General features: G+C 34.9%; 8 protein-coding genes across 14 annotated transcripts in view; 4 read left to right on the top strand and 4 right to left on the bottom strand.

Moving 5' to 3' along the window:
* Positions 1–7,398, top strand: part of LOC129880293 (uncharacterized) — a 10,610-nt gene extending 3,212 nt beyond the window's left edge. For 4 of the 5 annotated variants that reach the window (XM_055954266.1, XM_055954263.1, XM_055954265.1 and 1 more), the window contains 7 exons: positions 1,099–1,179; positions 4,408–4,506; positions 4,738–4,833; positions 4,911–5,054; positions 6,467–6,574; positions 6,764–6,815; positions 6,897–7,398. In XM_055954266.1, coding sequence (XP_055810241.1) covers positions 1,099–1,179; positions 4,408–4,506; positions 4,738–4,833; positions 4,911–5,054; positions 6,467–6,574; positions 6,764–6,815; positions 6,897–6,928 — 612 coding nt within the window. In that variant the 3' untranslated portion in view covers positions 6,929–7,398. The remainder of the gene's footprint in view (positions 1–1,098; positions 1,180–4,407; positions 4,507–4,737; positions 4,834–4,910; positions 5,055–6,466; positions 6,575–6,763; positions 6,816–6,896) is intronic. The other variant, XM_055954267.1, reaches the window with a different exon arrangement.
* Positions 7,399–10,652: 3,254 nt separating this feature from the next.
* Positions 10,653–14,310, top strand: LOC129880295 (uncharacterized). Its single transcript, XM_055954268.1, has 3 exons — positions 10,653–11,018; positions 12,380–12,547; positions 13,756–14,310. Exons 1-3 carry the CDS (start codon positions 10,757–10,759, stop codon positions 13,977–13,979), a joined length of 654 nt encoding a protein of 217 aa, XP_055810243.1. The 5' UTR covers positions 10,653–10,756; the 3' UTR covers positions 13,980–14,310.
* A 425-nt stretch (positions 14,311–14,735) lies between these two features.
* LOC129880292 (protein PLASTID REDOX INSENSITIVE 2, chloroplastic) lies at positions 14,736–17,361 on the bottom strand. The gene is made up of 3 exons (XM_055954262.1): positions 17,100–17,361; positions 16,886–16,984; positions 14,736–15,244 (listed from the first exon to the last, which is right to left on the bottom strand). The coding sequence occupies exons 1-3, from the start codon at positions 17,331–17,333 to the stop codon at positions 15,050–15,052; spliced, it is 528 nt and encodes a 175-aa protein (XP_055810237.1). The 5' UTR covers positions 17,334–17,361; the 3' UTR covers positions 14,736–15,049.
* Positions 17,362–28,411: 11,050 nt separating this feature from the next.
* On the bottom strand, positions 28,412–39,384 carry LOC129880291 (DNA polymerase lambda). 3 transcript variants are annotated; one of them, XM_055954259.1, is made up of 14 exons: positions 39,153–39,384; positions 38,928–39,065; positions 33,934–34,251; positions 33,721–33,814; positions 33,479–33,609; positions 33,154–33,216; positions 32,209–32,388; positions 32,077–32,130; positions 31,048–31,136; positions 30,235–30,325; positions 29,631–29,711; positions 29,090–29,157; positions 28,912–28,996; positions 28,412–28,811 (listed from the first exon to the last, which is right to left on the bottom strand). In XM_055954259.1, the coding sequence occupies exons 1-14, from the start codon at positions 39,255–39,257 to the stop codon at positions 28,716–28,718; spliced, it is 1,593 nt and encodes a 530-aa protein (XP_055810234.1). In that variant the 5' UTR covers positions 39,258–39,384; the 3' UTR covers positions 28,412–28,715. The 3 variants fall into 3 exon arrangements, with proteins under 3 accessions (XP_055810234.1, XP_055810235.1, XP_055810236.1); XM_055954260.1 differs by lacking the exon at positions 39,153–39,384 and adding an exon at positions 36,412–36,549 and having other exon boundaries at positions 38,928–39,052; XM_055954261.1 differs by lacking the exons at positions 38,928–39,065; positions 39,153–39,384 and adding an exon at positions 35,131–35,408.
* Positions 39,385–40,712: 1,328 nt separating this feature from the next.
* On the top strand, positions 40,713–46,250 carry LOC129880290 (DEAD-box ATP-dependent RNA helicase 22). Its single transcript, XM_055954257.1, has 7 exons — positions 40,713–41,155; positions 42,602–42,886; positions 43,058–43,180; positions 43,264–43,703; positions 44,708–45,029; positions 45,418–45,570; positions 46,022–46,250. Exons 1-7 carry the CDS (start codon positions 40,883–40,885, stop codon positions 46,097–46,099), a joined length of 1,674 nt encoding a protein of 557 aa, XP_055810232.1. The 5' UTR covers positions 40,713–40,882; the 3' UTR covers positions 46,100–46,250.
* Positions 46,251–46,516: 266 nt separating this feature from the next.
* Positions 46,517–48,884, bottom strand: LOC129880289 (UDP-glycosyltransferase 74B1-like). The gene is made up of 2 exons (XM_055954256.1): positions 48,190–48,884; positions 46,517–47,471 (listed from the first exon to the last, which is right to left on the bottom strand). The coding sequence occupies exons 1-2, from the start codon at positions 48,832–48,834 to the stop codon at positions 46,743–46,745; spliced, it is 1,374 nt and encodes a 457-aa protein (XP_055810231.1). The 5' UTR covers positions 48,835–48,884; the 3' UTR covers positions 46,517–46,742.
* Positions 48,885–55,516: 6,632 nt separating this feature from the next.
* Positions 55,517–57,185, top strand: LOC129875286 (UDP-glycosyltransferase 74B1-like). Its single transcript, XM_055950741.1, has 2 exons — positions 55,517–56,209; positions 56,336–57,185. The coding sequence occupies exons 1-2, from the start codon at positions 55,562–55,564 to the stop codon at positions 57,062–57,064; spliced, it is 1,377 nt and encodes a 458-aa protein (XP_055806716.1). The 5' UTR covers positions 55,517–55,561; the 3' UTR covers positions 57,065–57,185.
* A 4,755-nt stretch (positions 57,186–61,940) lies between these two features.
* Positions 61,941–64,053, bottom strand: LOC129875277 (gibberellin-regulated protein 3-like). Its single transcript, XM_055950732.1, has 4 exons — positions 63,879–64,053; positions 63,726–63,764; positions 62,801–62,840; positions 61,941–62,305 (listed from the first exon to the last, which is right to left on the bottom strand). The coding sequence occupies exons 1-4, from the start codon at positions 63,933–63,935 to the stop codon at positions 62,121–62,123; spliced, it is 321 nt and encodes a 106-aa protein (XP_055806707.1). The 5' UTR covers positions 63,936–64,053; the 3' UTR covers positions 61,941–62,120.
* Positions 64,054–69,853: the final 5,800 nt, after the last annotated feature.

Here is a 69,853-nt window from a genome sequence, read left to right as displayed (position 1 = left end):
TGGATAAAATCTATTTCTTTTTTCAAAGGTGAGTATTTGATGTCAAAACTTGTTGACGATGAGGTTTCATATTCAGATTTCCTGTCTCTGAGAAAGAGGCTTCATCATTAGAATGTATACTTTGCAACTTAATATCACTTTATATTTTATATTACCCTCAAAGGAATCCCATGATACTCTTGAAAACAACGAGCTAAAGAAAAACTGGAATTGTCACATATTCAGTGCAGCTGATCTCCAGAAACAAAACCATGAGGTGCCTGGCTGAATTTATGTCTTCTGCGTAGAAAGTTTGCTGCTTCTTTGGCTACACTTCTTTTGAATCGAGGGTCTATCGGAAACAACCTCTCTACCCCATAAAGGTAGGGGTAAGGTCTGTGTACATCCTACCCTCCCCAGACCCCACTTGTTGGATTACACTGTGTATGTTGTTGCCTAGAGAGGCTACAAACTTTACCTGTTAAATGTAAGAGTTTTCATTAACCAACCACGATGTCTAGATTTGAAGAATTCTTTGCAACTTTTGAAAATACAACCTTGGCAGGAACAGCGTTCTGCGGAAACTTGGCTTGTGCCTTAATGTTATAGCAGAAATGAAAAACTTTCTGCACACCTATTCTTCAAATAAAGAAAAAGTTAAAGATTTTAGTGCAACACCCCTACCATTTCAATAATGGTACAAGGGAAAATTGCGAGAGCTTCTTTGAAATCGTCATGCATGGTATACATTTCTTTCTGTTTCTTCTATGTTGTATATCAAGGATTATCTCTGAATGCTGATACATTATCAGTAGTTTTGTACCTGGCCCATTAATTTTCTACTCCATATTTTCATTTCTACATTATAGTTAACTATAGATCTACCAAAACAATCATTGCCTCTCTGTTCTCTATGTCTCTGATTCTTCTCTGTTTCTCTGAAAGTTCTTTGATTTTGCTCTCTCATGCACTCTTTGCTTTAGATGAAATTGCTGGTCAGTTGTATGCTCTGATAGTTATCATAGAGTTGCAGTGCCCAGAAAATAATACATGTTTCTTCTTCCCTCATTTTCTTTTATAATTGGTCATACAGCTTTATTAGCATTTCGTATTTTGCAGCAACCTTCTTCTTCAAAAAGTGGAACATCTGATCATGTGCCAAAGAAGAGGCCACAAGACGCAATGTGGTCAGAATATGCGGTAAGATGGTTGTGTATCGTTTTGTTGTGTAAAGGTCTACCAGAGTTTGTCTTCTGAAGTTGTTTCCACTTTACTCTATAATCCAAGTTTAATTACTTTTCTCAATCATTTTTCAAACATTGTTTGGTTCCTAAGGAAGTCAATGTACATAATTTTATGCTTGCATGCACTTCAAGTTTATAGATTCCTTTCTAGAATATTCCTTGAGATGCCATAACTAATGGTTTCACAGCTTACAGGAGAACAATGTCACTTAAGAGGGTGTTTGGATTGGCTTATACTTTACCATGTTTGTGCATTGACACTGCATAATGGTTGATGTCTGTTTCTCTTTCCTTATTTCTTTTTAACTGGAACTTTCCCATTGATGAAAATTTTCATTTAATGATTTTCAAGGTTATTTTAGGAAGAAATTAAGAGTAATTATCCCTTGAATTTTTGGGATGCAGCGTAGCTGTATGACTAGATGGGAGATCTCTTTACTTTTTTCTTTATTGGAGCTGAGGTCATCGAAATTGGCTTATTATTGTTGTGTGCTTGCTTAGAGCCTTGGTAGGGGGTTTGAAAATGTTTGGTGAAGTTGAAAAAAAGAGTATTTTGCAGTTAACATTGAAAAAGAGTATTTGGAAGTTGTCAGTAATTTTATTTGTCAGCAAAAAGGGAAGACTTTGAAGGATTCTCAAGCTAGTTTAGGAGAAACTGTTTTGTGTGTATTGATTGATAATAATCTCGATTACAATGGCTCCTTTATATAGGAGAATATTACAGCAGACTTCACCTAACACAAGAGTTCTATTCTAGCTAAACACAAGAGTTCTATTCTAGCTAGTACAATGCTTTGGCATATACTCATATTAGGACTCTTAAGACTTATACACAGACTCGTACAAGGATTACAATTCAACTAAGTGACTGCACTAATCCCGGTCGGTTAGGTGTCTTGATCATCTTCCTTATCTTTATCTTCAACACTTCACCTCAAGCTAGTGAGTAGTGGAACACTCACTCCTAGCTTGCTTCTAAAATCAGCAAAAGCCTGCTTTGTCAAGGTGTGTATATCAGCCAGTTGGTCCTTGGACCTTACTTTGTGAGTAACTGCCCTCTGGCTACTTTTTCTCGAACAAAATGGTAATCCATTTCCACATGTTTGGTCCTGGCATGCATGACTGGATTCACTGTCAGATACAAGGCGCTCAGATTGTCACAAAATAATTTAGGAATTGTCTTTAGATACACACCAATGTCATGTAGAACATAGATAATCCAGGTCATTTCAGCTGCAGTAGATGCCAAAGCTCTATATTCAGCCTCAGCACTTGATCTCGCCACTTTAGTTTGTTTCTTGGATGCCTAGGAGATGCAGTTTGCACCAAGATAAATGGTGTATCCAGTAGTTGACCTCCTAGTAAGGGAACAACCTCCCTAGTCAGCATCTGAGTAATCATATAACCTGCAAGGTGAGTGTGAAATGATTCTAAGACCATGCTGGAGAGTCCCTTTAATATACCTGAGGATCCTTTTTACACCTTGAAGATGTTCACTAGTTGGTCATTGCATAAACTGACTGGCTAGGTTGACTGCATGAGTGATATCAGGTCTAGTGAGTGTCAAGTATTGGAGACTTCCCACTATGCTCCTGTACATAGAGGCATCAACTAGAATTCCAGTAGCTTCCTGTAAGCCATGTTTTTGTGCTAGAGGTGTGTGCATTGCCTTTGTCATTATGTCTGTCCTGCTAAGAAGCTCAGCAGCATACTTAACCTGACTCAAGTGGATTCCTCCTGGGAAATATTTGACCTCAATTCCTAGAAAGACGTGAAGAAGTCCAAGATCTTTCATGGCAAACTCCTTTCCAAGCTTTGTAACAATCTCTGAGACAAGCTTAGGATTACTTCCTGTGACAACTATATCATCCACATATAACAGAAGGACAGTGCCTCTCACACAATGAAGAGTAAATAAAGAGGGATCTGCTTTACTACACAGGAAGCCAAGATGAAGTAAATGAAGACTGAACCTATCAAACCAGGCCCTGAGTGCCTGTTTAAGGCCATATAGTGCCTTTTTTAACAAACACACATGATTTGGATACCTGAAATCAGTGAAGCCTGGAGGTTGACTTATGTACACTTCTTCCTGCAAGTAACCATGTAAGAAAGCATTTTTAACATCTAACTGTCTGATCTCTCATCTTGAGCCGACTGCGACTGAGAGTACTATCCTTATAGTTGTGGCTTTAACCACAGGACTGATTGTCTCCTCAAAGTCAACTCCTTCAAGTTGAGAGAAACCTCTAGCAACAAGCCTTGCTTTGTATCTGTCTATGGTGCCATTTGCCTTAAGTTTAGTTTTAAACACCCACTTAGAACCAACTATATTTAAACCTGCAGTTTTGGGAACCAATACCCAAGTCTGATTGTGGTGGAGCGCATCAATTTCTTCTTGCATTGCTGCGAGCCAACGGGGAGATTGCAAAGCTTCCTTTATGGTTGTTGGTTCCTTATGTATCTCTTCTCTACTTGCAACAAGAAACAAGTGTGCTAGAGGTGTGTGCATTGCCTTGTGCCTTGTCATCATATGGTGTCCTGATACCTTAGGAGCTGGTGGATCTTCAGTATATACACATTGACTCCTACAAGGATTACAATTCGACTAAGTACTGCACTAATCCTGGTCGGTTAGGTGTCTTGATCATCATCCTTATCTTTATCTTCGACAGACTTAATATTTTTGAGAAGTCAGCATTAAGTATTTTAATAGAAAATGCTGCTGCCTATTGGAAATAGAACATCTTAGTGGTGTTTATTTTACAATTGGATGAATTGCAGCATCTTACTATACAAGGAGCACATAAAGTTGCAAACAGTGGATTGTATTCTTTGCATTATTTTGTTTTACTTCCTGCCTTTTGCACAGATGGTTATGTATATTGTCTTAAAATAGTTGTAACACTGATCAGTGGATTGTATTCTTTGCAGTATTTTGTTCTACTTCCTGCCTTTTGCACAGATGGTTATGTATATTGTCTTAAAATAGTTGTAACACTGATCAGTGGATTGTATTCTTTGCAGTATTTTGTTCTACTTCCTGCCTTTTGCACAGATGGTTATGTATATTGTCTTAAAATAGTTTTAACACTGATCAGTTACATTTTTTTGCATGGATAAAATGTGTTTGGCTTAACACTGTAATGGAAATTATTTTGTTTATTGGCACCTCCCTTTGCAGGATGCGGTTGGATCAGCAGTTATTTCAAATGATTCTGTAAGAAAGCATGTCAAGTTAGAACATCAAAAGGGTGACCAAGTTCTAGCTCTACCATCTGGTGTGAGTGGCTGTTAAGATGATGGCTAATCTTTAAGCATAAATAATGTCTATACATGTAGTTTACAAAGCAAATGAATTTATACTTAATGGTAGGTAGGCAGGAGCAAATCCTATTTTTTACAGATTAATGGTGAAAACCGAACTCTCTGTGGCAAACTATCAGGCTAGGATCTTATTATTTTTCTTGATGGTTTATGTTCTGGTATAAAGAATCTGAGTTGTTATCCTTAGCAGCGGTCATGTACTCTTGAATTCGATGGTGCTTCAAAGGGAAATCCTGGACAAGCTGGTGCAGGAGCTGTTATACGGGCAGATGATGGAAGCATGGTAATGATCACTAACTTTGGAATTGTACTTTTGCTTTTGGTTCTTCCTACTTGTACTTACAACCTTCCTTCTAATAGACCCTCAGGCTGCGCGAAGGTTTAGGAGTGGCAACAAGCAATCATGCTGAATACAGGGCCTTTATTTTGGGTTTGAAACATGCACTTAGAGAAGGGTTCACAAGTATTCGTGTTCAGGGTGACTCCAAGCTTGTTTGTATGCAGGTTTGTTTTCTATATCATGAACTCAGTTGTGTATTTCTCCTCTCTCTTGAGTGAGATTGTTCCTTTATGATACACTGCAGTATCAGAACTTGCCACATTCTGTTGTAAGTGTGGTCTAGTGGTCAATGAAGTTGGTTGAGAACCATGAGGTCCGGTGTTCAATTCCCCACGGCGACAAAAACACTAACACTAGGTGATTTCTTCCCATCTATCCAAGCCTTGGTGGATAGAGTTACCTGGTACCTGTGCTGGTGGGAGGTAGCAGGTGCCCTGTCCGTTTTTGATAGCCCAGACACCACAGTTATTTAAAAAAACTCAACTGCATTCTTTAATCTTTTAGCTGGATTGGTGGAGTATTTTGCTTACCATGAAGTTCCAGGAATTTGGTACTGAGCAATCTAACAAATTTGTGACTGTTCATTAATTTTCTAGAGAATGACTGTTTGTTCAATACTTCTTGAAGTGATTGATTTCATTCCATAGTGCCATTTCCTCAAGTCTCTTCTGCGTTGTACCTTTCGTCTGTGTGCGATAAGGTTCTTCTGACCTCTCTGGCATGTTTTCCTTGTGAACTAAGAGCCTGTTTGGATTGGCTTAAAAGTTGGTCAAACCAGCTTTTAAGTTATTGTTAACTTTTGTAAGTGTTTGGCAAATCAAAAACTGTTTAAAATAAGTTAAAATTTACAAAAAAAAGTCAAAGTTAAAAGCCCCCCCCCCCCCACCCCACCCCCCACCCCCACTTTTTTCTTTTTGACTTAAAAGTCATTTTTAAGCCAATCCAAATGCTCTAAGTGAACCACTTGGTTAGAGAAGAAATAAGAAATGTTTGTGAATTTTGATTATGGTTAAATCAGTAGTTATCACCCCAAAAAAGGTGGTCATGGGTAGGTCAGTTACCACTGTCAATTTAACTTCAGTTTAAGTGCAGGACAACATATGATTTGAAGAAATGGGGAATTTTAACAAATATTTGAGATTAGTAATGATTTTATGCTTTAGCGATGACACTAATGGAGGATGGGCTGAAATAAGTTGGCAAAATAGGAAAAATCCAGAAGAGGTAGATTGCTGATACTGTGAAAAGGTCAAGAGAGTAGAGAAAAGGTCGAACCTAGAAAAAGTCTCGTTATATCTCAGTGCAAAAAATTGTCAAGCTGTTAGGATCTGACGAGCGGTTCTTTTTCTCTACATTGCTCAAATTCTCCAAAAAATTTGCTGCCTCCGTGTCGGATCCTCCAAAATAACATTTGGAGGATCCGGCACGCACCCTTCAGAATTTTTGAAGAGTCAGAGCAACATGGCTTTTGCTTATTAGCTGTCCTGTGTTCTTAGTTTATTTTACGGTTTCTTGTTTTCTTCACTTTCAATCCCTTTGATGTTTTACTTTAATCAGAGTGTAATTTTCCAAACAGATCCAAGGTCTGTGGAAGGTTAAAAATCAAAACATTGCCACGGTGTTTGAGCAGGCAAAACAATTGAAGGAAAGGTTCCTTTCTTTCCGCATCATTCATGTCCTTCGGGTAATTCGATAACATCCTTTCTCTTCTTTCATTCACACAGCATAACTCATCAAGACGTGGTCCTGTCACAAGCCTGTTCAATAATAGCATAAAAAACTACATATATTCCTCAACTCTGGAATTATTATCTGTGTCTTCTCCTTGATGGTTTTACTGAAATTTGGCATCTCTTTCTCTTTTGTTTAATAGGAATCAAACTCTGATGCAGATCAGCAAGCAAATTTGGCTGTTGAACTTCCTGGTAAGAGTTACTTTCTTGCACACTCGGAATTGGTCATTTTTAGGGGTTGTCGATGTTATCTAACTACATTTGTTAATGCAGAGGGTCAAATTCAGGAGGAGGTAGAGAAATGACAAACCACACAAATGGTTTTCGCGTACATGGCAGAAATGTAGTTATGTTACAGACAAGGATTTCTACACGCACTAACCACTAGGTCCAGTGCTTGGCAGAATCTTGATTCTTTGACCTAAAAAGGTTTGTGCTATGAAGCCAGTGGATCATCTGCTGATTTAATGTCAGTTTGGATTAATCTTATTGCAATTAGGAATTATGTAAATGTTATTGGAACAAATGTTACTATTGTTTGGCTTTGAATTCTCAACAATGGATTGCGCGCTCTATGTTCCCCAGATACTGAAGAAAGATCATGGAATTATTGATTCAAATCATGTCTGTGTCATGTGTAATATTATATGTATGTATTTAACAATGCCCCATCAAATAAGTGGAAGACTCATTGAACTGTGAAACATCTTCTTGTCAAAGATGAGTTCCACTAGTAAGATATAGTATATAATAAAATTGTTGTTAGTTCTTGCAATTTGTATTGTTCTTTTTGTCAAAGACAAAGATTTCATCAGCAAAAAGGGAAGGAGACAATCATCGGAAGCAAGAAGATTTCTTGAACATGCCGAATGAGTCGGAAGAAATAATGCATGTATTAACATTGTGTATTAGTAGTACGTATATTTTTTTAGTCTATGTATTAGTTATATATTTTATTGTGTATTGAATAGTGAGTGTATTACTAATACATGGAAATTCATGGTATTAGTAATGTAAAGGGATTTATGTATGCATTAGCATGATTAAAGACCATATTGCCCTTCAAAACTTTTTTTTTACATTTTCCCACCATATTTGTGGAGGGTCTTTTTGTAAATAAATACTTTTAAAAATAAATTATGCAATGCATTTATTTTTAATACGCCAAATCAAACTATGCATAAAAAATAATAACATAATTAATGCAAGCATAACTAATTCAAGCATTATTAATACGCTCTATTTTTAACATTATTCTTATATACCTTACCAAAAACCCCTAATGAGTTTAAAGATGATGATCATATAATTAACAACGTATTGTGGTATTGTTACCTTCTCAATATCTTTCTATTTGAATAATTTTTATTATTGTTATCACTGTAAAATGGTTCATACTTCATATTGCAACTTCACTAACAATATACTTTTATTAATCACTTTGATTTCACTAACCTTATCTGACCTCTTTTTATGTTCTTTTGAGCCGAGGGTCTCTCAAAAACAGTCGTCCTACCTTGGTAGGAGTAAGGTCTGCGTACACTTTACCCTCCCCAGACCCCGCGTTGTGGGATTTCACTGGATTGTTGTTGTTGTTGTTTGAATTAAACTTCAAAAAGTACAAGAGCTGGAATGTCAAATGAAACAAATACAAAAACCTCCTAAGCCATTTTGAATTTTCTTTAAAAAGGGAAACAACTTTAAAATGTCCTTGAACTATGTGAAACAAATAAAAATGACCTTAGTTGATAGTTTGATCTAAAAATATTCTTACTTTCAATACTTTGGTCCAAAAATGCTCTTATTATTACTTAAATGGGTCAAAAATATATTTTTCCAAATAAATATATTTTTTTCTTTTAAACATATTCTTTTACTAATGATGATTTTTTTCATTAAAAAGTATTTATCCTACTTCAATTCGTAAAAAATATTTTCTATTTTATAAAAAACATTATCGCTAACTAAATGAAAATTAAAGACGGTGTTATTATGAGGGCATTCCGATAAAAATATTACTTTTAAAGAATCATATTCTTATTTTTTTTCTTTTAAAATCACTTTAACTTATAAATAAGTCAAAAATAATCTTTAGCTTCTTCTTAATCTCATTTTAACAATTAAAATAGAATAAATTCATGTACCTTTTTAATTGATAATATATGTCATATATTTAAGATCATAATAATCTGTCATTAATTTAACGATTAGAAATTTCTAATACGAAAGTATTTTATTTTATAATTTTTTCGAATTGAAGTAGAATAAATAGTTTATAATTGAAAAAAATCATCATTAGAAAAAAATGTTTTAAAAAAGAAATATATATACAACAACAACAACCCAGTGAAATCCCATAATGTGGGTCTGGGGAGGGTAAAGTGTACGCAGACCTGACTACTACCATGGTAGGACGGCTGCTTTCGAAAGAAACTCGGCTCAATAAAAAGCATAGAAAGAGGTTAGATAAGGCTAGAAAGTTCAAAGCGATACGAGAAAGCAAATAACGAAAGTGACACAGATAAAATAGAGTAATCGAAGTACAAAAAGTAATAGATGATAACAAAAATTAGAGCACAAGAAATTATAGTGTGCTAATGCGCCTACTAATAAGGAAGAATAATGAGATTATGTACTAGCCTTCTATCCTAATGTGGGTCCTCCACACCCTCCTATCTAAGGTCATGTCCTCGTTAAGTTGTAACTGTGCCATGTCCTATCTAATCACCTCTCCCCAATATTTCTTCGGTCTACCCCTACCTCTTCTGAAACCATCCATGGCCAACCTCTCACACCTTCGTACTGGGGCATCTGTGTCTCTCCTCTTCACATGCACAAACCATCTCAGTCGCATTTTCCGCATCTTGTCTTCCACTGAGGTCACTCCTATCTTGTCCCGAATAGCCTCATTTCTAATCCTGTCGCTCCTAGTATGGCCACACATCCATCTCAACATTCTCATCTCGACAACTTTGATCTTTTGAACGTGAGAGACCTTAACTGACCAACACTCCACCCCATATACAAAAAGAAATATATATCTACATGAAAAAAAATATTTTTGACTCATTAAGTAACAATGAGCATATTTGTGGATCAAACTATTGAAGACAAATATGTTTCTAAACAAAACTATCAACCGAAAGCATTTTATTCATTTCACATAATTTAAGTATATTTTTGACCTTTCTGTTTTAAAAAAAAATACAATTAAGGCTGTTCACGGATCAGTTTGGGTCGGTTATTAGTCAAAATCAAAACCAAAATAATTTAATCGGTTTTAAAATTATTAAAACCAAACCAATCCATTTAAAATATATATCCATCGGTATGGTTTTTATCAATTTCGATTTGATTTGGTTCGGTTGTTCGGTTATTAACCATACACAAAAATAAAAGAACTTATTCATTCAAAAGAGAAGAAAAGACAATAATCCATTCAAAATAAATAAATTGTCTTCGTGTTATTTTGGATCTTATAATTCTTATATCAGAACTTTAATTATTTTTAACTTCCTGCTTATATTATTAGCTAATCTAATGTACTAAACAACATAAACTTACTGAATAATTCATAAGTTAATGATATGGTTGTACAAATAAAAAGATGTATCATACCTTACTATTTTAAATTAGTGTGCTGTATTTTTTGCATAAAAAAATATTCATAAAAAATAATATATTATATATATATAATTATAAAAAAATATGTATATAATTTATCGGTTCGGTTCGATTATTTCTTCAGTTTTTTTTGAATAAAATCAAAACCAAACCAAATATTATTGATTTTTAAAAATGTAAAATCAAACCAAACCAAACCAAATAAAAAATTTATTTATTTGATCAATTTAATTTAATTTTTTAATTTGAATCGATTTTTACCCGACCCCCAATACAATAATGGCTTCCCACACTCTTGGAAATGATCCTCATATATATAGAAGTTTTTAGAACACTTCATATGATGAATTAAACCTCTGCCGTTGGATAAGTTCTTCATAGAACCCTTGACGCTTGACACGTATGCAAGTACTGCGCCCCACGCTATTCCTTTTCCATTTTTTTTAAAATAGAGAAAGCAGCACCGACTTGGAGCTCAAGAAAACTGAAATTCTTTTGCTTGATCTGCGATGAAGATATTGATGATTAGGAGAGGTTTACGGTTACTGGCCACCGGAAATTTGTACTCCTCGCCGTTGATTTACCGGCGGCATTCTTCTATGTCGACGTCGTCTTTCTCTGCTGCTTCTTCGTTGAATGCTTACTTCGCCGCAGATGATTTTCTGCTCGGCGATCAAATAGCTACTTTGGCTTCGAAATCGGAGACTACTCCGAATCTACTTCAGCCTGGTGTCGTTGTCTATGACGGCGTTTGTCATCTTTGTCACAACGGTATTCTCAACTTCCTAGTGTGTTGTTTATTCTTGTTTTCAGCTGTATATTGCATTTGTGCTTTGCTTATTTGATTGATTTCTTACTACAATTGTGTATCGGAGGCTGTAAATGAGTACATGAGTGCGATTATTGTGCAGTGTTTGTGTTTGTAGTTATATTTGCTATCATCAATTTTGTTTTGAAAGAGAAATTATCAATTTGGTATAAGGATTTATCGAGGTTGGTACAGCCATGCCTATACATGTACATTTAAGTCTCCAGTCATATGTTTCACTTGTGATATTCTTTAGCTTGATGACTTGAAATTCGAATTTGATTCTTGTGTTAACGGAGGGAGACCTGTTTATCTGATGTGAAATGGCTATCATTCAATCATTGAGAGAAAATATCTGAGCTGCACTTTGCAAGCTCAAGTTGTTGTATCTGTATTCTCTGTCCTATTTGTGACACATGTATCCTGTGATAATGTAGGAGTTGTACAGCAGGACCTCTGTTTTGAATAAAATGTAGTACATGGAGTTTGAACTTGGAACCTCAAAGTGAATTTTGACCCCCTCTAAACCATTAAGCTAACCTCTAGTCTTGTGTTCAGGGATTCAAAATCTCTATATGTACGTTAAAAAATAAAAACATTATCTTATATATAGAATGTAATATTTTACCGAGGAGGTTCGTATGAACACCCTGGCACCCCCCTAGATCAGGCACCTGAAGACATGGTTTTAGCATTATGTTAAATGTTACTGTTCATTTTCTGTATGTAGTTGGTGGTCGTCATGATTAGGATGTTGCCAAGTATCTTGTGCTTTTCAGCAGCAGGCATGATTTGAAGATGTTGCCAAGTATCTTGTGCTTTTAAGCAGCAGGCATGATTTGAACTCTGGGAAGTTTGATGTTCCTGAGCTATATTCCGCTGACCAAGGCTCTTCAGTCATTAATGGCTGCTTTATTTCTTTTAAAAAGAAAAATATATAATGACAAAACCACTGTGTTTCAGTGACATATCTAATCAAATTGAATAGGATTTTAAGATTTGTCACTATCTTTTACATAAATTAGTAGGCAGGAAGATGGTAGGAGCTACCATTTTGAGAACACAAGCACAGTAATTTGGGCGAAGCTTACTTGTACAAACAGACAAACAGAAAGCTTGTTTGTAAGAGAAATCTTCATTAATGTCTCATTGCCTCAACTAGCATAGCTATCAAATAGCATAGTTGATTGACTGTCTCATTGGATGATGGGGAAATGTTTATTCTTTAGGTCTAAACTACCGTTGGCATAGACACAGGAGCGGAGGGGTACATGCATAATTGGTCATCTCAGTTTATATGAGTTTCTTGCCATTTTATATGTAGGTGTGAAATGGGTCATTAAAGCTGACAGGGATAAGAAAATCAAGTTCTGCTGCTTGCAGTCAAAGGCTGCTGAACCTTACATGAGTGTTTGTGATCTTGATCGAGATGACGTTCGTCGTCGCTTCTTATTCATTGAAGGCCCAGGTTTATACCATCAAGGCTCCGCTGGTTAGAACCATTACCTTGTATTACAGTATCAACTTGACTCTGTCTTCATTGTGGTTTCACAATTATTGCCATCATACAAAAGAAATCTTATTTGTATGTCCAAGTAGCATCTAACATTTTTCGCGAGAGCCTGACTAACTTGTAAATGCAGGGCATCTGGCTGCTCCTGAGTTGTCCTTTCATGAACTACATAATCATTCTTATTTTGAAGACAAGAAATTGTTTGCAAATATACTATGGCAGATAGCTATGTTAAATTTACTTTATGCAGATTGCTTTACGTAGCCCTCAAAATTCTGGTAGTTGGATATTGATGTGTATTGACTTGAGCTAATTGCTAGTGTAAAGAGATATGTGCTAACTCCTACTGCCAATCCTTTGGACAGCTTTAATCCCATGATTTCAAATACGGTTGCTCTCAATGTGCTTCCGGCTGATATAATTGGAATTGTAATTTATAGATTACAGTTCTACCCATTGTTTCAAGGTGCATATAAACAAATAGATTTAGAGCATTTAGGTTTATTTGAACTGGTATTTTTGGAAATCAGCGTGGTTGTGATTATGGTGAATCTTTTAATTTTTGTCATGAATTTGACAGTGGCATGGAGTTGAAAATCACAGGTTGTTATCCTGTCTGTGCTCCTGCCGCATACATTCTTTTTCTTATTTTGTAGAAGACATAAATCTGTAAGAATTGATAGCTATTTGATTTTTTAAGCAGTATTCAGGAGTCTGAATTGGATGTTTTTTCTTAGGTAAAAACAGTTGAGCAGGGAGTGAGAAAGGTAACAAGGGGATTTTTGCAATAAAAATTGTTCTTCCCTTTGCAACTTATTGTTTTTTTTTAAAGTTTAATTTACCAATCATAAATTGGTGGAAAAAAATATTATTTGAACTTTTTATACTAATCAAATCACGAAGGATTCAACTATTGTTTAGATCACCCCCTTTTATTTTTATGTTTAATTCTTTTTTATGTTCTCCATTGAAAAAGTTATCATGATTCATCGAAAGTGGAATACCAAGTTTCATAGACTGCTTGCTTTCTGTACGTTGAGATCCAGTGTGAGTAGCAGATTTTCTGCTGATCCTTCCTATTCTTGCACAATTAAACAGTAGTTGTTTTTGTTTTTTCCTTACTAGAATTGGACTGGTATGGTTGGCTGTGGAAATCACAAGTCTAATATATCTGACTTTTGCTGCAGCTGCGCTGAGGGTTCTAGCTCACTTGCCATTTCCTTACTCTGCGCTGAGTTACCTCGTGATTGTACCTACTCCTTTAAGGGATGCTGTTTATGATCATGTTGCCAAGAAGAGGTATAAATGGTTTGGGAAGAGTGATGACTGTTTGGTTCTCCGGGAGCAAGACTTACTTGACCGCTTCATTGATAGGGAAGAGTTGCTTGAACGTAGCCGATCTGTTTTGTGAAATGCTGCTTCAATGAGTATGAGAGTGGAGGTCGTTATAATAAGGAAGTACCATTTAATATTCTTTTGGAGTTGTAATTATGTAGTCCATCCATAGTATACTGCTTAATACACACTAGATATAAGCTTATGGAGCAATGAGGGATGCCTTCGTTTTTTGTCACTGACGAAAGTATCAACACGTTCAAGGGGAAGAAACTATCTATCCAGTTACTTCTGCAGGCTTTCTTCGCAGTAGATACTTTGACATGTTGGTTAGCTATATTCAGCATTCAGTTGTACATTTGAACTTTTTGCCTGTTGAGTGCTTAATCAATTCAAATTCGGCTTTTGGTTTCATAATGGTTTTCCGTTACCTTGCATTACCTTGTAATGTCTTCACCTTTCCGTTGCTTTGCTTTGATTTGTTAACTTTATGTTATCTCGCTTACTTTCTACTATCAGCGTCTCATTATTTAACTCTTAAATTCTTTGCACTAGAGATATTTTCCTTTGCTCACCTCTGAAAACCTGTTAAGCCAAATGCAAATTCTAATCGACCCTCAAGATCTTCAAATACAATGGTTTGGTTGGGTGAAGTAATGACATGCTGGTGGAGGATATTTCTTCCATCTATTGATGAAGTTGGATATTACTGGTGCACCATTTTAAAGGTGAATATACATATTGATAAGGCATTCAAAGATGACATGTAAATGTAATTATGCCAGTACTATATTGGGTTGGTGTTAAGGAGTTTCTTGAACAATGCATTACCTTATTCAGATCGTATAACATCTAATATATGAAAATTGAGCACACAGTAGCACTGTTCAGAAATTAACAATGAGCGTAATAATATATCAAAGTGCCATAGTGAGAATGAGAAACTTTTCTGACTAGTTTCTCTATATGGTCCTCTAATTTCTAGTCCTATAATATCAAAGACTACTGTAAAGAGAGTTGCATAAGTTTGCTCTCCCAACAAAAAAATAGCATGCATCAAAACTTCCGGCAACGGATCTTGGTTGTTGGATTATCTTTTCTTGCAAGTTGCCACTATTCAATTCCTTCTGGATCTTGGTTGTCGGATTATATTTTCTTACCACTATTCCATTCCTTCCAATCGTTGTCAACGTGACTTTGTGCCCATTTGACTGCAGCACGCGCAGCTTGTGGTCCTCCTGGTAAACCCCTGTCGTTTATGGTATCTGCCATATCGATGAATGGAACAACCAATAATGTTCCTGGACCACCGTACTCAGCATGTAAGAACTCATTGAGGATCTGTTCAAGCAATTATTTGAACCAATGTTATTTACATTTCAGCTCCTGGAAAATGCAGCTTCAAACAAGAAAATAACAAGAGCAAACTCAAAAACGTACGAGGTAAAAAGCTTACTCTTAGCCAGAAAAGATGCTGTGCAAAAGATTTACATTCAACTTCCATGGATATTGTTAACGTTTATACTAAACCGTGCAATATAGCCCCTAACAAGATTTTCACTGCTTGGTCTATTTGTTCCTAAGCAAGTATTTCGTCCCAAAAGAATTGGAAATCATACAGAGTATATCAATCAATCAATCAACTCAAACTCAATCCCAAGTTAGTTGGGGCTATGTGAATCCTTTATATTTATTCCACTCTATTAAGGTTCAAATGGTGGCAATGAAATATTTGAAGAGGGTAGCGCCGCCGAAGCAGCATAAGGAGGCTTCTATTGCTACGTAACAATAAAGTAGGATAGCATTTTGCGCCCACATGTTTGAATTTGAGGGTAAAGAACTCGCTTGTTACACAGTATCCGACGCATCTAGCTGAGCGAAACAATGTTCCATTCTTTTCGGTAACATACTTCTGCATTGGCGGCCTTTCCCACCACCTCGAGCTCTCGCTTTCAGGGTGGATACGCAAGAAATTCAGTATCAATTGCAAAACATGCCTACTAATTTAGTGGCGGATCCAGGATTTTCACTCAAGGGTTTGAAAAATAAAAATATAAATGTGTGAACTAGAGTGCAAATACAAACATCAAAGGGAATTTTTTTTAAAGTTATTCTAACGTTTTTTTAAAGTAGTAGTTGTACACCAGCAAAGAATTCAATTTTAAAAAATTAGGCAGCCTATGCACCAATCAAGAATCGAATCTGCAAATTGGGGATAGTAATCACAGCCCAAGTTTGAGAGTCTAGTATCACTAGGCTATCTCTCCTCTTTGATTTATATGGTTCAAAATTAATATATGTACAAAAATATAGAAAACCTACCCTATATATATTGTGAAATTTTTTGCCGGGGGTGTTTGGGTGAACCCCCTGGTACCCACGTAGGTCCACCCCTGCCTACAATGAGGTCCTAGATTTATTTCATTAAAATCCATTGCCTTTAAGCTATTCAGTAACTTTTATTACAAGGGGTGATAACTGATAGTACTGTGATTATCTAACAGCAAATGAGAAACACATGCAGGATTCTTGAATTACCTTTCCAACAAAGCCAACAGAAAGTAAATATGCATAATACATAAACAAACAGCCATTCAAACTTGGCCTAAGCTGGCAAGTAAGCACTTCAAATTTGAGAGTGCACGTCCAAACATCTCAACTTGCAGCTAAATACTACAATTCGTCCTCGCTATGTCTCATGAACACTCGACATTGACGTGACACATAACTTTTGGAGGTGTCTAAATAATTATTTTGTAAGTTGAAGACTAATACAATGGAGATGAGTTGAGGACTTGAGGTGTCTCTCTGTGTATATTCAAAGTTAGAGTGTTTCGTGGTCGAGGTGTCTCATTTGTTCAAATTTAGGTGTACAGATTAACCTGATACCTATGCTACGCTGGTCGGAGATACACCCAAGCTGGCCCGAAACAGTTATAGGCAAAAAAAAAAACATAGTGGATGAAGTAATAATGGAATTACCTCAGTGCAGATTCCAACAATTTCTTCAACAGAATCTCCATATAAATCCTTCTTCTTTGGAAGTTTCTTGAGCAAATGATCTCTGAACTTCTCCGTTTCCTAAAACCCCAACAAAACGCAAGAAAAATCCCAACTTTTTTAACAAACGGGGGAAATAATAGAGACCCAATTAACCAAATAGATTAAAAAGACGAAGGCGAAGCAGAAAACTCACAGCTTCAGCAAACTCAGGAATAGGGTCAGGGAATTTGTATTCAGCAGCTCTGCAAATAAGGATTTCTGGGTTTCTGCTTCTGCGTCGTTTGGGAGAAACCCAAGTGGTAATACATGTGTATGATGAAGAAGATGAAACCCAATTGACTGAATTTGAAATTGGAAGATAAACAGAGGACGAAGAAGAAGAAGAAAGAAGAATGGATGAAGAGACAAGTGATATAGCCGAAGCCATCTTAGCTCTCAAAATAAAATCTTATCTTTACTCGCTGTAAATATGTCTTATTCATGTCAAATACTCCCTCCACTTCAATTTGTAAGTTTTAGACATAAAATTATATTTATTTATCATAAATATTGGAATTTCATAAGTTATGAAAATTATTTTTTTAAAAATTTAATTCTTATACATTTTTACCGGTTAAGCAAATCATAATTTATAAATAAAATATTAAAATACTTTAAGACATTGTTGATACTTATCACATATCTTCATGTTCTTTTTATAAATAAATATTTGTGATTATAAATTTTCAAATATATATAATTTTATAAAAATTCACTAGTCAATAATAATAATAATTGTAATTAATTATTTTCTAATATAATTGTATGAATAATCTCTTTACACCGATCATAAATCTTTTTTTTGGAAAATTTAAAATGATGGATTGTTTTTTCTTTCAAAATATGAACTTATGTTTTGTATTTAAAAAAAATTGAAATTTAAAATTATGATTTCATATTGCATGTTCAAATGCTTATTTGAAATCATGATTTTCATCTCTAAACACACACTATTTCTCTCTAAGTGAAATTCTTCCGAAACCCATAGTTGGACATTGACAATAACAAGGGATTTTATAAGGGTACACTTCTCTCCTCTTTTTTTTTTTGAGAAAATTCCTCTGGTGGTCCAAGGACTATATCAGAAGGAGTGTAGCAAAAACAAATACAACAACAACAACCCAGTGAAATCCCACAATATCGGTCTGGGGAGGGTAGAATGTACGCAGACCTTACTCCTACCAAGGTAGGACGGCTGTTTCCTGGAGACCCTCGGCTCAGTAAAAGCATAAATGCATAAAACAAATGTTAGATAAGAATAGGAAATTAAAAGCTTTATGAGAAAAACAACAAACAAATAACGAATAGATAACAAATAAATAAATACAAATAACAAATAACGATTAAATAAATAATGATAGCGTCACAGGTTCAATAGAGTAATCAAAGCATAGAAAGTAATAAATAATAACATAAATAACAGAAATCAGAATTCACAGCGCAAGAGACCGTAATGCACTACTACGCCTATGAATAGAGAAGAATAACGAGACTATGAACTAGCATTCTACCCTAATGTGGGTCCTCCACACCCTCCTATCTAAGGTCATGTCCTCCGTAAACTGTAACTGTGCCATGTCCTGTCTAATCACCTCTCCCCAATACTTTTTCGGCCTACCCCTACCTCTACTGTAACCATCCATGGCCAGCCTCTCACACCTCCGCACTGGGGCATCTGTGTTTCTCCTCTTCACATGTCCATACCATCTCAGTCGCATTTCCCGCATCTTGTCTTCCACCGAGGCCACTCCTACCTTGTCCCGAATAGCCTCATTTCTAATCCTGTCGCTCCTGGTGTGCCCACACATCCATCTCAGCATTCTCATCTCAGCAACTTTCATCTTTTGAATGTGAGAAGTCTTAACTGGCCAACACTCCGCCCCATACAACATAGTCGGTCTAACCACCACTTTGTAGAACTTGCCCTTAAGTTTTGGTGGCACATTCTTGTCACACAGCACTCCGGAAGCGAGCCTCCATTTCATCCACCCTACCCCAATACGATGTGTGACATCATCGTCAATCTCCCCGCTGCCTTGCATGATAGACCCAAGATACTTGCAACTACTTCTCTTTTGGATGGCCTGAGCACCAAGCCTAACTTCAACGCCAACCTCCTGAGGTGTCTCACTGAACTTGCACTCTAAGTAATCTGTCTTTGTCCTGCTCAACTTAAACCCTTTAGACTCCAAGGTATGTCTCCAATCCTCCAGCTTAGCGTTAACTCCGCGGCGAGTCTCATCGATCAGGACTATGTCATCCGCGAAAAGCATACACCATGGCACTGCATCTTGAATTTGTCGCGTCAATCCATCTATCACTAAGGCAAATAAAAAAGGACTAAGAGTTGATCCTTGATGCAACCCCATCACCACTGGAAAGTGCTCTGAGTCCCCTCCTACTGTCCTTACCCTGGTTTTGGCTCCCTCGTACATGTCCTTGATCACCCTAATGTATGCCACAGGTACACCTTTAGCCTCCAAACATGTCCATAGTATTTCTCTTGGGACTTTATCATAAGCCTTTTCTAGGTCGATGAATACCATATGCAAGTCCCTCTTCCTCTCCCTATGCTGCTCCACCAGTCTCCTCATAAGATGGATGGCTTCTATAGTTGAGCGTCCCGGCATAAATCCAAACTGGTTCTCTGAAATAGACACGTCTCTCCTCACCCTCATCTCTACCACTCTTTCCCACAGTTTCATAGTATGGCTTAGTAGCTTAATACCTCTATAGTTGTTGCAACTCTGGATATCCCCTTTGTTTTTGTATAGAGGGATCATTACGCTCGACCTCCATTCTTCGGGCATCGTTGCCGTTTTAAAGATGACATTAAATAACCTAGTCAACCACTCCAAACCTACCGAGCTCGTGCTCTTCCAAAATTCTCCAAGAATCTCGTCAGGTCCGGTTGCTCTTCCCCAGCGCATCCTACGAACAACACTCTTAACCTCCTCGACCTTAATACTCCTACAATACCCAAAATCGCGACGCCTCCCTGTATGTTCTAAATCTCCCAACACAAAGTCTCTGTCCCCTTCCTCATTCAAGAGTTTATGGAAATAGGACTGCCATCTCTGTTTAATGAGGGTCTCGTCTACCAATATTTTTCCATGCTCGTCCTTAATGCACTTCACTTGGTCCACATCGCGTGCCCTTCTCTCCCGCACCCTGGCTAACCTGAACAATTTTCTATCCCCACCTTTCTCTTCTAGTTCAGCATAAAGGCGTTCAAAAGCTGTTGTTTTTGCCATCGAAACCGCCGACTTCGCCTCCTTTTTCGCTATTTTATAAAGTTCCATATTCGTCCATTTCTCCACCTCATCTGTGCTTTCTATCAACTTTGCGTACGCCATCTTCTTTGCTTCCACCTTTTCTTGCACTTCTTCGTTCCACCACCAGTCTCCTCGATGCCGACTACGACTACCAGTCGAGACTCCTAACACTTCCCTTGCCACAGTCCTAATACAACTAGCCGTCCTATCCCACATACTGGTCGCATCCCCATTACTATCCCAAGCCCCCATGACCTTCAACTTCTCTCCCATCTCTAGGGCATTTGCAGTGGTCAAACTCCTCCATCGAATCCTAGATCGATCATCCCCGACCCTCTTATTCCTCATCATCTTGATCCCTAAATCCATCACCAAAAGCTTATGTCGGGTTGTAAGGTTGTCTATCGGAATGACCTTACAGTCTTTGCACAGACCTCTATCGACCTTTCTCATGAGTAAAAAGTCTATCTGAGTCTTAGCCACCGAACTATGGAATGTTACCAAGTGGTCTTCCTTCTTTGGGAAACTCGAATTGGCTATGACCAACCCAAAAGCTCTTGCGAATTCCAAAAGTGAAATGTCTCCTCCATTTCTGTCCCCGTAGCCAAAGCCTCCATGCACATCATCGTACCCTCCTGAAATAGACCCGATGTGCCCATTGAAATCTCCTCCCACGAAAAGCTTCTCAGTAGGTGGTATATTGTCACGACTCAAAAACTGAGGTCATGATGGCACACATCTCAAAACCCAATCTGATGTGTAACCCTAAAAATAAAACTCATACAAGACTCCCAAAGGGGAAAGTGATACCACGATTTAAATAAAAAGAAAAAAAAATAAAGAAATTATCCCAAAAACCTGGTGTCATAAGTATAAAGAGCATCTAATACAAGGTTCGAATCTGAAGATACAACATAAGTCTCTGAATGATACAAAAGACTGAAAAATAAAGATAGACTAGTGACGATCCGAATTCTAGGACCTCACCACTAATCTGAGAATACACAATCCGCTAGAATATTAACTGCCACGTGGGGTACCCCGACTAGTATCTGCATCAAAAAGGGACACAGAAGTAGGGGTGAGTACAATTCACATGTACTCAGTAGGTTTTAGCTGACTGAGTATAAGGAATTAATCAAACCTATGAAATAAACTAAGGAACGCTTCCACCTGCATACAGAAAAGTCCCACTTCGGCATCGGTGCTGCCAGTTTATATATATATTGGCGCGAGTAAAGTAAACCCATAATAACAGCTCATAATCACAATTAATCAGATAATTCAAGCAGCACAGATATCAATGCAATGCAATGCAATATGATGATGCAATGATGTGGTGGTACGGTGGAATCAAGACTATCGCAGAGCCTGTCGTATACACCTGCCGAGCTGTGCTACCAAGCAGGACCCATGGGGGTCTCGCAGACCATATACCTCAATCACAATATCTCATTATCCTTGCCACCTCCTCGTGGTCAAGGGATCACAATGCATCCACTACCCTGTCGGAAAACTGCCTCGGTCAAGGACTCAAGATACAAAGGTTAGGATCACAATGCATCCACTACCCTGCCGGAAAACTGCCTCGGTCAGGGACTCAAGATACAAAGGTTGGAATCAAAATGTATCCACTACCCTGCCGGAAAACTGCCTCGATCAGGGACTCAAGATGCAAAGGTTGGGATCACAATGCATCCACTACCCTGCCGGAAAACTGCCTCGGTCAAGGACTCAAGATACAAAGGTTTAAAGGTGTTTCATTTTCTTTCTCAAAAAGAATTTCCATATTTCTCAACTTCCCATGTTTCATGATATGATGAATGAGGATGAATGCATCAAAACACATATGCATGGAAGTAATAATCAACTCACATGTGGTATAAGGTTCAAAGTTCTCAAAACTTAACCTACACATGATATTCACCCTCAATAAATAGTAACGGGAAGAACACACTTTCATTTAAATATTCACCCCTTTCTCAACAATATTTCAATACTCAAGTATGCTCAAAACCCCCAACTCAATCTCTCAGGCGGCATCACAAGTCAAATAATATACTCAAGCCTCTCTCTTAGGCAAATCATAATTCACATGCTCTCAAAGCAAATAAGATAACAAATAAGGCCCCCACACGGGCTATGTAATACAAATAAACCCCGTCACGACAACACATTAATAAATAAGCCTCCACACGGACATCACAATATATATAACATTCTCAACTCATACTACAACCCCATCCCAAAGTCTATAACATATGAATGACTAATTACCCCATCTCAATCTCAAAGAAAGATAGCCAAACCTACCTCAATTGCCGAATCCGCACTCGAATACCTCCACCGGACAAGCAACTCTCGAATTCAGCGCCCGGAATGACAACCCACCAACACTTTGCCTCAAAAATCTCTTCTCAAATCACCTCAAGGAGTTCAAGAACTCAAACAAATGATGAAAAATATTGAAATGGGAAGAAAGGGGCATTTTCTGCCCAAAAAGTTACTGTTCACGCGTGTTACTGTTCACGCGTGTTTTGTACAAATTTTCGAAAATCACCCTCAAAGTCATTACATTATCCACCACTAAAAAGGATGTTCGTCCTCGAACATAAGATAAAATAAAGTACCTGGGATCTCAAAAAGCTGAGGGTACCGAGCCTGCATATCAGACTTTAACTCCCAAGTCGCCTCCTCAGCAGGCCGATGCTGCCACTGCACCTTGACCAAAGCGACCTCCTTGGTCCTGAGTCTACGAAGCCGCCTATCTAGAATAACTGTCGGCTCCTTCTCATAAGTCAAATTCGGACTCAACTCTAGTGCATCATAAGAAATCACATGAGACTCATCCGGTATGTACTTGCGAAGCATGGAAACATGAAACACCAGATGGACAGCTGACAATTTAGGGGGTAAGGCCAACTTATACGCCACTCCACCTACTCTCCTCAGGATTTCAAATGGGCCAACAAACCTTGGGCTAAGCTTGCCCTTCTTTCCAAACCTCATCACACCCTTCATGGGCGATATTTTAAGCCACACGCAATCACCCACCATGAACTCTAAGGGACGAACCCTCCTATCAGCATAACTCTTCTGACGACTCTGAGCTGTCAATAGTCGACCCTGAATCAAACGTACCCGCTCCACAGCATCCCTAAGTAAGTCAGTATCCAATGCATCAACCGCAATAGAATCAAACCATCCAATGGGTGATCGACACCTACGACCATACAATGCCTCAAATGGTGCCATTTGAATGCTGGAGTGATAACTGTTATTATAGGCAAACTCTGCTAAGGGCAAGTGTTGGTCCCATCGGGCACCAAAATCAATCACACAGGCCCTAAGCATATCCTCCAACACCTGAATAGTCCGCTCGGACTGACCATCGGCTTGGGGATGAAATGCTGAACTCATCTCTAGCCGCGTACCCAAACCACGCTGTAATGCCTTCCAAAAGTGAGAGGTGAACACTGAACCCCGATCCGATACAATAGAGATAGGCACCCCATGCAGCCTAACAATCTCACGAAGATAGATCCTAGCTAACTGATCCGCATTGTAGCTAGTCTTCACCGGAAGGAAATGAGCTGATTTGGTCAATCGATCCACAATCACCCAGACAGAGTCATACTTACCCAATGCCATGGGTAATCCAGACACGAAGTCCATAGTGATACGCTCCCATTTCCACTCAGGAATGGGCATCCTTTGCATAGGACCACCCGATTTCTGATGCTCATACTTCACTTGTTGGCAATTTAAACACCTAGCCACAAAATCAATAATGTCTCTCTTCATGCCACACCACTAATAGTGTTGTTTCAAGTCATGAAACATCTTTGCCACTCCCGGGTGAATCGAATACTTGGAACAATGAGCCTCCTCCAATATCATACGTACCCATTCACTAACCTTGGGCACACAAATGCGACCATTAATCCTCAAAACTCCTTCCGAATCAAGAGAGGCTGATTTTGCTTCACCACTTAACACTTTGTCTCGAATGGCCCTCAACTTTTCATCTTCAAACTGGTGTGTACGAATCTGGTCCATCAAAGTAGACCTAGCCTCCACAAAGGCCAAAATACCATGATGTGTAGAAATATCAAGTCGGACCAACTGTCTAGCCAATGACTGAACCTCCAATGCCAAAGGCCTCTCCACAGCCTTAAGAAAGGCCAAACTACCCATGCTAGATGCTTTGCGACTCAGGGCATCCGCTACCACATTAGCTTTTCCCGGATGATAAAGTATGGTAATGTCATAGTCTTTCAATAACTCTAACCACCTACGCTGCCGCATGTTCAGATTCGGCTGAGAAAAGATATACTTAAGGCTACGGTGGTCAGTATAGACCTCGCAATGCACTCCATAGAGATAATGCCTCCACAACTTCAGAACAAACACCACCGCTGCTAACTCTAAGTCGTGGGTAGGATAGTTCTTCTCATGTACCTTCAACTGTCGAGAAGCATAAGCTATAACTCTACCTTTTTGCATCAATACACCACCCAAACCGACTCCCGAAGCATCACAAAACACAATAAATGCCACGCCCTCCTCGGGTAAGGCTAGAATAGGTGCTGAAGTCAATAATTCCTTGAGCTTTTGAAAGCTCGCCTCACACTCATCAGTCCACTGAAATGCCACGGTCTTTTGAGTTAGCCTAGTCAATGGGGCTGCAATAGAAGAGAATCCTTGAACAAACCGACGATAGTAGCCTGCCAACCCAATAAAACTCCGAATCTCGGTAACCGAAGTAGGCCTAACCCAATCACGAACCGCTGCAACTTTGGCTGGATCAACCATAATACCATCCTTGGTCACTATATGACCCAAGAATATCACGGACTCAAGCCAAAACTCACATTTGGAGAATTTTGCATACAACTTCTCCTCTCTCAATCTCTGAAGGACTGTCCTCAGGTGCCTAACATGATCCGCCTCATTCTTGGAATAAACCAAGATGTCATCAATAAACACGATCACAAACGAGTCCAAATAAGGTCGAAATACCCGGTTCATCAACTCCATAAAAGCAGCCGGGGCATTAGTCAACCCGAAGGACATAACCACAAACTCATAATGCCCATAACGAGTCCTGAATGCAGTCTTCGGGATATCAGATTCCCGAACTCTCAACTGATGATAACCCGACCTCAAATCAATCTTTGAGAACACCGATGCACCTTGAAGCTGGTCAAATAAATCATCAATGTGAGGGAGAGGATACTTGTTCTTGATAGTGACTTTTTTCAACTGTCGATAGTCAATACACATCCTCATAGTACCATTTTTCTTCTTCACAAATAAAACCGGTGCACCCCACGATGATACACTAGGTCTAATAAACCCTTTCTTCAACAAATCTTCCAATTGTTCTTTCAACTCTTTCAATTCTGCCGGAGCCATCCGATAAGGAGAAATAGAGATGGGTTTAGTGTCATGCTCCAAATCAATCACAAAATCGATATCACGGTCAGGAGGAACTCCCGGCAAGTCTGTAGGAAATACATCCATAAACTCTCTCACCACCCTCGTAGTCTCTATATGAGATGACTCCGTGGTGAGATCACGTACATGAGCCAAATAAGACAAACAACCCTTATCCATCAAGCGACGAGCACGAATATAAGATATCACCCCATTAGGATACGAACTCGGATTACCCTTCCATACTAAGCTAGGTAAACCGGGATAAGCTAAGGTCACGGTCTTTGCATAACAATCTAATATAGCATGATAAGGAGATAACCAGTCCATACCCAATATCACATCAAAATCAAGCATGTCTAGTAAAATCAAGTCTGCACGGGTCTCTCTACCCGAAAATATCACCAAACATCCCTTGTATACCCGATCCACTACTAAAGATTCACCTATTGGGGTAGAAATAGTAATAGGCACAATAAGGGACTCACTCACATAATCAATACCCACATCGAAATAAGTCGACACATAAGAATAGGTAGACCCTGGGTCAAATAATACTGACGTAAAATGATGGCAAACCAGAACAATACATGTAATAACCACATCAAAGGCCTCTGCCTCAAATTTACCTAGTATAGCATAGCATAATTAATGGTCACCCTTAGCCTGTGAACCACTACAACCACCACCTCGAGTACTCCATGAAGCACCTCAAACAACTAAAACTGGTGTATTGCAGACAACTTGTGACCCTGGCTAAATAGAAGAAGAATCACATATTTGCCCCTTATTCAAACTCACCATCACAAAACAACCTAAGTAAACTACTCCCAACTCATCATAGGAGGACCGACAGGTCTATGAGCAAGAACAGACCTCTATCACTTCTTAGCCATTCCCGCAATTATAAAAAGAAATAAGACATTCCATGTGCATTCAAGATACCCAATTTTGAACAACCTGCCCTGACACTTGGTCAAAAAGATATAAGCCTTCTCAACAGTGATAACCTCAAACTTGGGAGACAATACCCTGACGAATCTCTCCAAATCTCTTTTGCTCCTAAGTAAACATAGCAACGCTAGAAGACATAGGTGGAACCACAGATCTCAAAGGAATCCAAAGTGGGCTAATTAGATATCTAAAATTTGAAATCTAACTATCAAAGTCTAACCGACCATCTTCCATACTTTTTTTTTGTTGCTCCACATCTTCATACTCATAATCAGGCTCGAATAGGCACCACTAAATCATCCTTAAGCAAGAGCCGATATTTCGAACCCGACAGTTACTTTTAATGCGGAAGGAATAGATCAGAGGTAAATAACACTTGATATGAATAAATCGCACGAAGGGAGTAAAAAGAAAGAAATTCTCCTATTAAGTATCTTGTAGCCTCTCGAAGATAACTACGGACGTCTACGTACCGATCCGCAAGACTCTACTAGACACCCTGCTCTTTAACTTATAAGACCGGTGAACCTAGTGCTCTGATACCAATTGTCACGACCCAAAAATTGAGGTCATGATGGCACACATCTCAAAACCCAATCTGATGTGTAACCCTAAAAATAAAACTCATACAAGACTCCCAAAGGGGAAAGTGATGCCACGATTTAAATAAAAAAAAAAAAAATAAAGAAATTATCCCAAAACCTGGTGTCATAAGTATAAAGAGCATCTAATACAAGGTTCGAATCTGAAGATACAACATAAGTCTCTGAATGATACAAAAGACTGAAAAATATTGAAATGGGAAGAAAGGGGCATTTTCTGCCCAAAAAGTTACTGTTCACGCGTGTTACTGTTCACGCGTGTTTTGTACAAATTTTCGAAAATCACCCTCAAGGTCATTACATATATCTCCCACTAACTCGTCCAAATCCTCCCAAAAGCGCCTCTTATCCTCCTCTCTTAAGCCCGCTTGTGGCGCATAAGTACTAATAATGTTGAATGTGCTTCCTTCAACGATCACCTTAATCGACATCATCCTATCGTTGACTCTCCTAACCTCCACCACCTGATCCCTTAGATCATTGTCTACTAAAATGCCTACCCCATTCCTATATTTCGATCTACCTGAAAACCAAAGTTTATACCCGTCTACCTCCCTAGCTTTAGAACCTACCCATTTGGTCTCTTGGACACAAGCTATATTAATCTTTCTCTTCTTTAGGATCTTAACTAGCTCTATGGATTTGCCCGTTAACGTTCCAATGTTCCAAGAACCAACTCTCAGTCTAGACGCTCCTTTAACCCACTTACCCCTCCTTACCCTCGTCCCCGACCCCGTCCCTGAATGAGAACATGACCTTAGTCTACCATCACTATCTAAAGCCACGAAAATACGTAGGAATTAATAAGTTATTCAAAAATTTAAAGTTAGCAAAATGCAACGATAAGTGTATGAACAAAAATATAGGTAAACCGGAGGTACCAACTCCAGTTGAAAAGAACCTGATTCACGCCGGAAACACTGTTCACGCCGAAAAAATGGAAAACCGCGAGACGACGTCGGAAATCAATAGATCTAGGCCAAATCTGAACAGATCTGGAGGTATTCGTTGGAAAACAAGCAAAATGAAAGAAAAAGAAAAAGAAAATACAGCAAGACTATTTATGCAAAATAACTAATGGTTGAAAGATCAACAACCGACTATGAATTCAAATGCAAAAATATTAACAGTTCAGAAAAAAGAAGTTTTTTTGTAGCCAAAAAAAAAAAAAAAAAAAAACAAAAAAAAAAAAAAAAAAAAGAAAGAAAAACACAACTCTTTCAAGTAAAGGGTTAGAAAAAAAAAGTGTATTGGCTCCATCTCCATGGCCATTAGAGATAGAGAATTTAACATATATACATTGCCTTAGATACACCTTATATACATAGTAGTAACTATTTTCATCACATAACATTTTGTTCCATACATTTCAGACATGGAAGTCAAAATATCAGCTTGATCAAATTTTCTCTCCCTTGGATTTGAGTCCGGTGTCCTAAGTCCCCGCGAAAAGCTAGCAAAACTGGCACAGCTCAACATCAAACTCATTGTTAGGGATTCTCATAAATTCCTTTCATGCGGTTCCAGCGCCGGAAATCCAAGGAATTCAAACACTTGCTTCTCAGTATCAAACTTCAAGCTTGCACTACCTTTAGTCTGTGTAGTAGACGCCGAATTACACCAACACGAAAATGAAGAGAAAAAAAGACAGGGAAAAGTGAAACATATGTTGCAGCCACAAAAGCAAACTATATACCCGTTTTCCACCGGAACCATGAGTAGCTGGATATAGCCCTGTATCATCCAAAAGGAAGCCCTTGGATTCTGCTAATAATCTAAGCCTGTAAAAGACATTGGAATATGAATTAGATTATTGAGAAGTGGCAAAAAAAGAAAACCTGGTATAGCTGGTGTAGTGAGTAAACGAGGCATACCTTCTATTCAAGACATCATTTCCCGTCCATGCTATCAGTCCAAATGCATATATATCCCTCGGATACACCTAACAACAGAAAAGAGAGGTTGCAACTTTTACAAATAAGAACTACTCATGTTTTGATGCATGTCATCTCCAACAGCAATGAATGAACAAACATAGATCCAGATCTCACAACAGTTAAAAGGGGACTTGAACTGATATGAGACAAAAGCTGTTCTCACACCAAGCTACTTTTCTCTGATTATGTTTCAGTTTATTCTCGAGCATGAACACGTCGATGATACTCAGCATCTCATTTATATAAACACTTCTTTTTAGAATATATTTTTTGGAAAAATAATTGCAAACATCCCATACTTGTCATCAATTGAATTGACCACTACATCTGTAAAGCACCAAAAATATTGCGGAACAAGGATATGCACTCCTCGTACTTGTCATCAAATGAAATGACCACCAAGTCTCTGAACAACCAAAAAATTCTGATGCATGAAGATCATTGCTTGCCAAAACAAATGACATCTCATCAGTATTACCTTCAAGTCAATACGATGTCGCAATTCTCGACCAGGATAGGTGCAGAGACCAAAATATGTGTCAACTCCTGAATCTGTACCCTGTGACCACATGAAACATCACTTCAATTTAGCAGTTGACAAGAATAAGGTTTCGTTTTGTTTGACATTCAGTCAAAAGAATGATTTAAAGAAGATAGGAACTACATCTATTAGAATTAATTTTGGTTTCTTAGAGAGCTCTATGAAAACTACAGCCACGAACCCACAAACTTCTCTGAGCATAAAACTTACTTTTCCACTATGACAACAGAAAGCCATAAAAGATGAAACATGGCACCAAGCTTTGGATTGGCAAGGTATATGATCTAAGATTTGGATTGACGAGATTACCCATGGAAGTGGAGTTAATATTAATATTGTTTACTCCTTCATGCAAATAGAACAAAACAGACTGTTCGAGTGCACCTAAGTAGATGACTGAACTTCAATAAAAGGTGAAAATGAACAAAAGAGATATTGGAAGGTTAGAAGTTCCAGTCCAAGAAAATATAAAAACTAAAAATGATGTGACTAGTAAAGAAACATGAAGAGGAGGACAAGTTAACTGAAAATAAGTAATTACCTCTGTGCTATGAACACTGAAGACTAAATCTTCTCTCAAAAATTTCATGTCCTTTAGATGCTTTACAAACTTTGGAAGAAAGCCTATATGACTGAAAGAAAGAAACACAGTTATCATATTTATATTGCATATCTGAAATGAAGTTGTCATGGGAAAGAGATTTATAACAAAATTTAGGATCCAACCACAATCGTTTACATTGGGAAACTGCAAAGGGGCCAAGCACAAACAACAGGCGGGGAAGGGGGTGGGGGAAAAGGCTATAAACGGTAGATAAAAGAACAAATGGAGAAAATTTAAGAAGTGGAAGCGAGCCATCAAGCACTGGAAAAACCTAATCCTATTTCAAGTAAGGTTTCAAACTTTAAATGGAATAATTGTACTGGATTCTCGCTTCTGATCATATGAAATCCCACATAGGTAAGAAAGCTGCAGAGCTTTGAACATTTTAATACCAGAAGGCATAAACATCAAAGTGCACCGGCAACCCCACCAAAAAAATATACTTTTCAAAACTACAACATCATACAGAAAATAATTTCATCTTTCTTATGAGTACGAAGTCTCAGGCTTTCTCTATAATTTCTACGAAAAGGAATCAAAGTCCAAGAAGTGGTTTCGTATTTCCTGTAGAATTATCCATCAAACCACCTTTGGATTCACAGAGAAAATTAACTAAGTAAAAGAACTCTATGCAAGAGATAAACCCTACATTGGGATATGTCTACCTAAACAAGAAGTAAAACCAGCACACTTGAATCAGTCAACTAAAATGGAAGGCCTTCTACGAGACTAGCCACGAGTGAGCCTCACCTTTTTCCATCAGGATGAGTAATAACAATGTCCATATCACCACAAGAAGCTTTTCCACGTCTATATGATCCTCCACACACAACAATCACCTGAAGCAAGGGATTCATTATATAAAGTTGCATGTTCTTTTTTGCTGTTTTACAGTGAAATTAAATATACTTATTGAAAAAAAAAATTGCGGGTTCTTCTTCTGAAACCTTAGGAATAGGAACACAAAGTTTCTAGTTTGAGCAGATTAGTGTAAACTTGGCAAGAAAAAGACAAAAATAAAATTGTGGGTTCTTCTTCTGAAACCTTAGGAATAGGAACACGAAGTTTCTAGCTTGAGCAGATTAGTGTAAACTTTGGCAAGAAAAAGACAATCTAATAATTTTTTGTAATTCCTTAACAAACTAATGAGTAAAAAAATTAAACGAACAAAGATAGACTGGAGTTTCTGCAGAACGTACTGATTCTACCTAAAGAACACCAAATTTTTATAATTTTAACTTCTGCAGCCAAGTTCAACAAATTCATAACCATACAGAACAGACTTAAAACCAAAATATAGTTAAGCATTCAATTATCTTAATAGGAGAGTCAAACCAAAATGTTTGAATTTCTCAAAATTGAAATAATTGCAAAGCAGTTCATTACTCTTCTTTTTTCCCTTAAGAAACAGATTTTAAAAAAAAATTAAAATTGAGTTATTTTCCATGCTGAAAATGCAGAATAAGATCTAACTCGTTGTATACATATCTTCAGAAGAATTTATCGATCCAATTACTTTTTCTTAATAATCTTGCTCTACAATGCTTATCAGTTTGACCAGCATCAATAATTTTTTTGCAAATGGGACCATGTCTCTAGGCCCTCCAATTCCATCTATTCTCAAATATCTTCAAGCATATAAGCATATCTTTTGCACTTCAAGACTGGAATGAACGATTCCCAGCAAATCGTACATTAACATGTATCATCAAGTAGTAGGTGAGAAGCGCCAATTTACATGAAAGTAATGTTTAACAAGTAATTGGACAAAAGCCTTACACCAGGCAAAATTTCCTCTCCGACTTTCTGCAGCAGACGTTCCATCTCTTCGACCTACAAAATCAATTATCACTCTTTAGAAAAAGCAATAAGTAGTCATGATAGTAAAAACTGCAAAGCATAATAGGCTACCTCATGCCGTGGAATTCTGGTCTGGATGTCATCAAAATATTTTAGCCCTAACCTTTGAGAATGAGTCAGTGACTCCTCATTTCGAAGGTCATCAAGAGTTTGGTGTCCTTTCTCATAAAGTTTCAGAGCAGTTGCTGGACCAATACCCCAAACCTCTCCAAATAAGCTGATTGTTTTTACCTGTAAAGTCATGATAATGTTAGAAGAAGGGCATCAATTTTTGCTTGCTCAGTTTAGGTTAATCTAGAGATATTTTGATTGAGTGGTCAGAGAAATAATCTCTTTCAATATTATAAGTGCATTATCCATTTTCCTAACAAAAGCTATAAAGCAGTTGAGTGTGCTCCAAACAATTATTACAGATAAAATCTTGCAACACCTAGCTTAAACTCCGACTACAGGGAAATTAAGCCAATAAGCTTTCCAGAGAGCAGTATAATGTAGGTTTGGTTATCATAAATAAATGACTTGTGGTAAAATTAGCTCTTCAGCTTCAAAATTACTTTAGAATAGCCAAACAAAATGTCTGAATGTATATGAAGCTTATGCTGTTTTTCCCATCCCTATTTGAAATACAATACTAAACAGTGTCCCAGTTCAATTCTTCCATATGTGAATCAGCACAAGAATACAGAAAGAAAAAATGAACAGAATATATGTACATGAAGTATGCCAATAAGGCAGAAAGCACGATTTTGAAAGCTTTTGACTTCTGTCAACATATTAGCAAAGAACGATTATTGAGCCAGAGTCTAATAACATGTCGGAGCAACACACACACACAAAAACAATAGGCTAATTCAGAAAAGATTGACACATTGTTTCTTCACAATTCACTACAACAATGCAAATCAGGTACAGATCTCGCAATGATTATTGACAAGTGACTTGAGCTACTGCTAACATATTGAGAGCTTCTGACCAGAAAGATTCCCATAACATCACCTTTTCATCCTTCTCAAAGTGTTCCAATTTGGACAGCTTCCCTGTGGTCACTATCTCCTGAATCTGCAGTCAAAGAACACTATCCTCTTATCCGGTAGCTTTAACTGTAAGCTGGAGGCAAAGGTATTCATAATCAGGAAATCAAAATCCAAGCAAGTGATTTAATGGATAATTGGTTCCGCTTGTCATATCAATCTCATTCACCACACAAAGCTCCAATAGCTATAAGCCAACCTCTGGTAACCTCATTCACGTAAACAGAAACTTGAAATGAAGTGAAATAAATATCTTTCTAGTAAGGCTGCAAATAGAGGAATTCACTTACATGATCTTGCATAGACTTTCCAATAGAAGGTAGGTGCTTAACCTGGTCCAGGCTCTCAATTTTGAATGGCAATTTCTCAATAACTGGTATAGCTTTATAATAGCTGAATGATCTCCGGTCATCACCCAGTGCTATAATCAACTATCAGTCATCGCATCATACTTTGAAAGCTTAAACTTTTAACTCAAAGGCATTAGTGAGAGAGAAGCTACAAAAATAAATCATATGAAAAGATATTCTACCTCTATATATGTTGAGAAGCTTCCCAAATATCTGAGTGATATTTCGGTTTAAATCCGGAGGCTTATAAAGTGAAGATGAGTCTGATAATCCAATCTGGTAAAGAGTGGTAGAAATATAGATGAAACAGGTGAGAATCGTCCACATGGTAATAACATATGTACTGCTGGCTCAGGAAAACATATTAAGCAAGGGCAATTTGCTGCTGAACTTACAGGCTTATTATGTGAATCAATGGCCTCAGGACTTGTCACTTCAGGGCTTGAAGAGCGTGATGCGAGTGAAGAAGCACTTTTAGTATCTCGTGAATCAGCACGGTCTTTATTGTCATCCATGTGTCTTGGGCTTGAATTCTTGGCATCTTCAGCAGATATTCGACTTTTCTTTAGTGTAACTCTAGAATGACCGTCATTAACAGCTTTAGGAGTAAGGGACTCTCCTCCTCCTGATTGCAGGGATAAGACATACAGATCCTCAGATGCTTTTTCTCCTTCTACCAAGCTGTCCTCTAGCCACTGATATGCGAGAAGTTTCTATAGAAAAACGAAAAAATAATCACCAAGATAGTTGGAAAAAACAACAATATATTTGTTATCAATCACTTGAAATGCATCATCTGTCAATCAGACAATTTGTTGTAAAACAACATATTTAGGTCACTGAAGCCCATTGAATATTAAAGGATTTCAGAAGTTCATAAATATATGACGAAAATTATAAGCCATTCCTAAAAGATTAGCAGTACTATAGAGGAATTTCAGAATTCTCAAATGTCCTAAAATAACAAAATGTTACTTTAAAGCAGCTTATCAAAAAAATTAGTACTTTGAAGCAGCAGGATAAGAATGACATCAGCAAGGAAGGTCAAAAATCTTACAAACAAAAACCATATATATGGAAAAACATTGAAATTTGATGAATCCAAGAAAGTAATGGATCAAGAATAACGATAAATTGGAATCCAACTGATTGACAGAGGAAGGCATATTCACAGATGGAAGTGGACATATTATTGGCAAAGTGTCCATTTACTCAATTATCACCGAGAATTCTAAAATGCTCAACCAAAAATTAGGAGTTGTCTTTTAAACCTATTCAAATTCTAGTGCTATTTGTCTAACTAAAAACCCCGTCGATTATTCTATGGCAGAGCATATAGATATGAAGCATCATTTTATTCGAGATCATATTATAAATGGTGATATTGAACTTTCTTTTGTGTGCACTGAATTTCAATTGGCTGGTATTTTTACAAAACACCTGCTTGAAGAAAGATCTTGCACTCTCAGAGAATCCCTCGGAATTATTTCAAATCCTCTTTTATTTAATGACTTTATGTTTCCTTATATGTTTTCTATGTGAGATCATTAATTGTTTCCCTCTTTTTCTTCAAAACTCTTCCTATTCGCTACCTTCTCTCGTCTTTCCATAATCACCGTTATGCCTTTTTGTCATCTCATCCTTTCACATCACAAACCCTTGAACTGCCTCTAACCTATATCTCATATTCGTCCCTTTTCTTTCTTCACTTCACTCTTCCTAAAAATCCTCCTTCTCCTATCTTGAAATTTTCCTCATGGCTAAATCACAGAAGTGCACCCCTATAACCACTCAAAAGAGTGCCAGAAACATAGTAAAAGGAATTGCTTCTTCTCTTGTTTTAGTTGATTCCGATTTCTTTGATGAATTCTCTCACCCTCTGTCATCTTCTCGTGGATAAGCGGTCTAGAGACTGCGATACTTCTGGAGAATCTAAGAAATAATTCAAGTTTGATCTTGATAGTTCCTTGGATTTCAAAATCGACTTTTGGTGCCCTTAAGGACAAAATCCTCGTACATGGTAGAATCATGGATTCGAATCTACTTCTTTCCCTTCACTGTCCCATAAAGGACTTCTTCGAATTTCAGGGATGGGCAAACATCTACTCAACCCCTAACAAAATCTCCTATGAACCTTTGGTCCTCCTATTTCATGTTAATCTCAGATCTTCTAAGCCTGGTGAACTGGAAATTCTTGTTCTTGGTAAACAAATTTTCTTGATTGTGACACCTTCTAACTTTGAAATCCATTGCTCTGGTCTCTCTACCCTGATGAAAAACTCCTGGCCAACTGATGTTTCTTTTGATGAAGCTAAAAAGGCCATTGCCTAGGAATCCTCTATGCCTCTGCCCTCTCAATTAGGTCCTAAGGATCTGTCCTTTGAAGCAAGAGTCATAGCACAAATTGTTGCTACCACGCTTCTGCCCCATGCTGGATCATATTCGACCCTTACTTAACGTGATGCTCTGTTTACCTTTTATCTCCTAGACACAAACTCATGCTTTCCTCTTTTATTCTCAACTATATGATTGAATCTGCTTCTGATCTATCCAGTCTTCCTTATGGTCGAATCTTGGAGGCTAACAACATCTTCCTTAGTGACTTTTCTCGTTTGCAAATCAAGCAATGCTACAACTCCAGAGCTTTTGTGAGTATGGGCTACATTCGTTCTGAAGACTCTTGGTCTCTCAAGTCTAAGAATGATGGTTCCAGTGTCCTCTAAATCCAAAGCTTCTCCTTCCCCTGATCTTCTAGTGTCCTCCTTTACCTGTGACATTCTAGCAAAGCTTACAAAAATGGATGCCAAGTTGGAATCTCTCAAGGATTTGATGATTGCTACTCAATTTCAAATGGACAAGATCAAGGATGCTACCATGGAAACTGGCAATGATGCTGCTCGCATTCGTCTCAAGTTATCAAAGAAGCAGTAAAGGTGGCCACCCGAATTCAGACCAGTACAAAAGCCCTCACCACCTCTATCTCCAATCAGTTTGCCTATCTGAAGCTATTACTGTAAAAGTTGTAGCAAAACAAGGAGCAGTCAGTTAGCTGAGCTTAAGCTCAGTTACAAGCAGTAGCAAACATAGTTTAAAACAAAACAGTCTTAACAGAAAATCACTTGTGATTTCAAAGGAAATAGGTTAATGTATTGACTAGGAGCGGGCATAAATACCAAAAAAACAAAAAGGTGACGCAGTCCATCACTTCTGGCCGTCGGTTTTCGGCAATTTTTTAATAGTGAACCTAGTCAGCCACTCCAACTGCTCTGCCTATGCTCTTCCCAAACTCCACCAGAATCTCATATGGCCTCACCATTCTTCCCCTACTCATCTGATGAATAGCACCTTTAATCTCTTGAATACCCAAAATCCCATCGTCTCTCAGAGTGCTCCAGCGCTCCAGCACAATTTCTCTATCCTCCTCTTCATTAAAGAGTTTATAGAAGTATGTCCGTCATTTTCGTCTAATGAGTGTCTCCTTCGCCAAAACTTTGCCTTCCTCATCTTTGAAGCACTTGGTCCAGGTTTCGGGCCTTAGTCTCTCTCTCGTTGGCTACCTGTACGACTTCTTATCTCCTCCTTTGTTCCCTGGTCTTCATACAAGCATTCGAAAGTTGTCGTCTTTGCTGCCGTAACCACTTACTTCGGCTCCTTCTTGCCACTTTATACCTTTCCCTATTCGCTCGCTTATCCCCTCGTTCTTGCTCTCCATAAAATTCACTAAGCCGTCTTCTTTCTTCCACTCTCCGTCGGACTTTACCAATCCCCAGGATGTCCCCAAAGCTACCCCTTGAAACCCCCAATACCTCTCTTGCAACTTCCCTAATGCAACCAACTGTCCTATCTCACATATTGCTCGCATCCCCCACTGCTCCCCCAATTAGTCGACGCTCTCACAATTAATTAAGTTTGTTATTATATATATTTTGTATATTGTGTTTCTTGTTTGAATGTTATGAGTGGACAGCCAAAAAAGTTGCAAAAAAGCGACGAACAGGATCCTTTTGTCCGTCGCTATGTTTCCTGTTTGAATGTTATGAATAGGCAACCAAAAATGTTGCAAAAAAGCGACAGACAAGGTCCTTCTGTCCATCGCTTTTCTGCAATTTTTTTAATAAATTTTTTTAAAAAGTTTCTGCAATTTTTTTAATAAATTTTTTTAAAAACGACGGACTGGATCGCTTTGTTCTTCATTGTTTTTCAAGCGACGAACAACATTGCTTTTCTGAAATAAAAAAGAAAAAAGCGACCCCATCCTCGCTTTTGTCAAAAAAAAATTAAAAGCGACGGACTGTGTCGTTTTGTAGCGATGGACTGGAAAGCGTAGACGCAAAAAGCGACGAAAGTGACTACACCGATTTTGACCAAAAAAGCGACATAGTCAGTCGCTTTTGGCCATCGTTTTTTGGCAATTTTTTAGTAGTTAACCTAGTCAGCCACTCCAACTGCCCTGCCTATGCTCTTTCAAAACTCCACCAAAATCTCATATGGCCTGACCATTCTTCCGGTATACATCTGATGAATAGCACCCTTAATCTCTTCAATACCCATAATCCTATAGTCTCTCAGAGTGCTCTGACGCTCCAGCACAATGTCTCTATCCTCCTCTTCATTCAAGAGTTTATGGAAGCATGTCTGCCATTTTCGTCTAATGAGTGTCTCCTCCACCAAAACTTTGACTTCCTCGTCTTTGACGCACTTGGTCCAGGTTTCGAGCCTTAGTCTCTTGCCTTGGCAAGCCTGTATGACTTCTTATCTCCTCCTTTGTCCCCTGGTCTTCATACAAGCATTCGAAAGTTGTTGTCTTTGCTGTCGTAACCTCTTACTTTGTCTCCTTCTTCGCCACTTTATAGCTTTCCCTATTCGTTCGCTTATCCCCTCATCCTTGCTCTCCATAAAATTCACTAAGCCGTCTTCCTTTCTTCCAATTTCCGTCGAACTTAACCATATCACCACCAATCCCCAGGATGTCCCCAACGCTACCCTTGAAACCCCCAATACCTCTCTTGCAACTTCCCTAATGCAACCAACTGTCCTATCTCACATATTGCTCGTATCCCCCACTGCTCCCCCCAATTAGTGGACGCTCTCACAAACTGACTCAGCCACCAGGTTATCAAAAGAAAAAAAAAAGAAATATAACTATGATTACTACTACTAATCAATCCTGGACTAGCTGGAATGGATATATAAATCCACAGATATGAATTCCATTTGGACACATTCTTTTATACTATCGAAACAAACTAAAGCTCCTGGTAGACACCAGTTCTCATGTAGCTGTACCAACATGATAAAGACCCACTTTTAACCATATAACCAAAAAAAAAAAACATCAAAAAGTCTCAATTTAAAGAGTCTACAAAGCATAAGAGTTAATAAAGCTCACAGCTTTCGAGCGAATCAGACGTTCTTTATCAAGTTTCTGAAGAAGCGAATTTGCATCCGTAGCAAAAACATGAGTGACAGTTTTAGTAAACCGATCTTCTAATTTAGCCCCCATTTGCACCAATTTCTGCTTCCATATCTGCAACAAAAAAAAAATATTCAAACAATTAAGAAAAAAAAAAGGAAAATTTGAAGAAAAGTCGTGGATAATTCATTGGGTTGAAACCTGTAAACGCCGGGATTGAACTCCGGTTTCGATCAAGAAGACGGCCATACCAGAAAATATTCCATTAGGATCAGACGGCGGAGATTTATCCTTCTTTGGCGCCATTATAGTCTTCTTGTTTAAGTTTCAGTTTTGATTTGATGTCTTCTGCTAAACGCTAGGAAAGGAATGTTCTACTTAGAAATAACAAACGGTCGAAAAGGGCAAAAAGTAGGGTAAAGAAGCAAATATTTCAAGAAAAACAATTCATATATATTCGATTTATTTGAAAATTTGACTTATAATATCACTTATATATACATATCCTCGTCAGGTATATCTTCATAATTAGAGCTGTAAAAATGACTTTACCCAATTCTTGAATTAAATGGGATTTGACTAAAAATTTTCAGTAAGAGTGAGAATTTTTAGTCAGTCTCATTTGGTCCGCTAGCCTCATAGGCTCAATTCGCGAGCTTCAGATGCTAGCCCATGAATAGCAAATTTTAAAAATATTTATTATATATATATATTTTAAGTAGTGTTTTATTTTGTCAATCTTCAGCAACCAGGTAATTGAAGTTATTATAACTATGAATCTTTGATTTCTTTTACTTTTGTGTTTATGCCTAATTTTTCATTTTTCATTTCTTATCTAGTTTATGAAAAAGTGATCATGTAATTTATGTTGTTCTGATAAATTCTATGAATGTTGACTATTGTATCTTGCCTATTCTGTTGTTTTATAAATATTCTATTAAAGTGTGTGCAACTCATGGACATGTGAATTTTTGATGTATTGATGATGTATTATTCATTAATGTTCGATAGTCTTTTGAAGATGTCAATATTGTTCATCTTTTGATTGAAGGGTCAATCCGTCCCAACTCGTAGCCCGCTTAGGACTGAATTGAATTGCTATTTTATATGCTCTTTATTTAAAAAAAGTCAAACCGTCCTAACCCGTTTAACTCGCTATTCCTTTAGAGTTTAATTGGATTGGATTGGGCAATCCATTTTGACAACTCTATTCATAATCTATCAAATAACAAATAGTACACCCATATCTTTGTAATCTATAATTTAACAAATAGTTCATATATATCCTTATTATTAATATATCAAATTAAAAAAAAGTAATCCACAAAATATTTTTTAATCTTTAAAAAAACGTCTCGTGAATTTAGAATATTACTCAATCCATTTTCTTTACTCCTCTGAACCCAACTCAACTAAAAGAAAACAATACAATCCCTCTTTTATTTTGACTTGATCTAAATTTTTTTATAACTTGAGTAGAAGCTGAATTGAATATTTTTTATTTGAATTTGATTAAGAAGGGTAAAAATATAGGTGACATGATATTTTTGCAATTAAATATTTAATTTTATTAATGAAAAAAATAAATATACATTATTTGTCGGACGGTGAAATATATATGCCTAACTCTTTTAACGACCTACGCTATATGTAATCTAAATCGAAAATTGCTGTATATTTGGCTTTTTTTTTCCTAAAAAGTAATAAGGTCAGCATGTTAAATTAGTAATATCGAAAACTACAAGTGCCTATTTGATATTTCTGAAAAATAAGACTGCCCTGGACAAAAGATCTTATCTTCCCCCATTGCTTCAAACGAGTATAATTAATACCTTAAACCCTTCAAAAACCCCACAAAAGCAAACCCCATTTCTCTATTGCTGTTTAAAGAAAACCCAATTCTTGATTTTACCAAAAAGGGGTTAAAGCTGATGATTTTACAGCATTCAATTTCCATTTGTAAACTATGGAGGCTGTCATCTCCACCAAACCTCTTCATGTTCCGACCTACTGTTGCTTACCAACCACAGTGTTGTCGGATTAGAGCATTTGGGTCTGCTGTTTCAGCCACCAAAGTTGCTGAAACAAATACAAATGAGACATTTTTAGCTGAAGAAAGTGTTTCTTGGACCTCTTTGGGTGTGTCAGAATCATTATCCCGTGCTTTATCCAGTATTGGCCTTCATAGACCTTCTTTAATTCAGGTATTTCTAATTGTTCTGTTAAATTTTGGCCATTATGGAAAGTTGTGATTAAATGTTGAATCTTTTTGGTTTCTTTGATTGAATATGAACTCCTTAAACTGTGTTATGGTGATAATGTCTTGTATATTGCATTACAGAGTAGGTAACAGCCCTATGTTGCACGGATTCTTCAAAGATGTCGACAGTTGCGTGTTGGATACTCCAAAAGTAGTGCATTTTGGAGAATCTGACATGGGTGCGGCAATAATTTTGGAGAGTCCGGAGCAACATAGGGTACCACTCTATTCTTATGGTATGTTGGTTTGGATTTCTTACATGATTTAATCTTTTTTTTAAAACTAAAGTAGTTTCTGTGATAAGTGCCTAATTTGAATTAAGTGGGGGGCTGATAAGCAATTTGCTCTATTCAGATCCAAGTGTTCAAAGGATTTGTTATTGTTAGACTATTTTTACCCATCAAAGATTGCAAGACTCCTCCTTTATTTGAGCTTGTGACCAGGTCTGCTTTTGGAAGATCATATAGGTGAAGTTTTTGTTTGACTGGTGCATAAAAAAGAAACTTTTTAGCAAATAACGAACAGATTTTCAGTGCATGTTTAACATTAATCAAGTTATCTAATAATCACTTATACCAATGATCAAAATCAATTTCAAAATCTGAATCACTTGTGTATTTGATTAAAATCACTCCTATAATCTGAACCAAACAGGCTATTTGGTTGAATTTGCTCTTATTTATGGATTTTGCATCACATTATTATGTATTAAGAGGTAAGTGAAATCATGTTTGCAAATATGCACACGGAGCTGATTTAGAGATCTTCATTCTAGACTTAAAGTTCTGTGGGTACATGTGGTAGGCTTGGTAGCAAATATGGACATGCTATGGAATTTTCACGGAGAGGTCGCAATGGATTGGGTTAGCTGGGAGAAAGTCATGTATAAACTCTATAATCCTCAAGTATCTCACCTGAATAGTTCAACTGTTCAAACACCAAGTAGCTAGACAAAACTGAATTATATATAATACTCAGACTTCATGTTTACTTCTCTCTGTATTAGAGTTCTTGCCCCTTACTTGTTCTTTCTTGTGGGGTCTAAATTTGTGTCATGTAAAGATACAAGTTCGTTTCTAATGTATCATATCCTTTTCTTGGAGACACATTTCATGTTTTTGCATAAGAGCAGAGTCACAACTCACATGAATATCTTTTCTTGATGTAGTAAACCGCAAGCCCCTCTCCCTAGAGTCAGAAGTGACCTTTTTCCCACTTTGCTCCCTTGGTGACTCAAGGTTTCAACTTCTTGCAGAATATTCACCATGTGAATTTTTAGCTTATAGCACCATGTTATATCATTTTATTTTTCATCTGAGACTCTGAGTATATCATTCAATTATTGGTTAGTGTTAAATCTTATAGTAATGATATATAATCTCAAATTCAGGCAGCTTGTATACCAAGTATACTTTCAGGTGTTGATGTGGTGGTTGCTGCAGAGACTGGTAGTGGCAAGACTCATGGTTACCTAGTGCCATTGATTGATAAGCTATGCCAAATATCTGATAGTTCAGGGGCTATTGCTGATCAGGATGTCAGGAAGCACAATCGTCTTTCTCTTGTTCTTTGCCCTAATGTTATGTTATGTGAGCAAGTGGTTCGAATGGCTAATAGTCTTTGCAATGATAGTGGTACGCCACTTCTCAGTATTGCAGCTGTTTGTGGTCGACAGGTGAGCAGTCTCATCGTGATTGTTTGTCCTTGTTTACCTGTGAACACTGATTCTTTCTTGCTGTGGATCAGAGTTTTTTTTTTTTTTTGCATGATGACGTTGCTATGAATGTTTTTTCTGCTTTTCCTCATAAACTTGCAATGTCTCCAACAAATGAGAAATTTAATGCAGGTCTGGCCTGTAAAAGAACCAGATGTAATGGTGTCTACACCGGCAGCACTTCTAAATTATCTCTATTCTATAGACCCAGAAAGGCGAAGACGTTCAGAGTTTATACGTAGTGTTAAATATGTGGTAATATTTCTGGATTTTTTTTTATTTGGTCATGAGAAAGTGATTTCCCAATATTCAGTCTTAGTTATTTTGGCGGTTTGTAGGTTTTTGATGAGGCAGATATGCTGCTTTGTGGAAGTTTCCAGAACCAAGTGGTCCGACTTATAAATATGCTTCGTTTTGATGAGAAGCAGTTATCTCGTTCTAAAAATTCTGGAGCTGAGATGTCATCAACTTCAGACTTGGAAGAATTTAGGGACCTAAAAGCAGATTATGGGGAAGGTGAAGATGAAAATGAAGAAGAAGATGAGGATGAAGATACTGAAGTTGGTGAAGATAAAGCAAATCTAGAAGCAGATACCAGGGGTTTAAAGAGAAGAGATTGGCGAAGAGTGAGAAAAATATATGAACGGAGCAAGCAGTACATTTTTGTTGCAGCTACCCTTCCTGAAAATGGAAAGAGAACTGCTGGAGGAGTTTTGAAGCGGATGTTTCCTGATGCTACCTGGGTTAGTGGAAATTATCTTCATCAGCACAGCCCAAGGTGCCACTTTTTTCTATGTTTCTTTTAGTCTGTCCTATAATTAGTTTCATTTTTAGTAATTCCTTGGAGGAGCGAGGTAGTTCTGACAAAATGGACGAAATTTTCAAGTATCCATCCAATTCGACACTTTAAAACAGATTGGATAATTGATTTACTAGGATCAGATCATATATGGATCAATCCATATGATCCATTAAAAAATGGTTAGTAGTATGTATATCCATAGTATCCATGCTTCACTGTGTATAATCCTGCTCGAACCAAGGGTGAGCTCGTTATCATGGATTCTACCGGTGCTTCTCTTATCTGTGCACCACAAGGACTTCTCTGTTCTTCAAGAATCATTTTCGTTTCATTTTTCTTATTTTCTGATGGAAATTGCAAGGCTGATGGAGATCTTAAAAAAAAAGTAGTATTTGAGTCACTTTGATGGAATCTAAATTAAAATCCCTCTCCAAATTCCAATCTTGTCGATCCCATTTGTTTTACCGTTTCCCTTTTTGATCCTCAGTTTAAAAAATTGAAAATAACAGATACAGCAGAATCTGAAATTTTAAGATCTAATGATTTCATACAGAATTTGACTGACGGCTCATTTTTTTTACAAATTGAATGTTAGTTTGAACTTATGTTGGAAACTAACAGATAAGGAAGATTTTCACTTTATTGAGTAAAAAAATGATACCTGTATTATTGGTTTCTCTACCCATATTTTATCTGTATTAAGTATGGGGGGGGGGTCGGATTTTTATCTGTTTTTTGTCTAACACATACAACCCGACCATATCCGATTCGACCTGCATATTTGCCGAGATAACTTGGGATGTCTTGTTCAGCATCCATTAACTTAACATCATGACCAAGGAAATTATGTTTCATATGTGGATATTCAGGTTCATCTTTTGGCTGTATCAGTACTTCAATTCAATGTCTATCCTTGTAATGATTTTCCGAGGAGCAATTAAACTAGTATGACTTTTATCACCTCCCTGCTGTCACTTCAGGTTGGAGCAGAAGTGGATTGAAGTTTCAGTTGACACCCAAGTGGACACTCTCATAAATGCTGTGAAGAATGGGAATTCTATGGCAGATAGTGGTCCTGTAGTGCTCCGAACCATGGTCTTTGCAAATACTGTTGAGGCTGTGGAAGCTGTTGCTAATATCTTGACAGGAGCTGGACTTGAATGTTTCCGCTACCATAGTGATAGCTCTTTGGAGGAGCGCACACAGAATTTACTTGATTTCCAGCAGAAAGGTGGTGTCTTTGTGTGCACAGATGCTGCGGCACGTGGTATTGACATTCCAAATGTTTCACACGTTATTCAGGTTTGTTTTCTCAAGTGAATACATCGTTTCTTACTTCAATCAGTTTCTGGTTGTTCTTTGATGCCTGATATTGTGGTTTAAATAATTAAATATAAAGACATCATTTTTATTCAAGATTTTGTACCCTAGACACACCTTATTGAATTGGCTACTTGCACATTGATTTTATTAGAGGAGTTAACTTGTGAGGACCATCAATTAGACCATCTAACCTTAAGGTTGATAGAAATGAAACTGTCAAAAAAATTCATCTTCTTTACAACTTATGCCCCATGGTCATAACGTCTTTCAATTTCTGTGCATACCTTTATTGGCATATACATCTATAGATTGACATATTTTTGCACTCAATTGTTTTCATGATAAGTTTTTTTCCCCCTCATTGTAGGCAGAATTTGCCACGTCTGCTGTAGATTTCTTGCACAGGGTTGGACGTACAGCTAGAGCAGGCCAACCTGGCCTTGTTACGAGTCTATATTCAGAATCAAACCGTGATCTTGTTGCTGCCATTCGTCATGCAGAAAAAATTGAACAGCCAGTGGTAAGTTCTATATCTCATAATGCTTTAAGATCAGGAGAAAAAAGACCCTCTAAACTAACTTAGTAATTGTGACTTAAAAGAAGCCTATATCAGACTGGCAGCTGTAAGTAGTTACCTACGTATAAGTTGTTCGTATCTTTTAGTGATAGAAGTGTGTGTTTGATTCTACCGGTGAAATAGACCCCATTTGGATTAGCTGATTGTAAATAGCTGATAAGCTTAAAGTGCTGAAATTGATTTTATAAATAAGCAATTACGTATTTAGATAGAAGTGTTGAAAGTGTTTATAAGCAGTTATCGATTGATTTCTAATGTTCCTGACATCTGCAAAAGTTGCTTGTAACTTCTCGATTTCAATTTCTCAACGGATTCTTTTATGTACTCATCTTGAAGAGAGCTACTGCTATTGTTATGAATATTAAAGATTGATATGTTTCCACTGTGACTACAGGAAAAGGCATTTAGCAGAAAAAGGAGCTTTCGCAATAAAATCAAGAAAAGAGGCAGAGAAGCTTCCCGCATGAGGTGAAAATGTTTAGATTTTGACTTGGGAGTTTCTATTTGCATTTGTTTCTCCACACTGTTTGTATTTTAGTGTGTTATTGTAATATCTCACAACTGTAAAAGAAATTAATTATCCCAGAGTATTTAAGCAAAGTTGAATAAAAAGATCACGGAAACTAGTTCTGTTTAGGACTGAAGCGTAGTTGTTACTGGATTTTGTTCACACAGGGTAGCAGCTCGTTAAACTAACGTTGAACCATATTTGTGAAAGGTCATAGAATGACAATTGATAGGATCAAATTCATAACATAATGAGATTCGAGTTTACTGTGTGACAAATTCTAAAACATACCGGTGAAATATATAGAAAAAAACAATGTATAGAAACAATATAAGCAATATATAGAAAAAATCAAAAATTTGAGTAACAAAAGATACTAAGTGAAGCTAAACAAAAAAAATCCATGTTTAATATAATCGGATTTCATTGCAATCAATTGAAGCTAATAAGCCATGAAAATAATACAATATATAAACTAGGAGCCTTTTGACTTATTTTTGTAATTTTGGTTTGAATTAAGTGGTTAAAGGCATCTTTTTATCTTAAACACTATCCAAAGTAGCTCTACCTATGATTAGAAGGCAATCAAGGATTTCTTATACTTCATCTAGCAAGCTAAATTTAATCTGTAGACAAACTCATTAATAGTCTTGTCAGAGCTACCTCCTTCACTAACTGTTTTCTTAGCCAAATCTCTCCATTTTGTAGCATTTCTTCTAATCTCATAACTCTTCTCCCCTTTCATTACCTCTTTTAAACAAAACAATAGCTCTTCTTTTCTAACAATTCCTAACAACTCATCCAACTTAGGCCTCACACCAATCTTCCATATCTCATCTATAAATTTAGCATCCGTCATTTGATCAGACCATTGTGGCATAGCCACCATCGGCACGCCAATGCTCAGTCCTTCAAGAGTCGAATTCCATCCACAGTGAGTCACGAAGCAACCAATAGCTTGATTTGCTAGCGTTTCAAGCTGATTGCACCATGATACAATGAGTCCTTTCCCTTTTGTGGATTCAATGAATCCCTTAGGCAATTTACATTTTTCAGTTTCTCTTACAACCCAAAGGAAATTCATGTTGCTGCTTATTAAAGCATATGCTATTTCTTCCATTTGTTTTGATGTGAGTGATACCATGCTTCCAAATGAAATGTAGATTACTGATTGTTTTGGCTTTGTTTTTAGCCAATTGAGGCATTTTTCATTAAGGGGTTTCCATAGACTGGCTCCATATCCTTTGTCACCTTCTATTCTTCCATCTAAATATGAAGATGGCACCATTGGTCCAATCAACTTTGCAGGCCAAAACTTTGATACGCCTCTTGCTATCTGAATTTTTTTTATACAACAAAACAACAACAAAAAAAGTTTAAAGAACATCATTAAGTTAACAAAAGAAAAAAGAAGTTTATATTCATAGCAATTGTATTTGACTACTCAATTTGAAAAGTATTTTAATAATTGTACATATCAAAGAAGTAATTTATATTTGGTCAAATGTTCCAGAAGTGTTTTTGAGAAAAAGACTACTTTTTCAATTTATGGAAAACAGTTTTTGTTGTTATTCAAAAACACTTTCTCCCTCTGTTTTAATTTATTTATCTGATCTTAACTTTGCACAAAATTTAAACAAGAAAATAAAACTTTTGAATTTTATAAATTTAAACTAAAAATATACAAAATCATGTTTAATATCAAGGTCTCAGACATTGGTTAGAATTAAAAAATAATTAAAAAAGGAAAAAATCATTCTTTTAAAAATATTTTTTTTTAAAATAAGGTAAACGAATTAAAACGAAGAGATTAATTTTTAAAATAAACACTTATAATTTCCTATAAACTTTTGAGTTGTCACTAGAGGTCGGTGATAATGTAAAACGAATAATGTCCAGAGAACATAAAATATCTGAATGCCCCCACAAAGGATGATAAAGTGGCAAAAATACGTGGCACAATCATTGAAATACAACAAAATAGTATATGATTCCCCAGTCCCCACCCACAAATGAAGTGGTTCACATTTTATTTTTTTAAAAAAAAAACTTACCTCTCCTTCTAATTCTTGAAAAGAATTATCAAAAATCCAATCAGCATTTTCCACATTAGAGAATTGGCTCATTTTCATAGCTAAATAAGCAGGGTAACTTTCAGGCTCTCTAATAAATCCAGGAACATCAATTGGGTACAAACAGGGCAAACCAGGCAATAACAATGGCTCATTTTCATCAATTTTCACTGGCAACGAAAATGTCTTATGGTGAATATGAGCAAATACAGCACAAACCGTAGCCGAATTCGTAAAAAAAGCAGCCCCATAAATCCTGTGTTTTTTAGCGACATCAAGAGCCCATGGCAAGAACGAATCGTAAATAATGCAACTTATAGGATGTGTCGAATTTTCATAATTTGTGACAAGTTGTGATAAAGTTCTCGAGCCATTTTCTTCGAAGGATTTGAGGAATGCATTTGTATTTTCGGCTTGGGAGAAACCACCTTCATCAAATCCATCAGAAATTGGTTCAACTGAGATTTTGGGGGAATGAATTGAGTTCACAGTGTATTTAGTTGTGGCTATAGTTGATTTAACACCTTTTGAAGCTAAACGTTTTGCAAATTGGAGTAATGGGTTAATGTGACCTTGGCTTGGGTATGGTACTAATATTACATGACGCTCAATTCTTTTGCCTACCATTTTTGGTGTTTGGTATTTGTATTCGAATGATAGAAAAATAAAACGATATCGAAGATTATTTATAGGCTGCAACCGAAGTAATTTGTTGTTCTGGTAAGAGATTCAATTTGTTGGTATGGCGTCATTTTGCTTACGTGGGGTTCATGACGTTTGCAAATAGAGACTTTTTGTGCTTTTGTCAAAAGTGTGTTGATATTGTTTTCAAATTGTACTCTTTTTTGGCCTATATACATTCTAAAAGTTGCTTATAGGGTCCCAAAATCCTCAATGAATCAAATATTATGACTCATGAGCTATTTTATTTTCCCTTTTTGTTAAAATTTCACTTGCAATTTGCTTCCTCTGTCACATGTCGATAGCCTTACAAATGAATAGGTTCAGTGTGAGTGGCGTGTTTAAAACTCCCTCCGTTTCAAGTTGCGTATTTTAATTTGGCATGAGATAAGAAATATGATTTTTTTTTATAATATTTTAAATCTACTCTTATAATAAATGAACTTTTTAAATGCTTGTTTCATTCATTTTATTTATCACAATTGTACTAAGGACACCTATTAAGAAAATAATAATTAATATGATCATTTTACTACACTTACGCTTATTAATTGATGTTTAGTATTAGATCTTCAAAAATAATTCTGAAAAATAAGCAACTACTGCTAAAAAGAAAACATGAAAAAAAAATTGTCTTTTCTTAATAAAGTAAAAATGATAAGTTAAATGAAAATATATTTTTCGAATAATGGACAAATAAAAGTGAACAAAGAAATAAAAAAAATACTCTTTTATAAATTCTTTTGTCAAATAAATGAGACTCAATATGAATAAAATATTAATAATTTCATTAAATATTTATCAAATAAAAAAATATCATTAATTAAAATGAACTAAAAATATATATAATATAAATTAGGAGAGAGTAATGTTAACATCCACTCAAGTAATCTACAAAAAGAAAAAAGAGAAGACATTATCAATCAACATAGTCAGTCGTTATCATATTACAGCTAGCCATTAGTATAATCTGTATCATCAACTTTATATATTTTCAACAACTATTATTTGTCGGCAATATTATTAGATATTACCATCATTGCATCCACAACAATTATATTAAATTAATTGCTAATATTTTATTTGAAGTTTGTACTCTATTTAATTTTGAGTAAAGATAATTATTTTTTATTTATTTAAATGTTGAGAAAATAAATTATCTTAAATATTTACTATTGAAATCTTAATGTTTAAATTTGTATTCTAATTCAAATATTTTGATCTTAATATACATCTTAACATTCAAATATGCATTAAAATATATGAATCTTAAAAAGAATAACGCATAAATGGGATGCTTAATTGCATACTTCCTCCGTCCCTATTTATATATCGTCCTTACTAAAATTAGATGTTCCTTATTACTTGTCATTTCACAAAATCAATACATAAATAACCATTGCTAAAAAAAATTGAATTTAGCGACGATTAAATTTTGTAGCTAAACAGCAAAATCTGTTGCTATAATCCTATTTAGCGATGGATTTCTATTAGCTACGAGCGAAATAGCGACGGACTAGCAACGAAGTTCGTAACTATTCCAAATTTTTTTAGTAGTGAACACACTACTTCTATTTTACTCTTGAGAGTTTATTAGCCTTGAAAGTATGAATTTGACCAACATAAGAAAATTAAATAATTAATTCATGTTCGCTAATCAATTTTATTAATTAAAATAAATTAATTTATGTTCATTTATTGAAAACTAACTTCAAGAGAATACTAAATAAGGGTACAATGGTAAACTTACCTAATTTCTTAAAGAACATGAAATATAAAATGGTAACATATAAATAGAAACGGAGGGAGTACTTTTTAATTGATGCCTAATTGCCTGCTTTTAACGCATGATGCAGAGGAGGCGTGTCGACACCCCAGTTAGGAGGTGTGAGCGGTTGGATTTAGGGGTTACGCGGAGGGGTAGGGGTAGATCGAAAAAGTATTGGAAAGAGGTGATTAAACAAGATGTGACGCAATTTTATATCACCAAGGACATGACCTTAAATAGAAATGAGTGGAGGTCGCTTATCAGGGTAGAAGGCTAGTAGGGGTAGAATGTTATTTTTCCTTGTGACGGCTTAAGGTTGGTCATAGGTCTAGTCGTGCCATTATAGTTGTGTTGTTATTGTTTTTTGATTATCACATTATTTTGGTATTGTTATTATTTTTGTCATTAGAATCTGCATTGCTCTTCGTTTTAATCGTTATGCTATATCTATTATTTTTCTCTTTTACTTGGAAATGATACCCAGTTCACATTCGAGGACCAATTGTTGGCCTATGGAGTTTGCATTACATTGCCTAATTTTCCTAACTTAGGTGATTCCAAGAGCCGAGGGTCTCTAGGAAACAGCTGTCCTATCTTGGTAGGAGTAAGGTCTGCGTACATTCTACCCTCCCCAGACCCCATGTTGTGGGATTTCACTGGATTGTTGTTGTTGTAGGTGATTCCAAGAGTATCGGCTTCAAAACATTCCCTAACATACACCGGAGGAGCTTCTATCAGACTTGTTTCTTCCAAAAAAAGTCGTTTCTCACCTTCCTTAGCCAGCATATCCGCCACTTTGTTTTCTATGGTTCCTGATCACTCGTACTAACCCTTCTGCCCCAGGCTGATTGGGTACAAATCCATCAGTGCTGAGCTTGAACGTGTTTTCTCAAGGAGGGGTCCAGCTAATGTGGATGGGGATTTTAGTCTTTTTCTTCTGCTGGTTAAGGAAGTGGAATTCAGTGACAAGGGTCAGGATACTATCAGTGCTGACATGGTTGCGCTTATTTTCAAAGAGGTTCTTATTTCTGCTAGTCCAGATTCCCCAGAAGCTGAATGGGATGATAGTTCCCCAGTGTATCCATTTGTTGAAAGCTTTGTGCCTGATTTGGGTCCAAGGGCAAGTAGTGTGCCAATTAGAAGTGTTTAGCATAGATGAGTCTATGCTGGCCACAGTGGAGCTCAAACTAGCTAAATGTTGCCAGAAATAGGTGGCCCTTATGTAGTGGAAGAGAGATCTGACATATCCCACTTACCATTGGATAGGAGGGGGGGGGGGAGATTTTTCTGTTATGGTCTTGCACATTCAAGGGCACAGTTTGGGATCCGCCTGTCTTCAAAGAAATTGACACATGTTCCTTTGTTGACAACCCATCTCTCTTTGTTAGCAAGAACACAATTGATGGAGAAGACAACTTTGGATTTAGAAAGGTTAATACAACCTTAGTTAAGTTAAAGTGTGTGTCTGAAATTTCAGTCATAATTAAAAAAGATAATGTACATTATCCTTAATAATAATATTAAGTGTTAGCGGAAGAAATTAAGTAATATAAAGTTAAGATTCTTCCAAAAGAAAAGAATTTTCACCCATAAGTTAGAGTAATATACTCATATTTCCTCTTTTATTACTCTATTATTTTTTTTTCACTATTTTAAAAATAGATTTTCACTTTTAATATATCAAAAAAAAAATTAAAAAATCATATTTACCCTTAATATTATTTTTTTATTTCTCAAATTATTTTTTAAGATTTAATACTAAATATCAAATAAAAATAACGTGATAAAATAATTGTGTCAATCATAATTTTTTTAATAAGTTTATTAAGCTCAAATATAATAAATAAAAGTAAACTAAAGGAATAAATATTTTTCTTTAAAAATAACTTGAGATAGTCAAACTCACTTTAAAGGAGGAGAGATTTAAGATTAGTCAATTTCAATTTTGAATTGTGTACGAGAACATAATTATCAAGGAGGAGTCAATTTCAATTTTGAGGGTGTTTAATTTTCAATTCCTTCTATGAAATGAAAGTGACGTGAAATAAAAAAGTTTTAGGTTTAAATCATCAAATCCAATGCAAAAAGTCAAATCGACTACTTTGTCTATCTTAATGCAACACTTTTCATTTTTCTTAGCGTTACTTTAATTAATTTTTAGAATTAAATTGAATTAGATTAATTTAATATTTTATAATAAAATTTAAATATTTAAATTATATTAGAAAAATATTATAAATTGTAATACGCCTCATGTCAACATTATAAAAATAAGAATAAATTACCTATTTAAGCAAACATAGCTATTACTATATTTATAATACATAATTTTAAAATATTAACTAACATGACTATAGACAAATTATATATATTATTCATAATTATAATTCAAATTATAGCTATTTATGAAGATTTCTCTAAAAGTAACACATTTTAAAAATATTGATAATTATCTACATAATTTTAAATCTTGAAAAATGAAAAATATCACATAAGTTGAGAATTGAGATAAAAGAATGAGACTCCTTTAGAGTGTCTTTGGTATGACGGAAAATATTCCTTAGAAAACTATTTTTAACTCTTTGATGTTTGATTAAAATAGAAACTTTATGTTCTTTTTTGATTAATAATATATATCATATATGTAAGATCATAGCAATTTGTCATTAATTTTTATTTAGATATCGATCAATTTATTTTAATAAAATAGAAAATATTTTTACTTCTTTTTTTTTCCGAATCGAAGTAGGATAAATATTTTCTAAGTAAAAAATCATTATTAGAAAAAGTATGTGTTTAAAAAGAAAAAAATTATATATTTATTTGGAAAGATGACATTTTTGACTCATTAAATAACAATAAGAATATTTATCAACCAAACTATTGAAGACATGAGCATTTTTAAATCAAACTATCAATTGAGGATATTTTTATTTATTTTACATAATTTAAATTAATTTTTTTTTTCATAATTTAAAAACACTTTTGACCTTTTTCTAATCATAATAATAAAGTTGCTTGTACACGTAACTTATACGCTGCACAAACGTTGTACATTCTAAGGCTATCGACATGGCAAATGTGGGACAGAGTAAAGTAAACGTCTGAGCTACCAACAAATATAATTAATGTGAATCTGAAAAAAGAGGAAGCAAACAAAAGAAAAATATCATTGATTTGCATATGAAAAATTACTATTACTGCTTGTAATTGGAAGAGACTTTGGAGAGCAAGCTCAGATAAAATTTGTATATAATATTTATATGAATTGTATAAATTTTGTACAACAAATTAGGATTGAAATTTAGTCCAAAACAATAAATAATGAGTGTTTTTATAAAATATAAAAATTTGGATTAATTTTTAAAAATTCTCAAATTCTAGAATTTGGCCCAAATATTAATTTTTTTCTAATATTTGAGAACTTGGGATGTTTGCCAAGTAATGACAAGTTATCTGGTTAAACACTATTTTCCAAGTCTTTTTCCAAATATATTTGGGAATATTTGTGGTCAAACGACACCTACACACTTACAATTAATTAGTACTCCCTCCGTCCTATTTTATTTGGCACCTTTTCTTTAATTCGTCCCAAATGTCAATTTTAAAATTATTTTTTATTCTTAATAAAATAATTTATAATCACACAAATATCTAAAGATTGTTATTTTATGTGACACCTTTTTTTTTTAGTTTGTACTACCAAAAAGAATGTCAACTTTAAAATTTCTCTTTTACCCCTAATAAAATAATTTATAATTACAAAAATATCTAAAAATTATTTTAGACCACAAATTTTAAAAATTTTTCTTTTTTTAAATATCGTACTAATTAAATAGTGTCACGTAAAATAGAATAAAAGAAGTAACACATAAAGATGCTTTGACGAATGATGCATTGAAAAGGGCGAGTCAAATAAAACTTGACAAGTTTATAAAGATGATTGAAGTGCACATGACATTTTAAAGTGAATCACACTTCTAAAAGAAAAGAAAGTAAATAACTTCATATATAAAAGGCTTAAGTTATCGACGGTCCTTTAAAGTTATTCGCATATTTCACTTAAATAATTCAACTAAATTTTGTAACTATTGAACACCCCTAGTGCTTAAAATTGATATCTATTTGACATTTTTTGCTAATATGCGGTTTGAGGTGCTTTATAGGTAAAAGATAAATAAAATATGCAGATAATTTTAAGAAATCATCTATACAAAACATAAGTTAAGTTTATATGGTGCTCATAATTTTTGAACATATTTAATATTTATATTAAAAAATTATTAAATATATATAAAATTATGTCAGAACAATCTATTCATCAAGTAACAGAAAGAAAATCCACCTAAGTTTTCATGGCCTTTAATAAAGTTTAAATCCCTTTAGACACTTAAAATAGTAGTAAAAAGATATTATATAGTTTTAAGTTTTAGAAATTCATTGACTTCAAATTTCATATTCAAATATTTGAAAAAGATAAATACGTCCTAGGTAATAGTGCCAAAACGGACCACTGACATGGATTGCTCAGTGATTCCATATGTAGACTGCAACATTGAACATGCATAGCCAAAAATGGAAATATAAATACGTATGATTTGCCAACGTCATTACCCCTATGTAAGCAATGGCGTTACTCTACAAGTCAAAAATGAAGTGTGAATATATGTCAAAAATGACATTTAAAACATAACAATAAGTCAAAAGTAAAAGTTTTAAAAATCAATTCAAACTAATTTTTAGTCATTTCTTAAATACGCAACCTTTTTAAGTTGAGGTAATCCACAAGTACAAACAAATTATTTTAGCCTATAAATAACGCATATTATTTCATTTTCTTTCAAACACACAAATATTAGATCCATAAAGTTATAAAGTGTTTGATTGTCTTTATTTTATACCAAAATGGCTGAAGTCAAAAGAATTGAGCCTCATGTAATATTAGTACCATATCCAAGCCAAGGTCACATTAACCCACTTCTCCAATTTGCCAAACGTTTAGTCTCAAAAGGTGTTAAATCAACTATAGCCACAACTAAATACACTGTGAACTCAATTCATTTCCCCAAAATCTCAGTTGAACCAATTTCTGATGGATTTGATGAAGGTGGTTTCTCGCAAGCCGAAAATACAAATGCATTCCTCAAATCCTTCGAAGAAAATGGCTCGAGAACTCTATCACAACTTGTCACAAATTATGAAAATTCGACACATCCTATAAGTTGCATTATTTACGATTCGTTCTTGCCATGGGCTCTTGATATCGCTAAAAAACACCGGATTTATGGGGCTGCCTTTTTTACGAATTCGGCTACGGTTTGTGCTGTATTTGCTCATATTCACCATAAAACATTTTCGCTGCCAGTGAAAATTGAAGAAAATAAGCCATTGTTATTGCCTGGTTTGCCCTGTTTGTACCCAATTGATGTTCCTGGATTTATTAGAGAGCCTGAAAGTTACCCTGCTTATTTAGCTATGAAAATGAGCCAATTCTCTAATGTGAAAAATGCTGATTGGATTTTTGACAATTCTTTTCAAGAACTAGAAGGAGAGGTACGTTTTTTTTTCCCAATAATTGTGCACGTACATTTTGTTGAATACCGAATGATTGAACCAAAAAAAAAATTAATTATCAAATTATAAATCTCGTTATTTTTGTATTGGTATGTATAATTTCAGATAGCAAGAGGAGTTTCAGAGTTTTGGCCAGCAAAGTTGATTGGACCAATGGTGCCTTCATCTTATTTGGATGGAAGAATAGAAGGTGATAAAGGATATGGAGCAAGTCTATGGAAAACCCTTAGTGAAGAATGCATCAATTGGCTAAAATCAAAGCCAAATCAATCAGTAATCTACATTTCCTTTGGAAGCATGGTATCAATCACATCAAAACAAATGGAAGAAATGACATACGCTTTAATAGCCAGCAACATGAATTTCCTTTGGGTTGTAAGAGATACCGAAAAATGCAATTTGCCTAAAGGATTCATAGAATCCACAAAAGGGAAAGGACTCATTGTGTCATGGTGCAATCAGCTCGAAATGCTAGCAAATCAAGCTATTGGTTGCTTCGTGACTCACTGTGGATGGAATTCGACTCTTGAAGGACTGAGCCTTGGTGTGCCTATGGTGGCTATGCCACAATTTTCTGATCAAATGACGGATGCTAAATTTATTGATGAGATATGGAAGATTGGTGTGAGACCTAAGTTGGATGAGTTATTAGGAATTGTTAAAAGAGAAGAGTTGTTGTTTTGTATAAAGGAGGTAATGGAAGGAGAGAAGAGTTATGAGATTAGAAGAAATGCAACAAAATGGAGAGATTTGGCTAAGAAAACAGTCAGTGAAGGAGGTAGCTCTGACAAGGCTATTAATGAATTTGTGGACAATCTAAATTTAGCCTCATAGATGTAGAAGACATTCATAGTTTTATTGTTAGTGTTATTTTCATGGCTTAGCTCAATAGAGAGCAATGAAGTTACGTTATATGAATTTTAAATTTTCTCATGTTATATTCACCTTTTGATATTGGAAGTTACTTTTAATGTTCTGTGTTAATTGTGCATTTATAATTTGGATTAGAATTACTCTTTTTGTTCCGAATTAGTTGTCATATTTCATTTTTCGAAAGTCAATTTGATTACTTTTCAAAATTAAATTAGTTTAGATCAATTTAATACTTTATAATTAAAATTTAGCTATTCAAAAACTATATAAAAATATAGTATAAATTGTAGTTTTTCTCATGACTATTGAATTTAAATCTATATTTTAAAATGTTGATTAAATATCTATTTTGACTATTGAAAAGCATAACATGACAACTAATATGCGACCTAAAAAGTAGATCACAAGGCTCTATTATCATTAATTGTCAGTTGTCAGCTTAACTTTCTTACCATATTAACTTAAGCATATAAATAAGGGAAAAGACACTTATGCATTAAAAAAGTAAAATATTTATCATTAAATGTCCCGTTACTTTCATATCTTTTTTTAATTTAAATTCGTGCGCTGATGTCATTCTGATATCAGCATTCACCCTTTTTTTCCTATGTGATACCATCACAGTATATGAATATACTCTGATGGTATCAAAGAGTAACTGAACAGTGTCTTTATTGAATGACTACTTCCTACTCCTTGATACCATCAGAGTATAATATACTCTGATGGTATCAAAGAGTAATTGAACAATGTTTTCATAAGGTTTGCTTTAATCATTGATTGTACGTTTCAATTCTTCAATAGTTTAATTTAAAAACAATTTTTAAAAAAAGAGGAATACTTTAGAAATAATTTTAAAAAAAATTGTAAAAAGATAAAAAATTAAAAAAATATATTTTCTACTTTCATAATTTTCTCTTATTAACTGTTTCTTATTTATTTCTTAAAAGAAAAGTCCAATCCTAGATGACACCGATAAAGTATCAATATACCGATAGAGTACCACATAGGATTAAATCATAGTTGTGATGCTAATGTCATTATGAAGCCATGCACGAAGTAAGAAAAGAGAAAGTGGGGTAGACACGTAAATAGTTTGGGTCAAGGATCCATTAATGATAAATAATTTGGGTTGAGTAAATAGTTTCACTAATAGGTCCAATTTATGTAATTTCCCTTTAAATAATGAAATGATTACACAAATTCCATAGTGTTTAGAGTTAATTACATCATATCTCTACTCTTTTTCAAATTACAAAATTTTTTAAAATTTGGTAGAATTCGGATACATCTTAAAACGTTCTGATACATCACGTAAAATAATATATTTGACCGATACATCACTTTACCGATACATCACGTAAAATGATGTATCCGACCGATATATCACTTAAAGTGATGTATCCGACTAATACATCATGTAAAATGATGTATCCGAGAATAGGTGAGAGTAGGAATTCTTGTAATTTTTTCAAATGATAAAATTTTTTAAAAAATATGATAAAATAAATTGTATATTTAGGTAATTTTTCCTTAAATAAGTAAAAAATTTTGGTTATTGGGCCTGCTCCAAATTAGTAGTCCGGCCCACCATCCATAACACTAGGTAGACTTGGGTCGTCCACATAAAATGGACAACTTTTAAGGGAAATTTACATCGATATACTATATTAAAAAAATGTTTATCATTTATAGCAATAACATTTTTTTTTCACTTGGATACTTATAATACATTTATAATACAATTTTAATACATATTACAGAAAAAATTTATAAAGCTCATATAATTCAAGTTTTATTATGGATAATACATTTATATATCACATACTTTAATACACTTATACTACATTGTGTCAGTTTCTTACCAAATATGCATAATGTATTTTAAAACACTTATAATACATTTATATTGAATGCATAATTTACTTTTAATATATAACATATTGTCTTAATATTGCAATGTATTGCTACAGATGATAATAAATAAAAAGTATCACTAAAATCAATAATTATTTATTAAAAAGTGTTCACCCAAATAATTTTTTCAAATTTTTAATTGAAGAAATTTCACAAACCACGACATTATGGGGCTTAATTACTAGAGCAACAAATATTTTTCATATTTATAAAATTTAGCAACACTTTCTCTCCTCCTCCTTTCGCCTTTCTCTTCTCTCGCTCCACTCTCTTCTCTCTCCCTCCGTATGTTTCACAATTGTAAGACTGTGTTTCACTATGTCAAGACTTTTAATTTTTTAGATTATATAAATACGTTTTACGTGAATATATAATCTAGTAGTAAGCAAAATATTTTAAATTTTATTATTTTTTTTAAAATTTTTTTATTTTTTTTTGGATAGAAATACTTTAATATTTAGCTTTTAACTAATATTAATAGTTTATTTAATTTTTGTCAAGGTGGATTAATATTTTATCCATATGGAATGCCTTGTGGCAATGTTTTTTTAAAAAATAGAGAGCGTAGAGAGAGTGTATTACACACTACTGAGGTGTGTTTCTCAAACTAATAAGTGATAATTTAGGTATGAAACTCACACTTCCAACAGTTTAGATATGAAACTAAAAAAAAAAGATAATTTAAATGTGTTTTTGACATTTATCTTTATATTAAACCTCCCAAATCCATAGAATGACCTATGAACTTATTAAATATATAAAATCTATTGACCTAAGAATCCTAATAGAGATGGCTACCACCTACGGTAAAGCATCTATAAATGTATATGCTTGAGATCGAAAAAAATATATTCATTTATTGAGATTATTAGTTTATCGATAAATGCATAAAATATTTCTTTATCGATAAATAAATATTTATTATTTTAGAGAGTATTTTGCAGTATGTGTCATAATAAAGGAAAAAAATATTTGAATTAAGAATTTTAAAAGTTTAAATCTAGGAAACTAAAAAGTGTAGTCTTTGCATATTTATTATTTAAATCTAGAAAAGCTAAACGACTTTAGAAAAGTTTAATGTTTCTAATTGTACTAATATTATTGACTGATTAAATATATATAAATTCTTCATATATTCTAATAATTATTACTTTATATTTTTTCTGGGCCTTTAATATTTTATTTTTAATTATTATCTAATATATTTAACGAGAATATTACTTTAATAGAACTGACCCAAATTAAAATCGATAAAAAATATTTATTTAACAAAATTATTATTTTATTAAATATTACTTTATCTAGCTTTTAACGTAACATGTTTAGTACGTCTTAACAAATAAAAATTACAATAAAGAAAAAGCTAAGGATTGAAAGTAATCAATATTTTGGGATCATAAAAGATAGGGGTAAAGGAGTGATATCACTCCATATTACGTCGTTTTCCTTGTGTATATGTCTGATTAACCCCATCCCATCCATCTGCCCAAAAATAAAATTAATAGTATATCTGACTATAACAGTACCATACATTGTATTAAAATCAAGACTTTTTCAAATAAGCAAAGAGCCAAGTAAATATTAAACAAAGTGTAAACGTTCATCTCATGCTACAAATATTTTTTATTTTATTGTAAGATTTGAAATTAGATAGTTAAAAATATAAATTTGATAATTGAAAAATCTTATCAATCAAAATATTACTATTTTTGTCAAATCAAATCTCACCAATAAATTTATTAAAGTTTTTAAATATTTGTATCGTTGGTGACATCATAGGGACAATTTTTTTCTATAAATAGAGCACTCTTGCTCATTTGTAAGAACACATCAAGATAGAGAAAAAATAAAAATATTAAAGAGCAAAGTTAGATATACCATAGACTATAAGAAAATAGTATTTGAAGAAAAATAGAATGCGAGTGATATTTTAGTAAGGTGAAAAGTGTTATTCTTTTTGACTGTGTTGTGGTCATTTTGAGTATTATACTCGTGACTATCCAGTGTAAAAATTACTTACTATAATGATATCAATTGCTTTTCTTGGCCTGTGATTTTTCTCTTATTTAAAAAAAAATTCTAGTGTCATTATTTTTTAATTTTATTTCTATTATTTTAACTATATATATTGGTGCGTTAATCTGTGCATTTTCCCAACATAAAGGAGTACCATTACGCAATCTTTTGACACTAGGTGGAGTTAATTCCTTTGCAGGGATAATCTTAGTTGCAGATCCATAAATTTTACTAAAGGATGTCAAAACATAAAAAAGTAGACACATAAAAAACATAAGGAGAGTCAATATACAATATTTATACATAAAGTTAAAATTATAAACTAATTAAACAGTATAATTTTGTGACGGAGCGGTCTAAATTGAAACCACTTAGGATAAGGTGGCTCTGCCACTGGATGATCTCAAACATGATGGGTCTAAATTTTATGCATTGACAGTACAAAAATATCTAAATTGTCCGTATGAACAAACTTATCAAGTTTAAATTTTAAGTATTCATCGTATAAAACTAAAAATATTTATACAATCATGCCACTTAAAAAGTAATTGTACATAATATCTACGAGTGTTCTTTTGTATAAGCTGAGGGAGAGTTATATAAAAATTAGACAATTTGTCTGTATATGCTTGTGTTGTTGTTGTGTGTTTTCGCTGTAGCGTATTTCCTTTGTGTTTGATATAATCTTGTGTCAAACGTGTGTTGGTAGGCTGAAGTTAACTTGCGAAGTTGACTGCCGCGCGGGTTGTGATCTTGTGAAAGAAAAAGAAAAATCACCCCGTGACAACTTCGACAATCTAATAAATTAATCACTAACCTACTATTACATGCTAAAATTCACTTGTTATACCATAAACTTGAGAATTATAACCTATAATAATTCAAACAACATAGACTAATCATGAAGATTAAAACATCTAACATTAAAATTTTAAACCTAAACACCACATCTCTAGATGAAAAAAGACCACCATCACAACATTACATCAAAATCACAAAACACATACTCATGTTTTCTTTTCCTTCTTGAAACTTGGGAAAATTGAAGACAAGATTAAGTAGTATAACTAGTAGCCTTAATTAATTAAGGGCACTTGGTCTTGTTTCCATGAGTAGTCATGTCTGTATAGCACTTGCCACAAATTTCTCTGTTACCAAAAGTGCCTGGAGGAACACATTTGCACCTCATACAACAAGTCCCACAAGCTCTGCTGCATAAATTTGGCCTTGAGTGCCTACTGCATCTCACTTTGCATAGTCCTCCACAATCTATTTATTTTTTCCCCAAAATAACAAAAAATTAAACAGTCTCTTAGATGTCTGTTTGAGTCGCTAAGCTGATCAAATTGGCTTGCAAGTAGTTTTTGGCTTATTTGTGTGTTTGGCAATCATCAAAAATTGTAAGTACGTCATGTCTTACTTACGATTTTTCTCTGCTTATAAGCATTTTTAGTTTGATCAAATTTTATCTTTAATATTTCCTCAAATTCTCAAAATACCTTTTTCTTAATACGTGTCTTTCCTCTTTTTCTTTAAAAGGATTCATAATAATAATCTATAAAACTTTTAAGAAAATTAAGGGTATTTTAGTTATTTTTTCCAAAAAAAAGTTTATAGCCCTTTTAACTAAATACATTGCATATTATCAATTTCAACATTGGTATTCAAATGAGTAACTGTTTATTTATAAAATTAATTTCACTGACCCATGGGGCTCATATTATTTTCTTTTCAATGGAAATAGATTGAGATATTGAAACTTACCCACATAGGGCAAGAGCCTCCTGTTAGCTCCTTTCCCCACCTAACAAAGATTTGCACAACCAATATGAACAAAAAGAAGGTAAGAGAGAAATTATTCATTCCGTCACTTATTAAGAAAATGAATATTGGGCTAGACTAACTTATCTTTAGTAAGGATTGCTCAAAATTACACCATAAACGTTGAATCAAACTCAATCTTAAAAGCTAGTTCATACCACGAGAGTTCTCCGAAATCATAAAATGAGATAATACTCCTTCCACAATGAATATGAAAACTTTCTAACAATTTATACTTCGGAGCTGAACAGTTGAAGTGTGCACAAAATAACACGTATGAAATATCCTTTAATTTTGTGCTCATAAGCATGCTACGTGAAAAATTTGAAAAAAAGAATTGTCAAAAGGAGATATTTTGTTAAAAAAACAAACTAAAAATAATAATAGGACAAACAAATAAAAACGAAAAAAATAGCTCATCAGATAACGATGGTCCAAAATCGTAAAAGGAGACATCAACTCATTCTCCCAATCCCAACCAGTGTGAGACGGTCTAACACACTTAACTCTTATGGATGACATTTCATATGTTAAGGATAATTAATTTATATGATGTTTAGTTTTAAGTATCAAATTTTGGTTAAATGATAGAAAAAGAGTAAGGAAAATACTCTCTCCATCTCTTTTTAGTTGTCATGACAATTCTTAAAAAAAATTAATTAAAAGTGTTATTTGACTAATATATTTCTTATTAATCGTATAATTTTTATCTACATATGTAGATTTTAATTCTAAAATAATTAATGATAAGACTAAAATTAAAAAAAATTAATTAATCATTTCTTAATTATTTAAATTGATAACTATTTTAAAATAAATATTTTTAATATATATGACAATTAAAAAGAAACGGTGGGAGTAGACATACCTGAGTTTGGAGGTCTTCAATGTCAATATCAGAAGAGACCTGCAAGTAAATTAGAACATTAATTAGACTAGTACTTGCACACAATTTTTTTTTTTGTCTAAAGAACAAAATTATATGGGAGTTAGGTGATTAATTGAAGGTTCAAAATTTTACTTGAGCAAGTAGGCAGAAGAGAAAGAAGGTGAGAAGAAGAAGCAATCTTGAGGACATTTTTTGTTGAGTTTTTGAATGAGTGGTTTTTTTTTGGGTCTTGTTGCCTAAGTTTTTTTCTTGGTAGTTTGTGATGACCACTTTGGGACTGATTTTTTTTGGGTGTAACAAAGTCAGTGCCCAGTAATTTATAGGAATCTTGTGATCTAATTGCCCCTAGTTTTACTCTAAATAACAGCCCATTATTGCACACACCAAGGATCACCAAAGTGGACCAGTCAATCCTGGCATTTTTGTTTTTTTGGGTCTCGTTACTTGTTTTGTGGTTCGATTAATTAATTCTGGTTCATTTCGAAAAATCTCACTTTGAAGTAAAATATTTTTTATTAAAAGTGACTTTATATTTAAACTTAAACTAATTCTGATTCAGAATTTTCATTTAGGAATTTAAAAAATAAAAATATAAATGTGTGAATTAGAGTGCAAATTGCATATTTCAAAAAAAGATCACCGTCAATACTTCTTAAGCACATGATTTACAATACCATTCGACGAGGTTTAATTACTTGAAGATAAAATAATATCATCTTTTTCCATCAAAGAAACCATGCAAACGCTCAAGAAGTCATCACTCATTTTGTCACACACTAAGATGGTACCCTAGGCGTGACCGACACTCGAAGATCATCGTTGGTCTCCAAATGAACCACTTGATCCAATCACACATTCATTCAATCATTCATTTAGCAGAATACTCAATATGAATTTAAAAGACGTTCATGTAAAAATAGATCCCAAATCAATTTCAAATCAAATAATAGTTTTGAAAACCAAAACGTTTACTCAACACAATCACTATCTATCTATGAAGCCTCTATCACTATCAAAAAGATACCAATGACAAGTCCATGGCTATCCAAAGAAAAATACTCAAAGTAAAGATGAATATAAATATGATCCGACTGAAAAATAAGGTCTCACCACTATCAGAAAAGAAGTAGATCTTCAACGGAGCGCCTGTTGATGATCTCTAGCACCTGTATTTGCATCATGAAATGATGCAGGCCAAATGACGCCAGTACATGAAATATACAAGTATGTAAAACGACAGGAAAAGAGTACGATCAACATACTCAATATCAATCAACTCATCTCAAGAGACTCAACTCCACAATCAACTCAACTCAATAAGGAAGGCAAGTTTAAAATAGACAATGCTTTTAAAGAGAAGTATGACTCAGAAAAATATAACTCAGCCAATCAACAATTCATTTTAAAAGTTTGGTAGTTTCTCTTATCCGATAACCACCACCTATGAGGCGGTGATGTACAACGAGCCGACGACGTTGCCACATCCGTCCAATACTTTGCCATGGTAAGGAACGAATCAACCAACCTTGGATCCACAATCAATCAAATCAAGTCTTCTTTTGGGACAAAGGGAAACATCCAATTTTACGGTTCAATCCTCTCCTATGCTGGCTATATAGTTTATTAAGTTCGAGTTGTTAGTTACTCGTATTTAATTCGGTGTTTGATACTGCTCCCAAGACTCAATAGGCTCATAAGACTCAAATCAATCAGATTATGCAAATCATCTCATCTAGTCACATTGGACTCAAATCAACTCAATCTCATATCAATCGTTAATTTTTTCATTTAGACTTCTTTTTGAAACTCGTTCTTGACTCATCAAGACTCCGAATTAACAATCATTTAGACTCCAAAATGTTCAAGTTCAAAATGACAATAAATGTAAAGACTTCTACTATCCAATTTAATTCTACTCATTCTCACCCACATTCAACAATCAAACTTAATGACTCAATCATTGTATAAAATATAGAAAGTATTACTCAATATGGATTTATGGGAATGAAAGCATGAACAGTTATCTCAAATATTCAACTCGACAACATTATCAAAGCACAAACGAATGTATATGCATATACAAGGACTCACTAGAATCATAGATATATCAAGAACTCAAATCATATGAACATTCGACTCAACTCATGGATCAATTCGACTCAAAGAAGATGTAGGGCACGTAGACGAACATAGTCCCACGGTTAGGTTAGCCTTACATACCTGGAACTCGAAGAACAAGTGAAGATTGAAAAGTGGGACTGAACACCTGAAACCCTCATTTTTTTCTCTTCTCCAACCCTTGCTCTCAAATAAACTAAGTGTTAATGAGAGTCTAGGCGTTCAAGGTATTGATAAGGGACTCAAAATAGTCCTAAAAGGTCAGGGTTTAGGTTTGAAAAAGTAAAAAAAGACCAATCTACCCTTCATTCCACGGGTCAGCTCTACGACTTGTAGTTTCTACGGGTCGTAGAAGACCAGTTGTAGAAACCATGCTCAAACTCTAGACTTTTTGGAAATCGTGTCTTGGGTCTACGACTACCCTTCTATAGGTCGTAGACCTTTTGAAGAATCGTAGAACCCTCTCGTCTTGTCAACTTTTCCAAACCCTGCATCCCTGAGTCTCTAAACTTTTTCTATGTGTCATTTCTACGACTTGTAGATTCTTTGACGAGTTGTCGACTCCACTCGTACAAGTGACTTCGAGTTTTGAATTTTGGCCAAGTGTTAAGGGGTTCTATGACTCATCTCTATGACTCGTGGAAACCCTTATGAATCGTAAGGTCAATCGTAAGAATGGATCTCAAGTTCAAAAATTTTACAAAATGTTGGAAAGGTCTACGAGTCGTCCCTATGATTCATAGAACTCTCTACAGGTCGTAGAAGTCACTCGTGGATCATTGGGTCAATTCATCTCATCAACTCTTCTCATGGTTTTTGGACTCCATCTATGCTAAAATAACATGAGGTGTTACACATTCACTCTGCAACTCATTCTTCTTGCCGAAAAAGCTCTTTAAACAAATACAATGGCAACTCGAAGAAGCAAAGAAAATTTCACCAAACAAAATACAATAGCATAACAAGATTGTTTTCTTTGTCTGAATCAATCTTTTTGAAAGATCACAAAGTCTATTTAAATTGGAGAACCTTTTATCAATGTCAGAAACATCAAAAGAAAAATGTTTTAAATTATTTTAATATTTTTTAAAAGTAGTAGTTGTATCTGTAAAACACCAACAAAGAATTAAATTTTAAAAAACTTAGTAGTCTGCTCACCCAACAGTAATCGAACCTACAAACTAGAGATAGTATTCGCAGTTCAAGTTGCACAGTCCAGTACCATTGCTATTTATCCTTTTTGATTTAGGTGGTTCAAAATTGATAAATGTACATAAATATAGAAAATCTACCCTATATATATCGTGTAATTTTTTTATCAAGAGTGTTCAAGTGAACCCCTGACATCCACATAGGTCCACCCCATGCATACTTATTTCCTTTATTTTGTTGTTATTGACGTAAGCGGAATCAAAATATAAATGTCTAGATAAGAAATGTTATAGTTCAGAGGGTTATTAAAGCAAACATGGAATCGATATTGTATAAAAGTTATCATTTAGAATAGTTGAAGTAATATTATATTTTTTGGAATAAATTTTTTGAACCATCATTACTAAGAAGGGTATATCTGAGCTTTAAAGAATGAAAAAGTCTCACATGGGTGGTTAATGATATAAGTGAGCTTTCTATATGGTCTCATTTAATACTCCTCTTATTAAGCTAGCTTTCGGGGTTGAGTTAGGTTCTAAGTCCATTTATATATTTGTTATCAGAGCAGGACCCATCACATTTCATGTTGGGGTTCCAAATTATATTGCAAATGCTCCAAATGTCCAAGCTTGAGCATGAGGTGATGTGTTGAAGAATGAAAAAGTTCTAAATCAGTGGTTAATGAGATGTATGATCTTATATGTTTTGGGCAATCCTCCCCTCTTGAACAAACTTTTGAGGTTAAAGTTCATTTCTTTACATGGTATCAACATGAGGTGGATTGTTCAAAACTGAAAAAAAAAATCTTACATTGATGATTAATGAGATGAATGATCTCCTTATATGATTTTGAAGAATCATCCCTTCATAAATTATTTTTTGGGGTAAAGTTTAGCTCAAAATTCATTTCTTTACATTGAGTTATTTAGCTAATTCAAGCTTTTCTAGTCAAAAATATAATGACAAAAGTAATTTTTAAAAAAATCAAAACCATAACGAAAGGCAAATTAAACCTATTTCAAATAATTCAAGAGATATTTATGAATGAAGTTAGAAGAATTAATTAATTTTCCTGTTATTTAATTTATTACTACTTTCTTACTCAACTTTTTACTTGATTTGACATATCTCTTAAAGCAATAAATAAAATAATAATTTTACTATATTATTCTTTAAATAGATTAAATTTAATGATTTAAAAATGCACGGAAAATGATATTAGTTAATAATAAAAGTAAACTAGAAATTAAATGATAAATTATTTTTTAATTTGAATAAAATAAAAATGAACATCTTTTTTTTAGTAGTATAGTAAATAAATAAAAATAGAAGAAAGTGTTATGGGAGAGTTGGCTTAATAGCCACTTTCAAAACTTATTTTAATCATTAGACACTTTTTTTTTTACGAAAAAAAATTCCGGACGACCGGAGCGGAAACCTCTCCCGACAATTGGAGAAAGTCTTGAAAAATTAGGCCAATGCCCACTAATTATGACATCACCATTTTGACTTCCAAAAGTTACAAAATCAATTCCCAAAATCTTCCATAATACCTTTTGATCCCCCCTCATCCAACAAATATGGAATCTTTTAATTTCATTATTAAAAATAATGATTGTAAAAAGAAGTCTTCAAGAACAAACACAAAAATACTTTCGATTTTTTGAAGCTGATTTTGACGATTCCGGCGTCCTTTTTTCGGTGAGATTTTTCTTTTCAAAGGTAAAATCATCATCATCTTACCACGTTGACTCTTATTACTTCCATGTTTACATCTCCATTTTCTTTGAAAAATCTTCAAAAAAAATGGTTCTTCCCTTCATTTTTGAAGCTTGAGAATCCTTCAAGATCACTCAGTCAATCAGTCTTATAACTCGTTAATAGATATATTTTAGTAATTTAGAAGTAGTATTGATGATTGTCCTCCATTGCAGGAGCTCGATTTAAACTCATCTTGTTCAGTCATGATTTTTACGAAATTTGCAGTATCCATCGACCGTTAAAGGCTGATATCTTAATTTAGTGTAGTCTATAATGACAGTAGCTGAATTTGTTATAGCTTGTGGTGATTGTGTGGGAATATGAGAGGAGACTCTGAAGAGCTGGAACTGAAAATCTTTTAGTAAGACGACAGTTCCTATTGCGTTGCGTCGCAATGGTTCATATGACGACATGATTGCAAGCGTAATTAAGGCCGATGAGTTAGCATGTGAGCCAAGTGACTTGGTGATTAGCTATCAAATGAATGGGAGGGAAAAATACATCCCACATTCATAAAGAATGATAGGCATGTGGGCATGTACATGTTGGATGTTGCTTATGATGGCTTTATGCCTATATTGAAGATAAATGTCATTGAGAGGCCTCCGATTAGACCAACGAATTCATTGAACGACGAAGATGATGATGATTAGGTGAAAAATGAGAGCTTGGGTGATCATCCAAATGAGAGATTCGACGATCATTCAAATGAGAGCTTGGGTGATGATTTAATGAATAAGCATCAGCATCTAATGGCTATGGCAGATCAGTCAGTCGATGCAGCCATAGCCATTAGATGCAGTCGATACTAAATACCCCGAACCTTCTGAAGAAATGAAGGGAAAGTGGGAATTGAGGTCACAATCCAGCCATTTCTTTTATGATGGAACTAATTTCTGCATAAATCAAACATTTAGTAACAAGAATGAGCTGCATCTATTATTAGCCAAAGCAGCGGCGAAGAAGTCTTTTGATTTTTCTACATTGAAGAGTTGTATAAAAATTTTAAAGGTAAAATGTATTTCTCATAGTTGTGCATGTATGTTGCAGGCGAGAAAGTATTAATGTTCGGACAA

Source organism: Solanum dulcamara, chromosome 2 (assembly GCF_947179165.1).
Source record: "Solanum dulcamara chromosome 2, daSolDulc1.2, whole genome shotgun sequence".
Taxonomy (NCBI): Eukaryota; Viridiplantae; Streptophyta; class Magnoliopsida; order Solanales; family Solanaceae; genus Solanum; species Solanum dulcamara.
This window is presented reverse-complemented; position numbering and strand designations above follow the sequence as displayed.

What these genes read in the sequence shown, in the direction of transcription:
- LOC129880295 (XM_055954268.1), top strand. Translation starts at nt 10,757, where the DNA reads ATGAAGATATTGATGATTAGGAGAGGTTTACGGTTACTGGCCACCGGA. An exon ending in TTGTCATCTTTGTCACAACG is followed by an intron (nt 11,019 to 12,379) that starts GTATTCTCAACT and finishes TTTTATATGTAG; the next exon opens with GTGTGAAATGGGTCATTAAA. An exon ending in ATACCATCAAGGCTCCGCTG is followed by an intron (nt 12,548 to 13,755) that starts GTTAGAACCATT and finishes CTTTTGCTGCAG; the next exon opens with CTGCGCTGAGGGTTCTAGCT.
- LOC129880292 (XM_055954262.1), bottom strand. Translation starts at nt 17,333, where the DNA reads ATGGCTTCGGCTATATCACTTGTCTCTTCATCCATTCTTCTTTCTTCT. An exon ending in TTCCTGAGTTTGCTGAAGCT is followed by an intron (nt 16,985 to 17,099) that starts GTGAGTTTTCTG and finishes TTGGGGTTTTAG; the next exon opens with GAAACGGAGAAGTTCAGAGA. An exon ending in TTGTTGGAATCTGCACTGAG is followed by an intron (nt 15,245 to 16,885) that starts GTAATTCCATTA and finishes TTGCTTGAACAG; the next exon opens with ATCCTCAATGAGTTCTTACA.
- LOC129880291 (XM_055954259.1), bottom strand. Translation starts at nt 39,257, where the DNA reads ATGGCGCCAAAGAAGGATAAATCTCCGCCGTCTGATCCTAATGGAATA. An exon ending in TTGATTCACATAATAAGCCT is followed by an intron (nt 33,815 to 33,933) that starts GTAAGTTCAGCA and finishes ACTCTTTACCAG; the next exon opens with ATTGGATTATCAGACTCATC. An exon ending in GAGAGGAAATTTTGCCTGGT is followed by an intron (nt 31,137 to 32,076) that starts GTAAGGCTTTTG and finishes CCCTTGCTTCAG; the next exon opens with GTGATTGTTGTGTGTGGAGG.
- LOC129880290 (XM_055954257.1), top strand. Translation starts at nt 40,883, where the DNA reads ATGATTTTACAGCATTCAATTTCCATTTGTAAACTATGGAGGCTGTCA. An exon ending in ATAGACCTTCTTTAATTCAG is followed by an intron (nt 41,156 to 42,601) that starts GTATTTCTAATT and finishes TCTCAAATTCAG; the next exon opens with GCAGCTTGTATACCAAGTAT. An exon ending in CAGCTGTTTGTGGTCGACAG is followed by an intron (nt 42,887 to 43,057) that starts GTGAGCAGTCTC and finishes AATTTAATGCAG; the next exon opens with GTCTGGCCTGTAAAAGAACC.
- LOC129880289 (XM_055954256.1), bottom strand. Translation starts at nt 48,834, where the DNA reads ATGGTAGGCAAAAGAATTGAGCGTCATGTAATATTAGTACCATACCCA. An exon ending in TTCAAGAATTAGAAGGAGAG is followed by an intron (nt 47,472 to 48,189) that starts GTAAGTTTTTTT and finishes AAAAAAATTCAG; the next exon opens with ATAGCAAGAGGCGTATCAAA.
- LOC129875286 (XM_055950741.1), top strand. Translation starts at nt 55,562, where the DNA reads ATGGCTGAAGTCAAAAGAATTGAGCCTCATGTAATATTAGTACCATAT. An exon ending in TTCAAGAACTAGAAGGAGAG is followed by an intron (nt 56,210 to 56,335) that starts GTACGTTTTTTT and finishes GTATAATTTCAG; the next exon opens with ATAGCAAGAGGAGTTTCAGA.
- LOC129875277 (XM_055950732.1), bottom strand. Translation starts at nt 63,935, where the DNA reads ATGTCCTCAAGATTGCTTCTTCTTCTCACCTTCTTTCTCTTCTGCCTA. An exon ending in TCTTCTGCCTACTTGCTCAA is followed by an intron (nt 63,765 to 63,878) that starts GTAAAATTTTGA and finishes ATTTACTTGCAG; the next exon opens with GTCTCTTCTGATATTGACAT. An exon ending in TTGAAGACCTCCAAACTCAG is followed by an intron (nt 62,841 to 63,725) that starts GTATGTCTACTC and finishes AATCTTTGTTAG; the next exon opens with GTGGGGAAAGGAGCTAACAG.